The sequence below is a fragment of the Sinohyriopsis cumingii genome, chromosome 18, assembly GCF_028554795.1.
Source record: "Sinohyriopsis cumingii isolate HCF-2022 chromosome 18, ASM2855479v2, whole genome shotgun sequence".
In the NCBI taxonomy this organism is placed as follows: Eukaryota; Metazoa; Mollusca; class Bivalvia; order Unionida; family Unionidae; genus Sinohyriopsis; species Sinohyriopsis cumingii.
Window position 1 is genome coordinate 60,256,236 of NC_142978.1, and position 54,684 is coordinate 60,310,919.

Here is a 54,684-nt window from a genome sequence, read left to right on the forward strand (position 1 = left end):
ATTGGTTCTCGTGGTTTGCTAGATCGTGTCTTCATGATATTATGTGTGTCATTCCTATCAAGAGTGTCCTCATTGATGGTAAATATTGTTTGTGGGTGTAGTACGTCCACACAATTTATACGGTAATTGAATTTATGCTTTATTCCAAAATAAATTCACAACCGTATAGTCATCAATACACAATAACATTATTAATGCTCACATAGCTCTGCCTAGCGACCTTTTAACTTAGTCGCGCGCTCTACATTGGTTTAAAAAAGAATCGTCGTTTTGGTTTACTTAAAATTAAAATTTATAGTCATAATGTGAATGAATGAACATGGATTTTGTTTCTTTGTTGATCCAACTCAATTTTGATTTGCTGATTATGAGGGGCTGGTTTATTGGGTCAATTCGGTGCAGTTCGGAGAATTGATTTCAGCTAAAAATGTAGGCTACTGAAATTCCAGTACAGCTTTGGTGTTGTGAAGTTTTGCAGGACATGTCGGTCGGATTTGATGAACTAAGAAAGTACATTTGGAGGAAATTTAAGATGATTAAATGTAAGTATATTTATTACCATTCCTATTACCAGCAAACGAAAACATACTAACGCCCTGTCACTTGCATCTCGCTGTTGGAGGGACCCCAGCTATGACCTCTATCATACAGCGTGTCTTCCATCGCTAGCCTAACATTGTATCAAAATAGTTACACGTGGAAAATTGAAAAGCAGCTGTTGAATGACACTCCATTTACCCAGCGGAAAAAAAAAACCTGTTCGTCGTCTTGGATTATTGGTTCTGAGGTTCTTAATTTCCTACCAAAACCTTCCGTTGCATTTTTGTCTCGAATCTAGTATTTTGACAGACTTGTAAAATGATACTTCTCTGATAGATTTGCGATAACCCATGGCCTGAGGGCCCACAAAGGGGGGGGGGGGATATATCTCTGGGGTCCGGGCCGAACAACACTTTTAATTTTAGAAAAGAAAAAATTCTTTTGAACAAGAATTAAGTGAGGCCCGGATATTTCTTACCCCAGGGACCGTGATCGCTCTCAGCGGCCCTGGCCTCAATATGCTTTTCTATGCTATATTTTAATACCCCAAAGAGCACTCGTCAGTCTTAACTATTTTATTTGCCAAAATATATGAATATTCTCCTAAATAACTGCTTCACTTATCAGAACGGTATTTTCAATTACTGCGTCTCTCACGTTTGTTGTTGACATTGCGAATATCACGTTAATTCTTTCGCTTCTTTGACAGTTTCGTTTCTGAGTCAGTGAACTCGACCACATCGTTAACTTTATCATTTATACCTTCAAATGGACGAAATTTATGCTTTAGTTTATTCACAGCTAAACTTAATCAAACAAAAGCTAAAGTGTCTACTACACGAGTGTACATGTTTGTTTGTATTATAGTTCCTAATAATCTATATTATCTTTAGGCACACGTGTCGTGATGTGTATGGAATATGAAGGTGTTCAGTATCGTAAAATACTGCACAACTCTGACAAAGTAAAGTGAATGGAGACAAAAGTGAGCATATACTAATCAGAATGATACGTTTTAACGGAAGGAGATTATAATTAATAATGAAGACCATAGTATGAGCAGGGAACGTACATTAAAATTATAAATTCGCAATGTACGTCCAGGAACGGCCTTAGAAAACGCGGGACCAGATTTTGATCATTTTGGCGGGGCCCCCTGTAAGTACGGCATTTGGAAACAGGTTTTATATGATATTGGACTTAACATTTTCTTCCCTCGCTTTAAAATTACCTTCTGAAGATATATTTAAAAAAATTAATAACGCGTGGGGCCCCGATTAGTTCGGGTCCGGATTAGGTCAAATCGGCCGAATCAGCCTAAGGCCGGTCCTGGGTACGTAATTCTGCGTATGCAGAGACATATCAGAATTAATAGGTAGTAGTGGTTGGTGCACGAAAAGGTTGGGGCCCACTGCTTTAGGAGTTGCTCATTTAGCCATTTGTCAGCTTCACAGAGCATAAGGATACATCACAGTGAACATCGACAAAGTTTGCTTTAAAAACTGCTGTTATACTATGATAGTACATATTTCCTCAGTATCCATCTCAATATTTCTGATTGATAATTTCTCATTACGTAATTTCTGCATACGCGCTCAAACAGCTTCACGCCAGGTTCCGATTACGGAAAACGCATGGTTTACTCAGGTCGTATCGTTCATCATGCCTCAGAAGTGTTTAAATTCGTCGTCATATAACTTCTCAAAATGAATCATGGGAATACCTTTCAACATGCTAATGGTTATAAATATTTGGTTTAAAACAAAAATAGCTGGCTAGAAGGAGTTTCTTCGCTAACAAAGAAAAAGATCATAAGGATAAAAACTGAGTCAATCAGCTACTCGAACGAGTCAGAAATTGGTGTTTGACTGGTTGAATGTCAAGGATGATGTCATAAAGAAATTATCAATGCTACTACTTTTTATTGTACTACTACTACTACTACTACTACTACTATTACTACTACTACTAATACTAGTGCTAATACTACTACTACTACAGCCGGACAAGTTAATGCAGATTTCTGGCCTGTCTTATTTTCAAATGGGTAGCAAAGGGGTGTGTCAAGCCTCATAGTTTTCATTCAGTAAAACTAGGGAGCATATTAGAACAGTGTATGCTTGTCTCGGGTAGAATTATTATCATTATTATAATGGGTACTTTTTATATAAAAATTAACTGCGTCAAGCCGTTCTGGAAAAATGCATCTCTGCCTCTGCCTGTCTGTTGGTTGGTCGATCTACCTCAATTGATGGACTCATCTCATAGTCGGAAAACAACAACAACAACAACAATAATAATAATAATAATAATAATAATAATAATAATAAGTTGTGAACAGTTTATTGTTAATACTGAAAATAATTGTACCTGAGACAAGCATACACTGTTCGAATATGATCCCTGGTTTTACTGACTGAAAACTATGAGGCTTGCCACACCCTTTTGCTACCGGTTCTCTTTAGGTACTGTCCGAAGGGACAAGAAAATTATATTCCTTTGGTAAGTACTCTTCACTTAGGCAATTTGAAATCGAGGCTGTAAACAACATGGCGCTCTGCATGCGTATTTGAAGTGGAACGGGTCATTTATTGTAGAACTAATTTGAAAATATCGTTTACTATTTTGAAGTAAGATTTCTTAGATTTTTTTCCCACAAATAATAGGTAATAGGGAAATGAATGATATCGCTATATGAAGAGTGTTTCTCAAATGGATTATAAACTTAGCTAAAATTAGAATGTATCAACAGGAACACAATGGTGAAAAATACCTGTATTAGACTAGCAACAGGATATGATTGTTCCAGGATTATCAAATGAATGAAAATTGAATATTTTCTGCATTTATTCATGGAGAATTCAAACATGGACTCCACTTTACGACTTCCTTTGAAATAAATTCCCAGTTAACATACAAATATATGCACCGTCCATAATGTGTAATATTGGTCTTTTTATAACTTATCTGTTTCACATTCTTGAGCGCGTGGTATATGATGCTGAACATTTTTTTTTTACTACACATTACTATCAAGGAAAATGTTTTATGAACGTTAAGTTTGAACTTTAAACTGACTTTTTTTTTTGTCCAGGTGCGTTAGAAGTTTTTCACGGGTGTTACGAAACACCCAAATCCACTCAAATCCACCCAAATCCACACCAAATCCACCCAAATCCACACCCTAGTGCAATCTTTCGACTTTAATCTCCACTCAGTTAATAAATAAATGACAAATCGCTCCATCGCATCACTTCATCGCTCCATTGCCCGGCCAAATACTACAAGATGTAGCGATTGTCCCTAAAAGGATTCCATATAAATGACCTATAAAATATATAATAATGACCAAAAACAAATGTTGCAAATATTTTATTGTCATACAGAAAATGTTATATTGATTCAATATTATGATGGTGAAAAAGAATAATCTGTAAGTACATTTCTTTGGTCATTTATAATATTTTTTAGTCCGTTCTGATGCTGGCCATTTCCTCTGGTCTGGCTTTTTCCCAACATTTTCGGAAGCCTTGGGACACTTAAAATCTATGTTGCTGGCACTGATATATCAGGATTTTGTTGTTGGTGGTGGTTTTGCCAGAATGAATTTGTGTATATGCCTGTCTTTCTCCATTTGTGGCATACCATGCCACATTAGTTGTGGAATAACATGCTTTTCCACTGAAGGTGATAGACACCAGTCTCCTTTGCTATAAACAGCACATCTGAGAAACAGAATTTGGTTTTTCATAATAGTTTCGATCTCTTCAATAAGTTCTGGGATTTGTTTCTGTCCCAATTAACTGCTGCCTTTAACTTATGGTTCATGGACTCGCTGTTATTATTAGTCCATGGTGCACTGATTACTCCTTCGCGTAATGGGCGGAAAACATAAGTGTTTATTTTGCCTAACAGGAATCTTTGCCAATATGATTTAAAAACTGGAAATTGTTTTTAAATAGGGTTCCAAATTCTGACATATTGATTCAAACTCCGTATCATCTGAGGCAAAAATTACTCCATCATTTTTTCCAAAAATGATTTGGAGTATTCTTTTACGGGCCAGTACACATGCCCCATTTTCTTGAAGATGTCGTTGGACATTGTCATAAATGTGTTTGGTACATAACAAAAAATTTGCATGTGGGAATTTGGCTTTCAGGGCATTTGTCATGCTCTTTTCTTCATCACTTCCAATGGTTAATCGCGCTTTGTGTCCAAATCGATTGCTTACGTGTGAGAAAAATTTCCCATAACTTTCCTTTTCGGCATCAAAATGTATCATGCACGGCCCAAACATCACCGGAAAATCGTTTGTTCTATTGCTTATCACACATCGGTTTTTGAAGGAAAAGACTGTGACATAGAAATTTCCCAATTTGAAAGTTCTATCAACACCTAGAACACTCCCGTCATCACCTTCACAGTTTCTGATCGTATCATCCATCTGTTGGTTGCTATAAACAATGACAACTGGTTTTTTGTGTTTAGTCAAAATTATTTCTTGGATGACTGGATTAGTGTGAAGCTCACTTAAAACACTAACTACATCATCAGCTATATTTATTCTGGAGTTGATATTTTCTTCACGTTTTCATTTGCGGTCTCTGAATTTCTTGTTGTTTATTTGTTTCATCGATTTCGGAGCAGTGAAACTGTTGTCTTCCATAAGTTTTGTGAGAATGCTGCTGATGTTCTCATGCTTTGCCATTTCAGCTGCTCTCTGAATAATTTTTGGGTCTGTCCTTACATATGGCTCCGATTTCTTAGAATTTCCGTGCTTTTTAAAGATGGTTGGCATTTTGCAGCAGTATTCCACAATGGCCAGCATTTTTTTCTCTACAGGAAAAGAATCGGGCAGTCCAGCAATTGTTGTTATGCGTTTTTTGAATGATTTGAAATGTGCAGTATTTAAGCTTTGTTTCAAAATGAGAGACGAGCTCATGAAACATTAAGATTATATACTATGTATTTAGTTGCTTGTAATTAACAGTAATGTTTTGTTTAGACTGTCATTTAGTCTATTAATGATGAATAATACAAAAACTGAAACTTACACAAATTCCAAAGAAAACATGCTGGCAATTGTCAGTACACATTATGCAATGAAAAACAAATCGAGGCTGGTTTCAGCTGGTTGATTGTGAACTAATATGATGTTTAAATTAATTGAGTAACTGAGAACTTGCCGCTTGACCAACTTATTCGGCAGGTTCTTTCATTGGTTTCTTTTTCGTAATCGTCAACAAGAAGCAATTTACCTGTTATTATTCACATTTTCTAACTCTTATAATTAACACCTGGCCTCGATTGCCCAAAGGTCGAGTTATCTTTCTGCTATTCAACTCGCACCAAAAGTTCATAATCCTATAATTGCTAAAAAAACCCATTAAAATTGTAGTATAATTAGCACGTATGTAATATTGCAGTTTTGTTTCTTTTTACATTCTGTTTATTAGATAACATTAGGGTTTTATTGGTTTTTGATCAGTACAATGTGTCTCTGTCTGTTTGCCTGTCTGTATGTCTGTCTGTCTGTCTGTCTGTCTCTCTCACACACACACACACACACACACACACACACACACACACACTCCTACATAATTAACTTGATTTATTATTACATTGATTCAATATTAAGATGGTGAAAAAGAATAATCTGTAAGTACATTTCTTTCTCCAATTGGTCATTTATAATATTTTTTTAGTCCGTTCGGATGCTGGCCGTTTCCATTGGCCTGACTTTTTTCCAACATTTTCGGAATCCTAGAGACACTTAAAGTCTAGGCTGCTGGCACTGATATATCTGGATATTGTTGCTGATTTTGCCCAACAGGAATATTTGCCAATATGATTTGAAAACTGGAAATTGTTTTAAATAGGGTTCCAAATTCTGACATTTTTAATCAAATTCCGTATCATCTGAGGCAAATATTATTCCATTTTTTCTAAAATGATTTGGATTATTGTTTTACGGACCCGTACACATCCCCCGTTTTCTTGAAGATTTCGTCGTACATTGTTATGATTGTGTTTGATACATAACAAAAAATTTGCTTTTCTCTTCGTACTTTTCAAAATGTTTTTGAAATTTTAATATCCAATGTTTGTTTTTTTTTTCTTTCTCCAGATTACATGACCTATAACCGTTGAAGATACATAGATTATATCAGTCCGTGTTGTTGAAAGGTTGAGCGTGACCTTAGAATAGATATTTTGTTGAACATGTGGCTCTGATTTTGTATAGAAATAGAACAGTGAAGAATTAAAGCATATAATTAAAACTATACAACAGTATATAATATGTGTATGTATCTTATTAAGTACGTCTTCATGCCTGCCTATACGAACGTCTTCCATACTGGCAAATAAGTCATATAAATCTTAAACAACCACCAAATTTTACAAATATGATACCAATTTATAGGTTTCTCGTCAGTCTAAATAGACCTAACCCAATAGAACTGTATAAAACTGCACAATAAAAAAATAATTCGATTTGTGGAAAAAGATTTGTTTTAAATTTTTTAAAAAAGAAATGGGGGAAGGGGAGGTACCTTTGCAATTTAGAGATGAGACAACAGACAAAATGCGATTTGGTGTGGATTTGGGTGGATTTAGTGTGGATTTGGGTGGATTTGGGTGTTTCGTAACACCGGTTTTTCACTGCTCTTTACTAAATGCTTTGTAGCATTTTTTCTTAACAAAATATTTTATTCTTGCGTCATAACAAGTGTAAATTATATGTCACTGTTTAAAACAATTTTTCTGCTTCTTTTCACCAGGTCTTTTTTCTCATTCACCTATTCATATTGTACAGTTGCCATACATTTTTTATTACAGGAAGTTGTGACTTCCTGGGTGAAACTTTTAGAAATCTCATCATGAAGTTTTGGAAGTTGTAGATTTGTATTATTTTCTTCATAATTCTGATCATTATTTTGTGCAATATTACACAGTCCACAAATGAGCCAGTAGAGGCGTTTGGCAAAATGTGGAATCAGAGATTAGGGACTGGTGCTAAGTTGAGTTATAAAAGTTATGATATTTTTTACAATAGACAAATGTTTTACCTCAGATAGATTTTCCACTTACGTGCTTAAAATCACAGGTTTCAACTGGTTTTCTTTGTTTGTTTGATTCTGTATGTTGGTTTACCTTTATTGATTGTTCACCTATGTTAAGTATAAAAATATGTATCTCAGTACCTTCCACTTCCCATTGTCTCCCTGCAATTAAATTCAGTTTATGCTTAACTGACTCGATTTGACATATCCTTCCTTAAGCTATCAAGCCATTTGTGTGATGAGTCTATCCTCTAGAATACACTCCCCTAAAAAGCAAATACATTAGTATAAAAATGGTAATATCTTCTTATATCTTGATCCCTTAGTATAAACATCTACTTTTATCAGAAAAAAAGGTGTGGTTTTGAGCCCAGTCAATGTTGTATAGTCATCTTTGTCAGTTTTTGGTTAAATTTTGTGTTAGCACACATCATCAAGTTACCATTCTTGCAATCATAGGTAATATTTATAAAAGGCAGCCATACTTTGGGCTTTTTATGCAAATATTCACAACATTTCATATATCAACAACTCCAAACTGTTTAATCAACAGGAAAGGATGTACATATAGGATCATTTTGTTTTTCTGCATTGTGAAAACTTCAGCTGATGTTTATTACTGTCAAATATGTTGTGGTAGGTTTGCGTATGTCCTATATGCCAAATACAACAAGTGGCAGTTCAACCATGGATGCATTCACATGTACAACTGTTAGATCATTACACATGAAAATGGAGAAAATACCAGGTGTAATTAGATTGCCATTTGGAGAAATGTTTAATTATGGTAACAGAACCCTCTAGTACTGGCACCAGTTGCAAGTTGAAAACACCTTGCCCCTCCCCCCACCTCTGCTTTTCCCCACAAAAGAAAATGTTTACTACCCCAATTTTGTTCTACTTTAATTTTCTGTAGTTTACTTCAAATATAGGAATATATGTTTGATTTAGACAAGACTGTATCTTAGTCCAAGTAAATTATAATACCATCATGTGAGTAAAGCAAGATTTCCAGTCATTTAAATTATATAATTTTTTTTTCTAATAGGAAACACATTTCACATGCCTACTTACACTTTGTTGGGCTTTATATAAAATATAAAAAGAGTCACACCTACATTTTTCATAATTTGCATAATTTTGAGCTAGATTGTAATTGTTCCAGGTAATTAGTTTCAGAGTTTGAAGGTGGGGTGCAATTATAAATGCATCCGATCCTAATACTACCGATATAAAATTATTTTTTTTCCATTTTTCTTTTAGTCAAATAGTTGTCAAATTTTCAAAGATGGCAGCTGTAGGAGATGATTGTCAATGATTTTTTTAGTTTTGGAAAATAAAGTCAGCCTTGTTAGATTTCTAGTATTAAAAACTGATCTCCATGATTTCATACCAGAGCTTATAACATGGATGTATGAACTGTCAGTTCTCCTGGTTCATGTGTGCTGCAGAGAGATTGCATATAGCAGCAAGCACAGAATTTCTAGGGATTACAAGTGTTTGTTTAATCTGCTAACAAACATGTTCAGAATTTTGGATAATACCACACCTCTGTACCTTTTCAAATTACATGTACATGATAATTCTATGACAGTCACTGTTGGTGAAGGAAAATTTCTTAATTTCTAGTACCATATAGTTGGTTATTTTAACAATTTATCCTTTTGTGACTGCTTGTTTCATAATTGGTATTGTCAGTGAATAGCTTTCCTTGAGTCACTTTTTCTCAGTCCCACTGAGAACCAAGTATATTTACATTGCATCAGCTCAGAACTTTCTGTATGTATTCCAGTTCTGGGTTTCATTCATCTGTATAAAAGCTTAAATTTGTCACATATGGAATTTATTTAAGTTGGAATATTGGTCATTTTAAAGTTTCTGTGACAGTGGAACTCACCATTCACCCATGTCTGTTGCAAGATGACATTATTATGTGATTTGTTAGACTGGTTCTCTTTTTGATAAATCTTTGTTTATGAAGAAAAGTTTCAGAAGTGGGGAACCAATTGATTAATAGTGGGTGTGGCTGAGTGAATCCATTACATCCTGTATATATATCTGTAGACAGATTTAGAGTATTAATTGCAGTGCCCTGTTATGGTAGAGAATTAGAAACATCTATGGAGTGAACACTTGGTTAAAAAGATTAAAGCATTGTTTGCCTAGAGTTTACAGGAAAGGTACTTATCCCAAAGTTTGATAAATCTCCATATATTTTAAATAACTGTCATAGAAAAATGTACAAAATTATGCCCCAAACAGATCTGCCTGGGAACAATAATGAATTCAATACAAGTTCAAAGAATCCTGCTCAGAGAATATTAGGTTTGGATGAAAATGATAAGTGAACTAACTTGTAATTACCTCAATGTGACTTTACTCACCACTTTCTTACTATCTTCTAAAGCTACTACATTGGCATTATATTCTCTTAATGTCTTAATATTATCATTTACAATAATTAGAATTATTTCATTGGCATCTTATTCTGTTGTTTACAATAATTATAATAAAACTTTCATTCCTTGATGCTGCAATCAGATGACGCACTGACCAAAAAAAGGGATGGCAAGGAGTGTCCAGTGGCGTAGAACATGCAATGACCTAGTGTTTTGGCGTCAATGTGAGGCACTGAATGCTACCATCTACATTCTCAGGGAAACTGGTCCCACAGGCTTTCTTCTGAAAGAGGAGGGAGAAACAAAACCTGTAAAGGTAGGTTTTTTTTGAGTGGAGCTGTTTTTAGAAATAGCTGTTTTTAGAAATAACATTTTGCTTGCCCATGAGACTTATTTCATGTCATTAGAGGTGAATAATCGACAGATGGCATCTTGTAATGATGATGCAGCTGTGAAGGTAATGAATTTTTAAAAATGATGTGGTTTACATAAAAAGTTTGACATAGTATTTAATGTTTTTACCTCTTTTTGCCTTTGTCGTTTTCTTGTATTTTTTTTTAAAATTCCTAAACTTGCTCTTCACACCATATGTAAGAGTGTGCTAATGTGCCATTAAACCGTATAAATATTTATAAATATTATTATTATTATTATTATTATTATTATAATTTTACAGCCCAACTGATGATAGTTTGGTATTGCCTCTATCTTTATTATTACCAGTATTCGGGTACACTTGTACCAAATTTAAATATGTAATGGATTTTTGTTTTGTACACACCCATGAGGGAGTGAGAAGATAATTTTTATTTCATTTGTCTATACATTACTTTTTCATAGCTTAAGCTACGACTTAAGAGAACACTTACTTTATGCATGTAAATTTTTTCCTTACTTTTGCTTTTGCTTTTGTGCAATATGTCAATACATTTTCTGTAGAAATCCAGAATGACATGAGGTTTCACCATACTCTGTGAGATGTCATATGTGAATGTCATATATATTTGCTGTACTAATACTACACTAATAGTAATTTAGGCCTTCCTTGGAGACTCTCATCATTGTACATTTACTAATGGTCTGTTACAAGCCTTCCTTAGAGACCCTCATCATTGTACATCTACTAATGCTCTGTTACAGGCCTTTCTTAGAGACCCTTATCTTAGCACATGTACTAATGTTTTATTACAGGCCTTCCTCATAGACCCTTATCATTATATGTACTAATGTTCTGTTACAGACCTTCCTTGAAGACCCTCATCATTATACATGTACATGTACTAATGTTCTGTTATGGGCCTTCCTTGAAGACCCTCAACATTTCACATGTATTAATGTTCTGTTACAGGCCTTCCTTGGAGGTCCTCATCATTGCACATGTATTAATGTTCTGTTACAGGCCTTCCTTGGAGATCCTCATCATTGCACATGTATTAATGTTCTGTTACAGGCCTTCCTTGGAGATCCTCATCATTGCACATGTATTAATGTTCTGTTACAGGCCTTCCTCAGACTCCTTCATCACTGTACATGTATTAATGTTCTGTTACAGGCCTTCCTTGGAGACCCTCATCATTGCACATGCTCCAGTTTCAAGAAGGACAGGGACTTGTGTAAACACATCTGTTGGCTTTTGTTGAAGAAGTTTCGTGTGTCTCAAACAGATCCATGTAAGTTTATGAGTATCATTTTTTTCTACAGTTTTATCCTAGAGATTACTGAAATGATAAATACGGACAAATACAAAAAATGACAAAATTGATTTTGTGTTTGAAAATATATGTACTGTATGTTAATTCATTTAAGTTAACAGTATTTTATTGTTTTCTTGAGCTTTTAGCTTAACTAACTGGTGTGGCATTTTTTAAAAAGAAATGACTTATATAACAATTTATTTTAAATATGATTTCTTCATAGTGAAAAATTCTTTTTACAAAACAGTATTAAATTTATTACATGAATGTAGAAGTTGCATTGATGTAACATGCAACTTTTAGGTTACAATTGGAATTATCTGTATGCAAGATATTCTTCTTTTTCAAAAAAGTTTGGTAATGTTTTCAAGTGTGAAGGACTCTTTTGATTTCTCTAGATACTGTACATATTGTTGAAAGTGTAATTTATTACAGAAATGCTTTGGGTGTTACTCATGTCATTCTGTTATAGTGCAGATAATTCCACCTTTATATGCCCACCATTTGGTAGATTGTATTATGATGTTTTCTGTCCATCGATCTGACAGACAGACAGTCTGTTACCAGTTTTGTTAGCACACAATAACTCAATTTCTCAGTGATCAATAGTCACCAAACTTTGTGGATGGCTTGCATGTAGGGTAAGGAAGAAGCTTATTGATTTTGGGGTCAAAGATCAAAGTCTGGAAGAAGATAAATGGTATATGTACAAATATTCATTGTCGACCATATAAAGTAATCAAATTTTGTGGATAACTTACACATTGGGTAAGACAGAAGCCTAATGACTTTGGGGTGAAAAAAAGAGGCCAAAATGCAAGGTCCCTGTGGCCGATAAAAAAGTTTTTGCATAAAAGCTTTAGTTTTCTAGCACATGCTTGACCCCAGTTTGTGAGAGCTTGAAGTTAATGCATGGAATAGGCCTATTAATCTGGGCATAAAAAATTAAAGATCAGGGTAATTTTGGCTCAAAGAAAAATGGGACAGAGGAGAGACATGTGACTGACCTGTAAAGGCAAGAGATGAATATCACTCACCCACCTTGGGCCCTCAGATGTTTATGGAATTAATTCAAAATTAAATGTGAAACATTTGGACTGTCAGTATTTGATTATGTTATGAAAAGAAAGAAAAAAATCAGGTGCTTGTTCTAGTGTCACTTGATTACCTATTTATATCCATACATATTTTTAATAATTTAATATATGTTCTCATATCAGTTCTATCAGTTAAAATTAATTATAATGTATAGCTTCTACTGTGTTGATGTAAAGTCATATGGCCACAATACATGGTATAAAGACCAGGAAGGGCACATACATCATAATAAAGGGAGCAGCCATTCATTTTTGAGGGAGACTGGGATTTTCTTTCATGCTAGGATGTTTTCCTTTAACTCAAGATAATTATTTTTAAATTAGTATAATAGATATAATACTTTATTTTTGCTATAAAATCAGAGCAATACTATTTTTTTCAAAGTTACATGACACCTGGAAAGTATTTCCCCAAATTCCCAGGACCCCCCCCCCCCACAAGTTTAAATGGTTACTGTAGTCCCTAACAAGGCCATATTTGGAAGTGTGTTCATATATTGCCTGTTCATGCTACTTGTTCATTCTATTAATTAGTCCTGTTGTAATGGTTATTAAAACTGTTAAAACACCCATCAAAAAGTTTAAGAGTTTGTTTTGTCAGCACAGTTGATGACAACACCTGCTTAGGATGCAATACATTTTTCCTGGGGCTACAACACTGCAACTACTTGGCTGGGTTTATGGTGGGGTTAAAACACTGCAACTACTTGGTTGGGTTTATGGTGGGGCTACAACATTGCAACTACTTGGCTAGGTTTATGGTGGGGCTACAACATTGCAACTATTAGGCTGGGTTTATGGTGCATCTCAAAAGCCACATACTGCTGTTCCTCATTGTATGTCTTAAAGAATACAGGAAACAGTCATTTTTGATTTCATAATGGAAGAAAGTGAAGTTTATATTGTTTTTTTGTAACTTAACTGCTCACTTTGCTTGGTATCATGATCCCTGTACACAGCAACAACAGTTTGCTTTCGGATATTGTACATCGATGAAAAATGTATTCATGACACAGTATTTTCAGAAGGTTTAGAACATGAAACCCAAACCTTGTTAATAGATTAGGGTCAAATGAGCACAGTTTTTACTGTCAGTAATATTACTCTATGCAAAGCTAAAATTATAATCCTTTAAAATTTGTACATTTCTTAACATTTGGTTTTCTCTCCGTCATTCTCTATTATTTGTTTGTATGACTTTTTAAAATTAATTCTTAATGGGAATGATACTGTAGGCTCTTCATTGCATATTTGATTTGAGGAGTTTTAGTTTGGGTCTATATTTATTTTTGTGATTTAAATATGTTTCAAGAATATCAGGTCTGTATCCTAAACAAAATGTGAAAAAATTCAAGCAACATGATATGTAAAAGCAGTAAATTTCTTTAGCTTTTTTTGAGGAGGGTTTATTTGAAGGTGGATTTATCTATGAGTCAAAAATTATAATTCTGATGTAACTAATATTATTCTAACAGTAAGATATATATAAAATGAAATCCTTACAATTTTTTTTAAAATTTATCAAAATCAGGGATGGTCCTGGCTTTTAAAAAGCTGTCGCCAAAAAAATCGCCAACCTCAATATTTTGTCGCCAATTTTCAAAAAGTGTCGCCAAAACAAGCAGTGTACATTTTTCCAGGTGTTAATTTAGTCTATTAATGTAACAGGCAATGAAAATTACAAAAGATGGGTTAGTTAATACTTTAATTACAACAAGTATTAACAAAATGTTACAAAGTGTTACATGAAGATCTGTCGCGATTTTAGGGCTGCCCACTTGTTGAATGCAGTTTCAAAGTCTAATTTTTCACATCTGTACATGCTGATTCTCATTAAATTCTCGAGAGATGAGAAGCAGAGCTTGTTTCTGATGTCAGTTTTTATGAGGTTCATCTTACTGAATCCACGTTCACAGTCTACAGTGCTGACAGGTGACACCAGTAGTCTCTCAGCAACCCCCCCCCATGGCTAGCTTCACAAAGCTTGTAGTGAATTGCTTCCTAAATCACAAGAATGATCAATGAATGCTGTATAAATTTTCTCAACAAGCAAAATAGCATCTCCATTCCCACGAATGAAACTTACACGACACGAGTCAACACCGCGCAATATTGGACCGTATATATAAGCATAAATTCACACCAAAGTTAGGGATTTTTTTACTCTTGTATTTTGAGAAATAAATAATTATTATTAATTATGCAAAACTTTTTTTTTTTTTTTTTTTGCTATTTCTTGTTGTGGAGTTTAAGTCTCTGCGGCCGTAACACGGAATTGATGGCAAAAGGAAAAGATCAATGAGTAAAATGCTGCACTGGCGACAGATATAATTGTGATTGAGATTGTTTCCATTTGCTTTGTATTTATACACAGTCGGTACTTCAAAGGTTATCAGTTTTCTATGAAGGTTCAGCAAAACTATTGTATTGGTATATGTAAAAAAAAAAAACAAAAAAAACCCAGAAGGATTAGCCATACAATTGTATCTGTTCTATTCGGTCAGTTGTAGGTATAGTGCGGTAGCATGATTGACTGTATCGCAGCATACAGTACTCAGCCCAGATGTCAGCATAAGCAGATTATGATGTAACAATGCACTGCAAAGATGGGTTTGTCAATACGAACAAAGGATCGTTTGTGTAACAGATTGATTCCAACGCATTGCTTAGTCAAGTTTGTGGCTTCCTTTCGTTCTCGCTTTTAATTTATCCAGTCCAAATCCATGATTGTATGTACAAATTAAATAACCAAAAAGTATGTCGCCCAAAAAATCGCCAGATGAGATATTTTTGTCGCCAATAAGGGAAAAAAATCGCAATTTGCGACATTGGCGAAGCCCAGGACGATCCCTGAAAATGTTGTTTTGCCATTCTTTGATACACAATTTTAAGTTTGTGAAATTAAAGCTTAATTAGGGGTTCACATATAGCTGAGAATATATGAGTCTCTGAAAGAGAAGTCACGAGTCTCTCCTTCTCTCTATTCATTGCTAATTACAGTCATATATGTATGCTAGATATTATCAAGGTTGGCTTACATTTAAAAAGAAATCGTGGCAGAAATAGATTTGGCAAATTTTTAAGGTATGTTTATTTTTTAGGCCAGTTTTCAATTTCAAACATGTTATTAGGTAGTTTCACATTTAATTCTGACTGATTCTTGGATCTAACTAAATGCAGTGTCATGGCAACTGGGTTTGGTGGAACGAGATATCAACAACATTCTACGTGGGATAAACTACCATCAGCAGCAACAACAAAAGAAGAAGCCAGTCAGATATTGGCTAAAAGATGAGCATAATGGTCGAGAGATGATCAAGCAGCGAGATATTGGAAAAGAGGATTTGTGTCCAATCTGTCAAGATGAACTCCTGTCCAAGCATCTTCCTGTCACTTTTTGCAAGTGAGCTAATTTATATAATGGAAACACATTCTTGTCAAATGTTTCGACTTCCACCTGGTGTGGCAGAATTATTTTGATGTGAACTTGATGAAGAAACCATATAATGATGTAGCATCCAAGAACATCTGGAACGTTTTGAGAGAATGCAATGATTTGACCTTATTTTCCAGTATTTTACCTTTGTCTTTTATTCTCTCTCTCTCTCTCTCTCTCTCTCTCTCTCTCTCTATATATATATATATATATATATATATATATATATATATATATATATTACAGAATTTTGATATCTTTTTTATTTTATCTTGATTTACTTCATATTTACATTTGTTTTGAAGGGTTTATCTTCATGAAGTTATATGTAATTCTTCACTTTTACATTTTTAAAACTTTGCTTTTTATTGGAACCATATAGCCACTTTTGTGCTGAATTGACATTCAGTGCTACTTCATTCTTAGATACATACTTGTTTATATAGCAAAACCTAACATGAAAGACTAAAGTTATGGAAACAATCAGACTGTCATTTATAAGTCTATAATGCATAGATCAGTTTTGTTGCATAATGTAATGATTTTTTTATATAGAGATATTAGCTGTCTGAGACCATTTTGTTTGATAGAAAGGGTGGTCTTTTTTATTGGAAGGGTGGTTTTATTGACAGGAATGGTGATCTTATTTACAGAAAAGTGGACATGCAAGATGGGCCTCACAATAATACTATTAAAAAAACAACTGACTTGATAATTTTTGTTTGTAATTTCTAAGAATTCAATTTCCATCACAATTTTTTTTGTGTAAATAATAGAAATAGGGAAAAATAAATAAACAAATGAATGAAAAAGAAAATAAAATGATACTGAATAATTGATTTTGATTTATTGATGCAAGTTTCATAAATCCATTATTTTCCCTAGTAGGAATAATTTACTGTCACTGTCAATATGATGTGAATTTTATTTGTTCTCTTGGGTTTTCAGGAGACATTATTTACCACAAGAATTGGTATGAGTACAGTATATAGATCAAATGCATTAGAATACAGCAAGGAAATAACAGTAAACAGCAATATTTTGTTTACATACCTCATTATAGCTGGGTCCTGCTTTATGACTGACATAAAGTTTCATTCATTTTAGGTTTGGCTGTGGTAACAGTATTCACATTAAGTGTATGAAAATCTATGCAGAGCACCAGAAGTCCCAGGGAGACTCAGGGATCAAGTGTCCCCTTTGTAGGGAGGACTTTGGCCCCATAGAACTACTGAAAAAGGAAAGTATGAATGCACTGGGGCAGACCCCTGGTGGGAGGATGGACCGACATATTGGAATTGAATGCCTTTGTTGCCATGTGAATCCTATAGAGGGGAAGTGCTACAGGTTTGTTGAAATATGGAATTCTATTTATTCTGTACTGATTGCACAGAAAGTGTCTGCAAATTATATGACATTGTTCTAAATTGGTAGTCTTTGAAATGTTTGAAACAGAAAATTTAATGGAAAAAGTTACTTTGAATTGACAGCCATGTAATCATGCACAGTAGCCTCTCAATATAAATCCCCTCTGTATACTAATATCCCTCTCATAATGCATGATCATGGATTCCATATACAGTGGTCTCTTACTTCTTACTTATAATGTATGGTCATGGATTCCATATACAGTGGTCTCTTATAATGTATGGTCATGGATTCCATACACAGTGGTCTCTTACTTATAATATATGGTCATTGATATCATATACAGTGGTCTCTTACTTATAATGTATGGTCTTGGATCCCATATACAGTGGTCTCTCACTCATAGTATATGGTCATGGATTCCATATATAATGGTATCACTCATAATGTATGGTCATGGATTTTATATGCTATGGTCTCAAATAAAGTATGGTCATGGATTCCTCATACACCTCTCCCTCAATAACTCATGCACAGTGGGATCAAGAAAACATAGACCACACTAAACAATGGCGTGAGTTACAGAGGGACTGCCAAAAATGAAGTGATCCATCCCCTCTGGACAATTAGCAAACTGTTGGATGGGGTGTAGGGTTAAATATACTATTTAATGCCTGGTAACTTGTTTTATAATCATGTTGAGAATACTTGTCAATTAAGTACTTGTTGTAATGAAATTGTTTGTTATTCTGTATAAATTACATTTATTTCAAGATGCCCAACATCTGAAAGATCGTTAACCTGATTTCCAACTGGTTTCAACCAACATTCATGTGAACACAAGCACGTTTGTGAATTACATCATTGCTTTTTGTTGTTGTTGATTAGTCTGGTTTCCTGCTTCACAACTGGATTCAGAGTTCGAAGCAGGGAATCTACGAAATATAAGGACCAGACGAACTGTTGATGCACCATGAAACAAAGATTCTTTTTTCCAAAAACTAGTGTCTTGTATTTTGTGAAACAATCATCTATGTCGAAACTGTATTGCTCACTTAGTAAAATATCGATGCAGTGATTTCATTGCAAATATTAGTGATACTTCTCTTCATCCTTGAGGATATCTCAAAGTACCAATTCAGGAATTCTTTGAAACACACTTCTCCACTATGATCCAATCTGAAACAAGCTCTTTACTTGCCAACTTACTCATTTCACTTGGTTGCCTTGCTATCTTTGATCACATTTATGAATATATAAATTTAAGGTAGTTTAATTAGAATACATGCATAATAATATTAATTATATTACGTACTCAGTAATATTTATAACTGTTTAATTAATCAATTGGAAATGAGATCGGCCAATTTGTGACTTGGGTCACTAGATCTTATGCATGTAGGATTTGCATGTATTTTAACTTTTCTTTTATTCAACCTCCTTTATTTGTTAAAAATATGCAATTAACATGATAATGCAAAGGAGGCTAACTTTTAATTCAGTGAAACCATACAACAAATACTTCCGTAAGTTAGATATCTGACTTATTTGATATTATGTATATACAGAGGTCTCTTAAACATAATGTATGATCATGGATACCATATACAATGGGCTGTCACTTTAACTCCATTCAGTATGCTATTACCCCTATTATAATCATGGAATCCATTAAATTAGTTGCACCGTTAATTGTTGCTGCTTGATTTATTTGGCTTGATTATTGTTAAGTTTTTCTCTTGAAACCATATTTTTTTATTAAATACAGCTCTCACTCATCATAAGATGCTTTATTGTGACATGATCCAGGAGATATTTTAGCTCTGCTATGGAATTGGCTAACTACATGACTTGGAATAAAATATGAAAGAAGAAATATTTATAATCTTTAACATCCATTAGCTGAAAGGTATTGTACTTGAATTGGTCTATCAAATGCATGACACTACTGGTTGAAAGAACACAACATGCTGCTTTGTATTAATCTTTATTTCCTTTAAAATATTGTTTTTGATGAAATTAAATACATAAATAACACAAAATGAACCTAATTTTTAATTTATATAAACTAAAGTCAGTACTATACATTTGACTGGTGTTTTTTGGTTTGCCCCTCACCTCACCCGCAACACAGATGTTGTAATGAGGAAGAACTGTACCGTATTTGTAGACTTTGTGTTGGGACATACCTCAGTATATGGTGACCTGACTTATCAGTTTACATTTATGGCAGTATGAGAGTATTGTAAAAATGGAGCACTGTACCATATTTGTGTCTTTCGTCTATGATACATACTTGTTGGAACAAACCTCATTACAAGGTATCCTTTATTATTACATAGTTTGCATTTATAACCCCATGACAGTGCTGTAAAGTGGGAGCACTGATGGAACTGAGAAAACAGCAGATATTCAAAATAAGATCTTTGCACAGTGCTATCCAACCCTATTATTTGTTGCCTTGATTAAAATCTGCAAAAAATTATTATACCTGCTTGCATTACTTGTACCTTGGTCATGTAAATACTGCTTAGAGTGGTACTGGATGTAGTCATTTTGCCATCCTAAGTTTCTTTGCAACTGACAATATCAATACTGTGTATGGTATTACAACCAACAATGTCAATACTGTGTGTGGTATTACAACCAACAATGTCCATACTGTATGTGGTATTACAACTGACAAAGTCAATACTGTATGTGGTATTACAACCAACAATGTCAATACTGTGTATGGTATTACAACCAACAATGTCATTACTGTGTGTGGTATTACAACTGACAATGTCAATACTGTGTGTGGTATTACAACTGACAATGTCAATACTGTGTGTGGTATTACAACCGACAATGTCAATACTGTGTGTGGTATTACAACTGACAATGTCAATACTGTGTGTGGTATTACAGCTGACGATGTTAATACTGTGTGTGGTATTACAGCTGACAATGTTAGTGTTGTCTGTGTTATCACAATTGATCTTGGAATGTACCCAAATAAATGCACAGTCAGTTTACATCTGTCCTAACAATATGTTTGCACAAATACATTAACAGTATGTATTTTTGTTTTGAATCTTATTGTTTTGAGTATATGTGTATGAATGGATGAATGCATGGATCAGCTGATAGATGGATGGATGAATCAATGCTTGTTTACATGTTTGTCCAACAGGATTCACAGTATTGTAAGATTATGTTAGTTTCCAATCCTAATTCAAGAGGTACATTGAAACTTTTTCCATTCCAGATGTGGAGTTTGTGCTAATTTTTACCTTTGCCAGTCCTGCTTCAACACTCCAGTACACACTCACCATGGTTTTGAATTTCGACATGTAAGTAAAATTTCATCTGTATTTGTGAGCAACATCATTTATACTAAACATCTAAGGATATAACAAAACCTGCAGCTTGCATTAATATCATATTTCATTCACCTGACCAAGTGACTTTATTATATGGTCCTGCATATGATCTGATTTTGATCACACTTGGAATATAAGCATATCTCATAATGACTTCGGAGAAGTTAAAAAATGTGCAAGATCCACACATATTTATGGGATTTTGCATCTGATTGGCTGAGCTTGTGACCACTATGGAAATCATATTTCGGATTAAAATTGGAATGTAGGCTCATCTCTTCAAGATCATGGACATGTATGATAATGATTAAAAATCCATTCATATTAATGAAGCAATCATGCTTCTGACTGACTGAGATTGTTACAACCCTGAAGGCTATTTCTGATCTGATTTTTGATAAAACTTGGAAAATATGTTTTTGTCATCAAGATCCCAAATGAATTCAGTGAAGAGCAACATGCACTGACATACAAACAAAAACTTGTGGTATTTAGGCATGATAAATGAGATTGCTGATGACTTGTTTACAACACAGTGATTTGCTCAAAGACTCCCTATTCTGGAGAACTGGCAGAATGATAATGACACATGACTGCCCAAGGATATGTAATTAGTATATCTCCAGCTTAAATAATTAGCCATCCTCTTCAATATGTTAATTAGCAAAAATGAGCACATGGCAGGACTGAAAATATATAGAGTGTTGTTTTTGTTTTTGTATGCTGCATGCACTACTTTCAAGTGAACTTTACATTTTTACAGGCCACACAACAGCAGAAAGAGATTGACTTTTTAAATATTTATTACATTTAAAATCATTTAAAAAACATCCATAAAATTTGGCATTCCATGAGCAGCTTGACAGCGCGTGAATTTCTGAATATGAGCAACAACATAAGTTATGAAATATTAATACTGAATTTGTTGAAGGAATCAGAGGCATAACTCAACACTTATACCACTAACTCACACAAGTGCTGAGATACTCACCAAAATGAAGCTGGATCCTGTGAAAGGATTCTGAAAATTGCTTCAGAAAGGAAATACATTAATGAAAATAAATTGGTGACAAATATCTGTGCACATGGTCAGTTGAAATATGACAAGGAAAATGCATCATAAAATGGTAAAGACAAGAATTATATGTCAATCAAAACAGAATGTTCAAACACAAAACTTAGCAGCAATAACATATCTGTAAAGAAGGAATTATACCTTGCCATATATAAAAGTGTCAGTGCACACAGGCATTTGAATAAGTCATAGCACACAGGCATATGAATAAGTCATAGCACACAAGCATATCATTAAGTTATGGCACACAGGCATATGAATAAGTTATGGCAAACAGGCATATGAATAAGTCATGGCACACAAGCATATAAAAAAGTCATGGCACACAGGCATATGAATAAGTCATGGCACACAAGCATATGAATAAGTCATGGCACACTGTTATATGAATAAGTCATGGCACAATGTTATATGAATATGTCATGGCACTCAATCATATCAAAAGGTCATGGCACACAGGCATTTGAATATGTCATGGCACACAGGCATATGAATAAGTCATGACACACAAGCATATGAATAAGTCATAGCACATATGCATATGAATAAGTAATGGCACACAGGCATATGAATAAGTCATGACACACAAGCATATGAATAAGTCATGGCACACAGGCATATGAATAAGTCATGACACACAAGCATATGAATAAGTTATGGCACACAAGCATATGAATAAGTCATGGCACACAGGCATATGAAAAAGTCATGGCACACAAGCATATGAATAAGTCATGGCACACAAGCATATGAATAAGTCATGGCACATAGGCATATGAAAAAGTCATGGCACACATACATTAATAAATCATGGCACACAAGCATATTAATAAGTCATGATTATGTGAGTGTGGGTACATATGTGTGTGGTGATTATCTTTTACAATGTTAAGTCTACAAGCTGTTTTTGTTTGTAAGAATTGTATTACAATTCTTTCAAGAAACCAGATATGTTATTTTGTTTTATTCATATTTGAATTTCCATTCATTTTCTTTAGGCTTATAAGAGTAGATAACTTGTATTGTATGACATCACTTTTTATGGTCATGTTACAGACAGCCTCCATGTCAAAACCTCAAACACATTTTTAGTCTCACAAACATCCTTACACAGTGTAACAAGATAACTGGGTAGGGGTTGGATTATAACAAAGAACACCAATGATGGAGAAAAAAATATGTTTATTTATGAATGATTAAAATAAACTGTTTGATTCATGTGTCAACAAAATCCAAATATTGGATATTTAACAAAATATGCACAAACCTGATATTGTATTGCGATTTAAATGAAATATGAACTGATATGCAAGTAAAGACCTTAAATAGTAAAAAGATACATTGATTAAAGATTCAGAGTGATTCCACACAATGGAAAAAATGATTCATATAAACATTGACAATTTCCCTACAAATAGTAATAAATGATATAGTTCACTCAAATAGTGAAATATGATGAGTTTTCACTCAAATAGTGAAATATGATATGAAACATTGGGACATATGTCTTATGGTGTGGAACACGAATCCGAGAGGTCTTCTCAGCCACAACACTCTGTTGAATGATTGAGGAGCCACCACAAACGTTCTGCCTCTCCTGGTCTGCCTGAAGAGCCATAAAATCTCTTGTTCTCTGCACATACGGGTTGGTCCAGAAGCCTTGGTTCTTCACCACATGATGACTATTATCTTCTTCCGGGTCAATGTCATCCCCGACAGCAGCACACTGGGTATAACACAACCCATATTAGCATCATGGCTAAACAACACCGACAATACAATGCATATGTGGAGATGCAGCAGTAGTATCACTCCGTCCCTGCTCTACTCCTTCAGCACTATACTCAGCATTCACCAGTCACTGGCCATCAATCAATTGATCAACAGTCAGTCACCTGAAGGTATATCCGAATCCATGTACTACAGATGACACAGTGATGTATAACAGCACATAATAACGTTATGTACTGTAAACTTGAGTTGATTATTTTATGCAAATTATAATATCAGGACTACTGTACTTTGTTGTTGGGTTTAACACCATTTTTTCAGCACACGATAGGCTATATATGGTGGCCAGAATATAAATGGTGGAGGAAGAACCCGGGAAAACCCAGGAAAGAACCACCGACCCACGAGAAGACTACCGTACAAGGTGATAAGCAGGTTCAGAAGTAAAGCTGTGTCTGACAAGAATCTTACAGTACTTATTGCAACACCTTCTCTTCCTTAATAAATACCACATTATTGTGAACATAATTGTTCTGTTAAATTACATACAGGTAAACTAGGAAACAAACTATAAAATCACATTATATGACACAAGTTGTAGGACCAAAAATAAAAGATAAATGTGATTATAGTAAAACAATTATATCCTATAATACAAATAGGAAAATAATATTTAACTCGTATACCTCTACAGCTGGAGATTGCATGTCATAAAGTGGACTGCTCACTGACAAGACTTCTCATAATGTGATGTTTAGATCTGAGATGAAGTAATTTATACACAGGCCATGTAGCATTCACTGCCTGTGCACTCAAGGTATATTGGTTTTCCCATCATAAGCACTTTGCTCGTGCAGCATGGGATGAACCGAGCTCACCATTTTGAAATAATATAAAATATACATAAACCACCCTTGGGTAAAGCTGTACAAAGAAATGAATCCCAAGTACATATATTTAATCCAAATAATAAAGAAACAATAGATTTACACAATTCCATGAAGCACTATCTTGGAAGGTTGGCATGTATTACGTTAAGTTTCTGCATTTAGCTCAGTTTTTCTAGAAATTGTACCTAATGGACCAATGAAGAGGACAAGACAATGCTCTCGGAAATTTACGAAATTCAGAATGAAATGTTGGATATCTTAAAAATGATATTTAAATATTGAAAAAAAATTGCTTGAATAGAGATTTTACATTAATTGATTAAGCTGTAGACAGTGAAAAGAGGTAAAGGAACTCCTGGTGTATTGATTGTTGTTAATTTACCTTTATAGTTTACATGTGCAGATTTATTAGATGTTGGAAATGACATACCTATAATTTTGTACTTCTGTTCATCTTTAGAAAAGAAATCAGAAATGGCGCGCAGCTCAGAGGATGTATGGGGCTGTTCTACCTCAGGCCTTAGTCAATGACCTGCTGAACCGGGAGATTTCTGAAACTGATTACGATCTACTGATGCAACTGGACAGGTAGATTTCTTTCACCATGAATATTATACAATTGTTCTCCTCTTTAAGGCCATCTTACATAAGGTTGCCTTAAATGAGAAGTGCTCACCTGTGGTGGAAATATGCTACATGTATTTTGGTGTTTTGCAAGTTGGCTAGCAATTTGATAGTGCCCTCTTTATAGTGTTGGTGGCTTTTTAAGGTGAGGAGAGACAGCTGTATATATTTAAGAAAAAACAAATTATAATGAAACTTGTCTATAAAAGATATCACAAATATTTGCTTTTTCAAAACAGGTGTTATTAATATAGAAGCTGAAAATGATTACATTATATTTTTAATGCACAAGTATATATTTTTAATGCACATGTATATGATTTTAATGCAGATGTATATATTTTTAATGCACAAGGTCAGTCATTTTCTATACACATTCTCCATATTGTTGAAAATGCAAGGTCAGTATTTTCTTTTTTGTGTTATCCACATGTTTGTCTGTCTGAGGACATTGGTTTCCTATGTCTGTTCTCCATATTGTATTGTTGAAAATGCAAGGGCTTATCTCCATGTCTGGCAGTCTAAGGTCAGTGGCGCTTTCCACTTGGTTGGCAGCATGAGGACAATGGTTCCTACCTGACAGTGTGTTCACCACGTGGTCATTGGTTCCTATATTACCAATCCAAGGTCAGTGTTTTCCTGCGTGCATTCTGCAAATATCTGACAACTGAGGTAAGTGGCTTAGTACATGTGTTCTCTACATTACTCCAAGGTCATTGGTTTCCTATACATGTCATGTGTTCACCGCATGGCTGGTAATTCAAGGTCATTGCTTTCCTGCGTGCATTCTGCAAATATCTGACAATTGAGATAAGTGGCTTAGTACATGTATTCTCTACATGACTGGCAATCCAAGGTCATTGGTTTCCTATACATGTCATGTGTTCACCACATGGCTAGTAATCCAAGGTCATTTCTTTCCTATATTGCAATTCCAAGGTCATTAGTTCCAACATGTGTTCTGCAGAACACATGCAAATCTTATTGGCATAAGAACTAGTGTTTATAGTTGTTTGTTAAGTCAAGTGATGTCAATTCATCAACTGAACAATGCTTTATATATTATTACCTAAGTAAGCATATAACATTAATCACTGGCTTATCCTAATCACTAAAATATGTGATCATGGATAACAAGGCATAAAAAAACTTGATATTATAAATAAGGTTCATTATGGAGAAAAGAGATCCAAAGTTTGTAGTGAATTTAAAATTTCCAAATTGGTTTTCAGACATTTTTTCAAAGATGAAATGTGAGGATTGCTTCCAGTAAATCATGATTTACCCGGTAAATAATTTGCTAATAGTATAATAAAAATTAAAAACATAAATTTTGGCATTGGCTTTTCTTGTAAGAAATGCAGCCCATATTTAAAAAAATAATCTTGTTCTATTCTATATCAACAAAATCCCTAGAATATATCCATGTGCAAATTGCAGTGACAAAAAAGATATTGTTTTCACTGGTACACATGAGGTGTGTATTGAAATGCCTTTTAGGTCAGTTTTCAATGATTGGCTATCTTGAAAATGAAGGTCATTTATAAATAAAAGTGAACAAATTAATTTGAGAAAAGCTGTTTATTGGCAATTATGTTCACAACATAAAAAGAAAAAGGAGTATTGTTCCGTTTCCAGTCACTACCATCTCAACTTCACTGTTGATCTCCATACCTCTCTGAATCTTTAAGAGGTACCACAGTAACTAGCACCCTTCATTATGCTGTTTATTATAAGTTTTGGACCCAATTGTATGTGAATGATAGGGGGAGATGTGTATCCTATTCCAGGTCTAAAAATATCATAAAACTCTTGAGTTTGAGCAATATTCTCACAATAGAATTAACAATGGTAACTCATTTGCAGTGTGTTAAAGGGAAATTTTGAGGTCATTTGCAAACTCTAGAGTTGTAAGATATCCTGATCAGCACAAGCAAGAGTTGTAAGATATCATTGTCACCACAAGCAAGAGTTGTAAGATATCAATGCCACCACATGCAAGAGTTGTAAGATATCAATGCCACCACATGCAAGAGTTGTAAGATATCAATGCCACCACATGCAAGAGTTGTAAGATATCCATGCCACCATAAGCAAGAGTTGTAAGATATCCATGCCACCACATACATGAGTTAAAGCTATTCAGGCCAACTCATGCAAGAGTTCCATATTTATCTGATGATAAGCCTACTACTCACTTTTACAGAATTTGGCAAATGTTTACAAAGGTTATCATTGTTTGAAATTTCTGCAACTTTATGAACATTTATTAGGTTGGACCCCTGATTTTCTCATATGGTAATTTTGTACAAGGTCACTGTTTCAAAGTTTAGTGGTTTCATCTACATATAGTTTTGGTGGTTTTCGACACCTCAGACTAGAGTCTGGGGTACTGAGAATATAAAGTTCCTAAACTTGCTTTACAACCTGCAATGAAAAGAAAATTGAATAAAGGAAAGTTCTTGAGCTTGCTTTTCTAGGTAAATGCAAAACAAAACAAAACTTAATAAAGTTAAAGAAAGTGATGTTGGTATTCCAGCAACACAGAAAACCAGAGGAGTGATATTCCAGAGGAGGTCATCCAGGGATTCCCATTAGAAAAGGTCAGAGAATCTGGGCCCCTCTTGGCCCCAGGGATGCAGTGTAGGATCTGCCTGAGAGGTTATGAGGTTGGTGAATTCGTGAGGAAGTTGCCTCGATGCAAGCATAAGGTAAGTCAACAGGAATCATGTTTTAGTCAAGAAACATGTTGTAAATACTATTTCTATTAAGTGACATATTTACAGGCATGTTATAAGTACCATTTCCTATAAATGACACATTTACAGGCCTGTTGTAAGTACTATTTCCTCGAAATGACTCATTTACAGGCCTGTTGTAAGTACTATTTCCTCTAAAGTGGCGCTATACAGTTTCACATTTTCCATAGGGTTAGGATTTTAAAGAAAAAGAATTTCCCCGGCTTTCCTCACTGGTTATACTGGCTATTTAAAAAAGACCTTGTATATCTTAGGTATAATGCAAAGAACCTTTAATTCCCTTTATTTTGGTGTATGATTGATGGGTGTACTATGGGTTATAGAGTATACAGCTTGGCCTTACTTCAGATGTGCACCTTTCATAAAAGTGCTGGCTCTACTTGGTCATTTTCACTTCCTGAACTTCAGAGGTAAATTGTATAAAAAAGAGCTGGTAACTTTTTTTACATTTTATATATTTGGTAATTCATTCATTGCACTTTCAGAAGTTGGTATTGTCTAGTATGGCAAAATTCATTTTTCCTATTTTAATAGCTGCTATGTATAGTGTACTTTAGACTAATTCAGGCTGATTTTTTAACACAAGGGACAGTCATTTTAGTTAGCAGTGTGCTTAAATCATGTAAAATTTCCAAAAGTACAATATCCAAAAGAAATATCATCCACATTACATTAATGTAGCATAGAGGCATGCCAACATTCTCTTCATTGTGCATGTTTTAAATGCGAACTACTTCACCTTACATATGTCACTCTCTCAAAAGTACATATTATCTGGTGAGCGCCCCCATAAAGAAGATATAGGTATTATTTTTGTATGATTTAATTATGTTTATATGGCTGAAACATTTAAGTCGCAAGCATCAAAACAATCCTTTTGAATAATTCTCCTGCCTTTCCCCCCACAGAACAGTATTTATGAGTGTCAGAGTCTCTAACAAGTCCAGCCTCCCCCCCACCATGATAAAAAGTGAGCTATTTTAAGAATGCACATTACATTTTGTAAACATAGCAACCAGTGTTATGCTGAGTGACAGGAACATGAAAATAGCCAGAATTATTTCTGAGATATCAACAATGAATTTTACAATTTGAAAAGGGAGGTAACTCATCAGGATCATAAAGGTCAAAGGTCAAAGTGTAAAATATTTGCCTATTGTTTAATATGGAAGAAGCGAATTCACTTTCTCTTCATTTATTTTTTTATTTCATTGCAAATAAATGAAAAGAAACATTTTCACCATATATTTCTGTCACTTATTGCAACAGTTTTAAATTTAAGTTGACTCTATTCCTATATTCTAAGACTTATAATTTCCCCATAATTAAGGTCACTACTCACACAAACATACCTCATGGCAAATTATGTAAGCAAGAGAAAAATGATCATAATTAGCTTATTTTCATGCTTAAATGCAATATGAATGTACCATCTTATTCAGAACATCATACATAATTATATGAAAATATAAAAAATAATTGCAAACATTTTTATATTTGCTTTAAGGTGGCGCTATAAAGTTTCATATTTTCCATAGGGTTATGATTTTAAAGAAAAAGAATTTCCCTGGCTTTCCTCACTGGTTATACTGGCTATTTAAAAAAGACCTTGTATATCTTAGGTATAATGCAAAGAACCTTTATTTCCCTTTATTTTGGTGTATGATTGATGGGTGTACTATGGGTTATAGAGTATACAGCTTGGCCTTACTTCAGATGTGCACCTTTCAAAAAAGTGCTAGCTCTACTTGGTCATTTTCACTTCCTGAACTTCAGAGGTAAATTGTATATAAAAGAGCCGATAACTTTTTTTACATTTTATATATTTGGTAATTCATTCATTGCACTTTCAGAAGCTGGTATTGTCTAGTCTGGCAAAAGAAATATCATCCACATTACATTAATGTAGCATAGAGGTATGCCAACATTCTCTCCATTGTGCATGTTTTAAATGCGAACTACTTCACCTTACATACGTCACTCTCTCAAAAGTACATATTATCTGGTGAGCGCCCCCTAAATGACTCATTTACAGGCATGTTGTAAGTACTATTTCCTCTAAATGACTCCCTTACAGGCATGTTGTAAGTACTATTTCCTCTAAATGACTCCCTTACAGGCATGTTGTAAGTACTATTTCCTCTAAGGTGGAACTCTACAGATATTAAATACTTCTGATAGAGTGTTGGTGTAAGGTTAACTTTGCATTTGCAACATGCACAACGGACAGAATGCTGGCATGCCTCTATGCTACTTTAATGTACTATGGCTTAAATTATATAAGATCTAAGCACACAGCTAATCAAAATGGATGCTCCCATGTGCTCCGAGAAAAATCAACCTGACTTTAGAAGTAATTAAAATAGGAAAAAAGCATTTTGTCTGAATAGGCAATACCAGCTTCTGAACACACAAAGAATGAATTACAAAATATACAAAAAGTCAAAAAAGTTAATCAACTCATTTCTACCATTGAAATCCAGGATGTGAAAATGACCAAGTGAAGAGTCAGCGGTATTTTGATCTGTGCTCATTTGAAGTGATGCCAAGCTGTGTACTCTATAACTCAACTTGCACCCATCAATCACACACCACAATAAAGGGAATTAAAAGTTCTCTGATATGCAAGGTCTTTTTTAAATGGCCAGGATAACTGGTGAGGAAAACCTGAACAATTATTATTTTCTTTAAAAATCTAACCCTATGCACCTTACACTGGTCTCTAAGAAGTACACTTCAACTGTAGAGCGGCACCATATGACACATTTACAGGCATTGTACACATTGATAAAACACAGTATATAACATAATGCAACACTTTTATCTTCACAAAAGAACATTTAAATTATGCTAAAAGCTATGCAGTGACAGTGAGTTAAGTATTTGAATTGAAGAAGCATCAAAGGATTTTACATGTTGTAATATTATGCATTCAAAATTAATGGTAGGCCTAAATAATAAGATTTTTTAATAATACGCTTTTTACTTGTAAAAACATATTTGCTTATTCTTTCATATACAGGAAACTTTATTTTGTAACATTTTCTCATTGCTTTATAGTTTCATCGGGACTGTATTGACAGCTGGTTGCTTCACTCCCACCCCACCTGTCCCATTGATGGCCAGATAGTGTGGGATCCTAGCAATGAGCCGCCTCAGCACAATGTGCCAGCAGGGTAAAGCAAACAGATTAGTATTGATGGCACTTTGAGATGTGTCAACAAATAAGTTTACAGTTTTTTGCACTAGTAGGATATATGTACTCTGTTTATGTGTGTGTTTCAGATTTTTAATGTAGCTGTAACAATTTTTCAGTCATATTTGCTATGATGTCTACAGTGTGACAGTTTATAGTGATGTTTAGCACTGGGGCATCATGCTGCAGATATGTAACATCATGTCCCATCCAGTAACATCATCCTGAAAGCAGTTTGACCAGTCATAACACTAACCTCTTAATGCTGACCTCTTAATGCTGAGTGTCAAGCGAGGCAGCTGCTAGTTCCATTTTTATGTCTTTGATTTGACTTGGTGGGGTTGTAACTCACAACCTCCTGATCTGAGGCAGATGGTCTAACCACTAGGCCACCAGAGAGGTGGTATTATGTACTTCACAAACAAATTTGGTCATATTTCGTATGCAACAAACTGCAAATTATATATCATAATGTAATATACCATTAGATGAATGTCTGTGTATGTCATGACATAGTATGCCAGTAGATGAATATCTATGTATGGCATGACATAGTATGCCAGTAGATGAATATCCATGTATGTCATGACATAGTATGCCAGTAGATGAATATCTATGATGACATTGTAGGCCAGTAGATGAATATCTATGTATGTCATGACATAGTATGCCAGTAGATGAATATCTATGATGACATTGTAGGCCAGTAGATGAATGTCTATGTATGTCATGACATAGCATGCCAGTAGATGAATGTATAGGTATGGCATGACATAGTAGGCCAGCAGGTGATTGTCTATGATGACATAGTAGGCCAGTAGATGAATGTCTTTGTATGTCATGACAGTGTAGGCCACTAGATGAATGTCTATGTATGTCATTACATAATAGACTACTAGATGAATGTCTATGTATATCATGACATAGTAGGTCACTAGATGAATGTCTATGTATGTGATGACATAGTAGGCCAGTAGATGAATATCTATGATGACATTGTAGGCCAGTAGGTGAATATCTATGTATGTCATGACATAGCATGCCAGTAGATGAATGTATAGGTATGGCATGACATAGTTGGCCTGCAGGTGATTGTCTATGATGACATAGTAGGCCAGTAGATGAATGTCTTTGTATGTCGTGACATTGTAGGCCACTAGATGAATGTCTATGTATGTCATTACATAATAGACTACTAGATGAATGTCTACGTATATCGTGACATAGTAGGTCACTAGATGAATGTCTATGAATGTGATGACATAGTAGGCCACTAGATGAATGGCCATGTATGTCATGACATAGTAGGCCACTAGATGAATGTCTATGTATGTCATGACATAGTAGGCTACTAGATGCATGTCTATGTATGTCATGACATAGTAGGCTACTAGATGCATGTCTATGTATGTCATGACATAGTAGGCCAGCAGATGATTGTCTATGATGACATAGTAGGCCAGTAGATGAATGTCTATGTATGACATGACATAGTAGGCCACTAGATGCATGTCTATGTATGTCATAACATAGTAGGCTACTAGATGCATGTCTATGTATGTCATGACATAGTAGGCCAGCAGATGATTGTTTATGATGACATTGTAAGCTGGTAGATGAATGTCTATGCATGTCATGACATAGTAGGCCAGCAGATAATTGTCTGTGATAACATTGTAGGCCAGTAGATGAATTTCTATTTATAACATGGCATAGTATGCCAGTAGATGAATGTCTATGTATATCATGACATAGTAGGCCACTAGATGAATGTCTATGTATGTCATGACATAGTAGGCAAGCAGATGATTGTCTATGATGACCTTGTAGGCCAGTAGATGAATGTCTAAGTATGGCATGACATAGTAGGCCAGCAGATGATTGTCTATGATGACATATTAGGCCAGCAGATAATTGTGTATGATGACATTGTAGGCCAGTAGATGAATGTCTATATATTTCATGACATAGTATGCAAGTGGATGAATGTCTATGTATGTCGTGTCATGACGTAGTAGGCCAGCAGATGAATGTCTATGTATATCATGACATAGTAGGCCAGTAGATGAATGTCTATGTATATCATGACATAGTATGCCAGTAGATGAATGTCTATGTATCTCTTGATATAGTAGGCCAGGAGATGAATGTCTATGTATGTAATGACATAGTATGCCAGCAGATGATTGTCTATGATGACATTGTAGGCCAGTAGATGAATGTCTATAGATATCATGACATAGTAGGCCAGCAGATGATTGTCTATGATGACCTTGTAGGCCAGTAGATGAATGTCTATGTATGTAATGACGTAGTAGATCAGCAGATGATTGTCTATGATGACATTGTAGGCCAGTAGATGAATGTCTGTTAATGTCATGACATAGTATGTCAGTAGATGAATGTCTATGTATATCATGACATAGTAGGCCAGTAGACAAATGTCTATGTATATCATGACATAGTATGCCAGTAGATGAATGTCTATGTATCTCTTGATATTGTAGGCCAGTAGATGAATGTCTATAGATATCATGACATAGTATGCCAGTAGATGATTGTCTATGTATATCATGACATAGTATGCCAGTAGATGAATGTCTGTGTATATCATGACATAGTAGGCCAGTAGATGAATGTCTAAGTATGTCATGACATTGTATGTCTATCAGTGCTTACTACTGCTGCAATAATATGTCATGGGATTGTGGTAAACAGTTAGGACTTTAATTTATACATGTAGTATTTCATGGCTGTAGATTGAGGTCTTTGTGCTGCAAAGCAATGGATTGTGTGTGTGTATGTTTTACAGCATATAAAGATTCTATTGTGCCAAGGCAAATAAAGTGCCTTGTTTATGGCAGCCAACCCAGGCTGATCCAGTGGCAGGATTTGAACCTGTGTCCTTGTGGTCACCAGCATGACTTGCTAATCACTGGGCAACATATCTTTCTATAGGATGTAAGTATATGCATGGTCTTCCATGTGTTTGTACAGTCAGACATGTTATGGGAAATCATGTAAAATTTGTTTATGTGTACATGATATCATTATTACTCTTTGCATGTACCATAATTAGCCAGAAAAATTACATCTCTTAGGCAGTTTTTGCACTTGTAAAATAGAACAAAAACCGTATTGTTTATATTTTTCATTCTTGAAAATATTTCTGGGTGGTTGGTGCTCAGGATATTGAGAGCCATACATTTTTTGAAAGCATCTTGTAGGGCTGAAAACATTTGTTTTTGAGATCATGCATGGAAGGAAATGTTAATGTAAATTAAAACAGTACCAGAAGAGATAATGCTTCTTTTAATGCATGGTGAAAGGTTAACAGTACATTAAACTTATGTTCAGTATGGAAGAACTTCTTGAGTCCAAAATTCTAAAACCTAACCAGGATTAAATTGGTTTCCAAATTTGAAGAATATCCATCTCTAATTAAGTATATTATAGAATATGTTTTTTTTTCTGGTTGTAGTCAGCAGCAAAGAAGACAGCCAGATTCTCTACAGCAGGCAACAGGAAATGTTGGTCACCTTGCTTTGGAAGTTCCAGGGGTTGGTTTGGCTGTTAGGACTCAGGAGGGTAGTTCGGAGGATCGACATCCTCTGCTAGGCAAGCGGAGAGGTGGACGAATCTCAAGTCAGACTCGAGAGCAAAATAACCAAGAACCATTCACACTCATGGGACTGCGCTCCAGTTTTATTCTTAATGGAATGGCAGTTGGTAGTGGCCTTGATGAGTAAGATTGATAAGCATTGCAAATAAGTTTATCTTTAAAAGATATTTTTCTTTAAAAGTCAGTGTGAATTCACTAATTATTTTTCTCAATTTCTTAGGCTCAGAGTCCTGAATTAAAAGGCTAGCAAACAACAGTCCACCTGTAGTGACAATACTTACCACAAATTAAGATAATAAGAGAAATTGTTTTTTTTCTCCAAAGCCATATAAATAAATGCATTAATAACATAGCATAATTACATAAGAAATAAATTAATGGTTTTGTTTCAATTTAAAAATCACACCTCTATTGCTTTTTAAAGTAAGCAAAGGGCTCAAATGGGCCTAAGTCTGCTCATCTTTATAACATCAATCTAATAGTTACAGGCAAGAGTTACGTTTGGGTCATTTGGACATTTTCTGTGTAAATGACATCCTTGTACTATCTGATGGCATATCTTGGGAAAAAAAAGCTTGAAGATTTCTCTATTTTTTTCATCCATATTTGATTGCACATAAGTATGTTGCTTCCAATACTGAATTGCCTTTATGCTTGCCAGCATTGTTTCAGATTTGGTTAAAGTCAGCTCAGTGGTAGAGCTTTACTGGTCAAAGACCAGAACTGATGTGACGGCTTGTTATACAGCATCCACTGTCCAGCCATCCATGCGCACACTACGTTTATCTATACACCTCCTTGGTTACTGCGAGGATTGCTTTGAAACTTTAATCATACAATACACTCCTTGTCAAAAATGTTGTTTCTTGGATATCCAAGGTGGTCACCTCAATTGACATCTTGAAATTCTTGTCATTGCTACTCTTCCAGAATGGATGGTCAAATCAACATGGGATTCACATTAACAGACCTCTTATGATGCATAATTGGTCCTGGAGGAAAGTAGTGCCAATCCAGAATCTAATATGGCCTCAAGGGGATCCATTTTGAGAATTTTGTTATTGCTACCTCACCTTTACAGAATGTTCATGGGGCTTTCACTGAAAGGCATATTGTATACAGATGGCTGTAATTACATGGGCTTTTGCTGAAAGGTGTCTTGTATACAGATGGTTGTAATTACATGGGGCTTTCACTGAAAGGCATCTTGTATACAGATGGCTGTAATTACACGGGGCTTTCATTGAAATACATCTTGTATACAGATGGCTGTAATTATATGGGGATTTCACTGAAATATTTCTTGAATACAGATGGCTGTAATTACATGGGGCTTTCACTGAAATACATCTTGTATACAGATGGCTGTAATTATATAGGGATTTCACTGAAATACTTCTTGTATACAGATGGCTGTAATTATATAGGGATTTCACTGAAGTACTTCTTGTATACAGATGGCTGTAATTATATAGGGATTTCACTGAAATACTTCTTGTATACAGATGACTGTAATTACTTGGGGATTTCACTGAAAGACATCCTTTTTCCTTCTGGAAAAAAACCCCTATCAACATGAGGTTTTTCACCAAATAATTTTTTATGATATCTAGTTGGTGATAAGTGAAAGTGCTGTCAGTTTGACACCTAATGTTTCTGCCATTATGACACCATCTTGAAAATCTTATTATTGCTACTCCTCCCAAGCAGATAGTAATATTGAGATTGGAATTCTACCAGAAGACATCTTATAATATCTGGTTGATTCACATGAAAATATTTCTGATTTTACATCTAATATGGCCACTGTGTTTGTCATCTTAAAAACATTTTAATGCTACTTTGCATGAATGGACAGTAATGTTGACATATTATTTTTACCAAAAAGACTTCTAATGATGTTTGACAAAATATTTTCACCAAAGACTTATGATAATGCCTGACAAAGTCTTTTCACCAAAGACTTCTAATGATGCCTGACATAGTATTTTCACCAAAGGCTTCTAATGATGTCTGACATAGTATTTTCACCAAAGACTTCTAATGATGCCTGAATGACATAGTATTTTCACCAAAGACTTATAATGATTTCTGACATAGTATTTTTACCAAAGACTTCTAATGATGCCTGAATGACATAGTGTTTTCATCAAAGACTTCTAATGATGTCTGACATAGTATTTTAACCAAAGACTTCTAATAATGCCTGACATAGTATTTTCACCAAAGACTTCTAATGATGTCTGACATAGCATTTTCACCAAAGACTTCTAATGATGCCTGAATGACATAGCATTTTCACCAAAGACTTCTTATGATGCCTGACATAGTATTTTCACCAAAGACTTCTAATGATGTCTCACATAGTATTTTCACCAAAGACTTCTAATGATTTCTGACATAGCATTTTTACCAAAGACTTCTAATGATGTCTGACATATTATTTTCACTAAAGATTTCTAATAATGTCTCACATAGTATTTTCACCAAAGACTTCTAATGATGTCTGACATAATATTTTCACCAAAGACTTCTAATTATGTCTGACATAGTATTTTCACCAAAGTCTTCTAATGATGTCTGACATAGCATTTTCACCAAAGACTTCTAATGATGCCTGAATGACATAGTATTTTCACCAAAGACTTCTAATGACGTCTGACATATTATTTACACCAAAGACTTCTAATGATGCCTGAATGACATAGTATTTTTACCAAAGACTTCTAATGATGTCTAACATAGTATTTTCACCCAAGACTTTTAATGATGTCTGACATAGTATTTTCACCAAAGACTTCTAATTATGCCTGAATGACATAGCATTTTCACCAAAGACTTCTTATGATGCCTGACATAGTATTTTCACCAAAGACTTCTAATGATGTCTGACATATTATTTTCACCAAAGACTTCTAATGATGTCTGACATAGTATTTTCACCAAAGACTTCTAATGATGTCTGACATAGTATTTTCACCAAAGACTTCAAATGATGTCTGACATAGTATTTTCACCAAAGACTTCAAATGATGTCTGACATATTATTTTCACCAAAGTCTTCTAATGATGCCTGAATGACGTAGTATTTTTACCAAAGACTTCTAATAATGTCTGACATAGTATTTTCACCAAAGACTTCTAATGATGTCTGACATAGTATTTTGACCAAAGACTTCTAATGATGCTTGAATGATGTAGTATTTTTACCAAAGACTTCTAATGATGTCTGACATAGTATTTTCACCAAAGACTTCTAATGATGCCTGAATGACATAGTATTTTTACCAAAGACTTCTAATGATGTCTGACATAGTATTTTCACCAAAGACTTCTAATGATGCCTGACATAGTATTTTCATCAAAGACTTCTAATGATGTCTGATATAGTATGTTCACCAAAGACTTCTAATGATGTCTGACATATTATTTTCACCAAAGACTTCTAATGATGCCTGAATGACATAGTATTTTTACCAAAGACTTCTAATGATGTCTGACATAGTATTTTCACCAAAGACTTCTAATGATGTCTGACATAGTATTTTCACCAAATACTTCTAATGACGTCTGTAATAGTATTTTCACCAAAGACTTATAATGATGTCTGACATATTATTTTCACCAAAGACTTCTAATGATGCCTGACATAATATTTTCACGAAAGACTTCTAATGATGTCTGACATAGTATTTTAACCAAATACTTCTAATTATGTCTAATGCATCCTCAATGAAAATGATGTGAATCTTCCATCCAGTATGGTGGCCATCTTGAAAATCGTGCAGATGTTGCTCCAGCAATGGTTTGAGTGCTCAGCAGCTGAAAAGAAGAAATAGTCTTATCTTGGATTCCTGGAAATTCTTTTTGGTCAGTAGAGTGTAAGGCCCCTGCAGGACCTTGTGTTTTTATTACTTTAAAATAGAATGGATTATATAGTCAAAACTTTCTTAGAGTTCATCTGTATTAAGCATTCACTTGACTTACACAGACAGGTTTTTTTTAAATAAGGTGCCAGATCCCAAAAAGTTAGTGAGAAAGTGAACCTCAATTAAGTATCCATCTGTCTTTAGAGTCCACTTTTCTCATTGCTCAGGAGTTTTTGTTTAACAGGGATTTGAAATTAAGTTGCTTTTTACATTTTAGGGAAAGTATTGAAGCAGTACCTGGAGGACGACTTTTACATCATGCAAGCAATCGAAGAGAGGAGCTGAATCATCTTCTAACAACATATGCATCAGAAAGCCATCAGGATGATGTGCCCAATGATGCATTTCATCTTCAACACATTGAAAACACAAGTCAGGATCAGACTGATAGTAATGCAGATTCAGTTGAGATCCATCGACATAATGATCTTACGGTTCATAATAACAATACCCATGATGCAGTTCATTCATCACAACAAATAAATTTACGAGTGTCACCTGGAAGGAATAATGTCTCAGCTATGTTTGCAAATGAAAGGCATCAAAACATTCAACAGTATCAAATATTGTCAAATCTAGAGAGATCTATTAATTATGCAATTGAAAGAGAATTACCTGTCTCAGGATTGACTGATCTAGATTTTTCTGTGGATGGTCCAGTTTCAGTCAGGTCACATGATCAAGTTTCAACAATTAATGGGGACATTATTTCGCAAAGGTTAAATCCAAATACAGCTCAAAATGCCACTCTTCAGGACTCTCAAAATGCTGCATCTTTGGTTTCAATGTCTTCCCAAGAACTGCAAGATGGACTTGTGACTTATCCCATGCTAAACATTCCACCACAGTTGCGATTATTTGCTCAACCATCCACAGCTGTTCAAAGTGGTCATTCAGGGGAGACAAATGCTGTTGGCACTTTGCACAGAGGTCATAGAGCAGCATTTAAAAATATACAGGAACAGAATACCACTTCAGGTCAAGAGAGAGAAAGGAATGCCAGGAATGAAAATATTACAAGACAGACACATGGACTAGCCAGTGCCCCAGCCACTATTGGAGAGGGAGTGAGAGAAGGTATCCTAATTAACTAAAATCATTTCGTCTAATTAAATTACAAAAATACCAAAATTTCAGTGATCATAATATTTTTTGTGTGATTTAAGATGCTTAAAAGCCAAAAGAAGGCCAGAATTAGCTCCCTGTTTCAGATTATTGAGGTGGTGGATTTATGTAATTTCCAAACAAATGAAATATTTCAGTGGATTCAGTATTTTTCATGGGATACCAGTTTATGTGGTTTTTGTGGTTGCTACGGACAAAGATATATCCTTCTAAAAAAAGAAAAGGGCTCATTTCTCAATCCAACATTTTAAGTAATACTCTAAAATGTTATGAAAATTTTCCATGAAAAGTCATAATGCACAGTATATCAATGAGACTTTGAAGTCATGAATATTCATTATATCAATAAAACTTTGAAGTCATGAATATTCATTATATCAGTGAGACTTTTAAGTCACGAATACACAGTATATCATTGGGACTTTGAAGTCATGCATATTCATTATATCAATGTGAATTTGAAGTCATGAATATTCATTATATTAATGTGACTTTGAAGTCATGAATATTCATTATATCATTGAGACCTTGTAGTCATGAATATTCAGTATATCAATGAGTCTTTTAAGTCATAATATATTGACTGTATATTACAGAAATTTTACTTTCTGAATTGGAGAAAGTGTCTCTGTTTTCATAATTTTTAGGATATGCCTTTTAAAAATTTGTCATGGCTTGGAAATATATTCAACATTGAAATTAAAGGATAGATGACTCACCAAGGTTAGACCAATTGGATAGTAATCGTAGATGCAAAATGATATATCAGTAAATTCAAATTTGTTCATACAACACCACCACTTTAATTTGGTGGACTTTTGTCACTTACATATAAATAAGTGTATATTTAATTTAAAATAATAGGTGCATTTCATTCAGTACAGACATTGGATTGCAATGAAAGGTCTCAGCATCAAGTAGTTGACGAAAAAATATTATAGCTTAAATGAATCAAAATGAATTAGAACATAATACAGTTCAGGATCATTTAAGGAACTATAATGTCTTCCAGTTTCAGTATGCATCCAAATTGTGTGAACAGTAGAGAAAGTGATGCATTGAAATACTTCAAATCAGGACTACTACAATTTTTTGAAATTTTGTTTCTGATTATATTCTCAGTTGGAATCAGTCCACACAGTTTACCAGATATACTTGCTTATCAGTCCACACAGTTTACCAGATATACTTGCTTATCAGTCCACACAGTTTACCAGATATACTTGCTTATCAGTCCACACAGTTTACCAGATATAATTGCTTATCAGTCCACAGTTTACCAAATATACTTGCTTATCAGTCCACAGTTTACCAGATATACTTGCTTATCAGTCCACACAGTTTACCAGATATACTTGCTTATCAGTCCCCACAGTTTACCAGATATACTTGCTTATCAGTCCCCACAGTTTACCAAATATACTTGCTTATCAGTCCACAGTTTACCAGATATACTTGCTTATCAGTCCACAGTTTACCAGATATAATTGCTTATCAGTCCACAGTTTACCAGATATACTTGCTTATCAGTCGAGTCCAGCTGCAAAAACAACATTGACCCTGATCTCAATGTACTGGCAAATCAGGGTTTATGTTGTACAGTTGTTTCCACTGATTACTCCCAACAATCAGCATTGACCCAGATCTGCCTGCACATGGCAAATCAGGGTTTGTGTTGCTGTTTCCACTGATTACTCCTAACAATCAGCATTGACCCAGATCTGCCTGCACATGGCAAATCAGGACCTATGTTGTTAGTTGTACTGATTACTCCTAACAAACAGCATTGACCCAGATCTGCTGGCACATGGCAAAACAGGACCTATGTTGTTGGTTGTACTGATTACTCCTAACTAACAGCATTGACCCAGATTTGCCGGCACGTCGCAAAACAGGACCTATGTTGTTGGTTGCACTGATTACTCCTAACAAACAGCATTGACCCAGATCTTCTAGCACATGGCAGATCTGGGTCTGTACAATTTGCAGTTAACTAATGGGCAGGTATATACAGTAGATATGGTGCAGTCATTGTAATCTTGATAGTGCTGTGTCCACCTAATATCTTGTTAATGATCTACTGTTGGAATTGTTTAGTAGTTATCAATCAAATAGGATACAGATAGTTCTTATAATGATAGAGATGTACAGTAAATAAATAGGATACAGATAGTTCTTATGGCAAATAAATGTACAGTAAATAAGTAGGATACACATAGTTCTTATGGCAAATAGATGTACATTAAATAAACATGATACAGATAGATCTTATGGCAAATAAATGTACAGTAAATACATAGGATACACATAGTTCTTATGGCAAATAGATGTACAGTAAATAAATTGGATACAGATATATCTTATATCTAATAGATGGACAGTAAATAACTAGGATACAGATAGTTCTAACAATGGCAAATAGATGGACAGTAAATAAATAGGATACACATAGTTCTTATAGCAGAAAGATGTACAGTAAATAAATATGATACAGATCTTATGGCAAATAGATGGAGAGTAAATAACTAGGATACAGATATATCTTATATCAAATAGATGGACAGTAAATAACTAGGATACACATAGTTCTTATGGCAAATAGATGTACAGTAAATAAATAGGATACAGATAGTTCTTATGGCAAATAGATGGACAGTAAATAAATATACAGATAGATCTTATGGCAAATAGATGGACAGTAAATAACTAGGATACAGATATATCTTATATCAAACAGATGTACAGTAAATAAATAGGATACACATAGTTCTTATGGCAAATAGATGTACAGTAAATAAATAGGAGACAGATAGTTCTTATGGCAAATAGATGTACAGTAAATAAATAGGATTCATATAGGTCTTATGGCAAATAGATGTACAGTAAATAAATATGATACAGATAGTTCTTATAGCAAAAAGATGTACAGTAAATAAACAGGATACACATAGTTCTTATGGCAAATAGATGTACAATAAATAAATTGGATACATATATATCTTATATCAAATAGATGGACAGTAAATAAATTGGATACAGATATATCTTATATCAAATAGATGGACAGTAAATAACTAGGATACAGATAGTTCTTACAATGGCAAATAGATGTACAGTAAATAAATAGGATACACGTAGTTCTTATGGCAAATAGTTGTACAGTAAATAAATAGGATACACATAGTTCTTATGGCAAATAGATGTACAGTAAATAAATAGGATTCATATAGGTCTTATGGCAAATAGATGTACAGTAAATAAATATGATACAGATAGTTCTTCTAGCAAAAAGATGTACAGTAAATAAACAGGATGCACATAGTTCTTATGGCAAATAGATGTACAGTAAATAAATAGGATTCATATAGGTCTTATGGCAAATAGATATACAGTAGATAAATAAATAGGATACAGATAGTTCTTATCATGGTAAATAATTGTACAGTAAAAAGGTTAGATATATTATGAAGTTTGAAAATCAAACTTGATAGAACATCATTGTAACTTCATTTTTCAAGTTTATAAATATTGTTTTGGAATATGGATATGTTATTTGTGTAAAATGTGTCTTGGGTATTTAGGAGAAATAACAATGTTACATCTCCATGGGTTCTTGTACTTTAAACAGACCTGACTAAATGAATCACCAGAAGAAGAAGACAAAGAAGATGAAGACAATAAAGATGAAGTCATACAACATATACACATGAAATATAAAAAGAATTAAAAGTATTCAGATCTAACACACACAGACAATTCACAAAATGATAAGGCACAGGATTATTATAAATCTATCACAATGTAATAATTAAAAACTTACCAGTACTGTGTAGTATTTTGATGTGAAATAGTCTTTTTCTTAAAATACAGTTTGTAAAGTACTGGGTAACATATTGTACTCAAAATTTGAAGTTGACTCCTGGAGAGTAATTTGAGGAGTGAATAATGGATCAGGGAGCTTGTTAATGTAATCAGTGGTTGCATGTTAGACACATGCAATACAAGAAACTCTCATACAACTCACCATGCATACCATAGACCAACATGTATATGGACACTGGACATCACTGTACTGAATTTGTAACACCAAAATACTAAATGCACACAAACAATAACAAAAAGCCGCGCTTTACATTTGGGATCTCCTTTCAGAATACGGATATGTTATTTGGGATATCCTTTTGAATATGGATATGTTAATTAGGATATCCTTTCAGAATATGGATATGTTATTTGGGATATCCTTGTGGAATATGTATATGTTATTTAGGATATCCTTTTGGAATATGGATATGTTATTTAGGATATCCTTTTGGAATATGGATATGTTATTTGGGATATCCTTTTGGAATATGGATATGGTATTTAGGATATCCTTTTGGAATATGGCTATGTTATTTGGGATATCCTTTTGGAATATGGATATGTTATTTAGGATATTCTTTTGGAATATGGATATGTTATTTAAGATATCCTTTTGGAATATGGATATGTTATTTTGGACAACTGCACTCAGTATGAAGAAGAAATAGAAAAATAAAATACACATTAAAGCATGTAGAATTATTTTGGTGACAGCTATAGGTACATCATATGCTAGAAGCTTGGTGGTGTCAATAATGGGAGATGCTTTCAGCAAGATCCTACAAGCATAGAATGACAATTTCTTTTTTAAATACACCATGGCATGATACATGTGGTTAGGCAATGGTTCAGCCAAGTGTCCAGCAAGTAAGACATATTTTGATAACAAAACTCACCTCCAGATGCCTTTCTAAGGAATGATTTATATTAAAATAAATTTTTGCCAAGGTTTGTTGCAGACTGGAATCTTCTTCCACTGAAGACTAGAACAACCCTTCATTATCTTTTAAATTTCATTCATATATTAATCTAGAAAAGTCACATCCTATTACTGACAAGGTGAAAGATTACCACCAATTTTACTTATGAGATTTTGACTAGGTTGTTGCTTATTAAAATAACATTTTAAAAACCCAAAACATTTGTCTTTTAACATTAATTGTTAATGTAATGAATCAAGTACTACACAGTGTTTTCTCGTAGCCTGAATAATCAGCTCATGTACAATAGGACTATAGCCTAATAAAGCAGACATGACTTCATTTTTAATTGGTAATCCCTTGAAATCAGTTGAGGTCAGTGAGAAGATATACAAGGCAGTCCAACAGTTCCTAATGACAACTGTGAGATTTGCATAGTCTCTGCTTATGTCTTCACGCTTATGTGATATATCTGTGTTACATATTCAGTTACTGAATAATACATAACACCTGAGATGTATTTACAGATGTATATTTTATGTAGAATTTCCTTTGAATGTGTCATTGGCTTATTCAGTGTTTGCAGTCCTCATTCTATTTTACCTGTTCATTCTGCTTTAACCCTTCTAGAACTATCCTTTCCTGTAGAAATCCTGTAACCCTACTAGAATAATCCTTACCTGTAGAAATCCTGTAACACTACTAGAATTATCCTTACCTGCAGAAATCTTGTAACCCAGCTATAACTGTCCTTACCTGTATAAATCCTGTAACCCTACTAGAATTATCCTTTCCTGTAGAAATCCTGTAACCCTACTAGAATAATCCTTACCTGTAGAAATCCTGTAACACTACTAGAATTATCCTTACCTGCAGAAATCTTGTAACCCAGCTATAACTGTCCTTACCTGTATAAATCCTGTAACCATACTAGAATTATCCTTTCCTGTAGAAATCCTGTAACCCTACTAGAATAATCCTTACCTGTAGAAATCCTGTAACACTACTAGGATTATCCTTACCTGCAGAAATCTTGTAACCCAGCTATAACTATCCTTACCTGTATAAATCCTGTAACTCAACTAGAATTACCCTTACCTGCAGATTATTGGATCCTACCATTTTTTCTGTCCATGTATTAATTTGAAAACTTTATTCTAATTTCTGGCATATGTTTTGGACACAAAATTATTCAGTTTAACTCTGTGTATGTTCCAAAGAAAAAAATTATGGATGGATTTGTTTTTGTAGTAGCTCTTGTCCTTCCTAGAACAAAATTTTTCCTGCATAGAACAAATTCTTTAATATCTATTTGCATGTGTGTGCTATATCAGCTTGAAAACATTAATAAATAGAATTGAAATATTAGCTGCCATTCTATGAACTTTTTGTGGAGTTATCTTTTTAGGTTTTCTTCATTTGATCTCAGTTTGATCTATAATTACAATAAAAATTTCTGAATTATGTTAAGTTTTTATGAAGTTTCTCGTGGTCAAATTGCTGTGATTTGTTACAGTGTCAAACAAATTGTGAAAAAATTTACATCTGAGGTATTGCTATGACTGTGAAGGGAAAAATATTTTTTTTCTTCACATTGATATACCAAGTGAAAGTGAAACTTACACATACTTTAACTCTTTTCTACCTGAATTCCAAAACTTATTAACTAATTGATTTTGTGGCAGCCTTTAAATTTTGATCGAAAAAATTTGGTTCTTTTGATTTTTTTTCTTTCTGAAACTCTATTGAGCATATAATTATATATAAAAAATTCATATTGTATTATTATTAGGTTTGTCATGTTTGCAAAGTTTTTAAGCATATCTTTTAACAATCGAAACAAATCTGCTTAAGAATAATCTTACATGTATTTATGAAATGAAGGTAACTTTCTCCATCTCTTCATCATTGATGTTGAATAATATTTTTAACTATTGCTGATATGTACAAATGTCTTCTTGATTTTTAAATAAAAAAATTTGAATTTGTTACCTGCAAATTTGAAAGACACTGGCAGCATAAAGAGTTGAGTTGAAAATACAGAGTTCACTCAACATCTAGGTAAATGCTGATTCAGCAGCTTAGAAGTGCATAATTTGGCAACAAGATTATATTTATAATTTATCCTAATTGCATTCATGCACAATTATTGAAAAATAGATTTTTTCAGTATGTACATGTAATTTGTCTGGATTGTTTTTGTGTTCTTTTTATTTCAAAATTTTAAATAATATGATAGTAACCTCATAAGACCCTTCTTTCTTTTCCAAACCATAGAAGACTGTTTGAACAGCTTAAAATTTATTCTGCTTGGATCTACTAAATCACTGCATGCCATAACTTTTCTGCTATCCCATAGTTGCTTGCATCCACTAACATGCTGATAACCTGCTTTGTTTGTCCACCTTATTTTACCCCGACAAGGTTTTCCACAAGGTGTCTTATTTAATCTTGTGATCCAAGACAGAGGACGGAGATTAGATCGCAGCTGGTCACAGAGCCAGAGTATACGGAAGAGGTCCCACAGCCGAGAACGTAGCCAGGAAAGAGATGGTTCAATACCAAAGGAAGGGCAAAATCTTCTGGACAGGATACAGGTTTGTACATTTCTATTGTTGGACCTTTCACAAATATAGTTTGATTATTTTTGTCCATTTAACATGTAGTTGTTTTAACCTGAGCTCCATCAACACCAAAAGAAAGTGTTGTCATGTGTGCTATGATGTTCCACTTAGCTTTGAATTAGCTCATGAAAAGATGTTAGATCCTGGATTTGCAGTCCCATTTGGGGTTGGCATAAAGTGTAGCTCAAAAGTTAACTAAAAATGTGTGAATTTTCCAATGTCTGCCTTCAGGAATTTTTACACATCATCACTTGACTGCCAGGTTCAACCTTTCTGCAAGTTAGGCATGCTATCAAACGCTAATTGCATGGAAATATTATGTATGTATGTGTTTTAACAATCCTTTCATGATATACAGGAGAGTGCATCATGTCTGTTTCACATCTCAAGTCAGGGGCCCTGAGTGGCAGTGGTCTAAAGAACTCACTGTTATAGATCACTGACATCTCACCTCTGTCTGCATGGGTTCTAGTCTCGGGTTTGGCCAATGAGGGTATGTGACAAAGCTTGCCAGTAGTTTCATGTGGGTCGGTGGTTCTTTCCCAGTTTTCCCGGGTTCTTCTTCCATCATTTATACTGGCTGCCATGTATAGCCTACCTTGGGCTGAAAAATGGCGTTAAACCCTACAAGAACAACAACAGCAACAGCAACATCATCTCAGGTCAAAAATGTTGTCTCAGTTTCTGGCTATAACTTTTGAGGCAGAATCATTGTTTTGTTCAGATATTTTTGATTTTGATTTAAATTATTTTATTCAAATTTTTCTTCTCAATATTATTGGAAAGAGACATTAACTTGGAATTATAGTGAATTCAAATAAGGAAACCTTGGATTATATTACTGTGATTCAACAAAAACTGTTGGCACATCATTACAGTTCATTCCATTGGTACATAAGTACATTAGAGACTACCAGCTGCTACAGGCACATCAACACCATCAGTGTTGGAAATTGTTTGGAATACCACTAAAGTTAATTCAGAACCTTATTCACTAGGACTTGTGTTAGCAATTCTAGGATATTTGGGGTTTAATTCACAATACCATAAGTTCATTTGACATTTTCACTTGTGTTCTATGTAAATAAAATATTACTTTCACTTGTTTTCTATAGAATAAATTATTTGCTGAATTTATATTAAAAAACCTGTTGGTTTTCACTCTTTTCTAGTTCTTATTTTAAGACTATAAAATCATAATATTATATTGTACTACATGGTATATATTGTACTGCTTAAGTAATATATATTGTACTACACATTATAACTGTGATCACAAACCAAAATATCAATTCCACAGGAGGGTAATTTCATAATCGACAATTAACAGGATTACATTTTATTATTAGTGCATTTAAAAGAGGTCATGTCTGTATTATATGTGTTTTAAAATTAAATTGATTCCCCATAAGCTCAAATGCAGCATTAGTTTTGTCTCACCTATGTAAGCAATGTGAGAAATAGGCTTCAGTTGCCTGGTGATGACTGTGGCAATAGTGTCAGAGTGTAAGTTTTGTGTGACACTAATTCAGATAAGACACAAGGTTTCATAGAAGACTTATAAAGTAACTGAAAAGCCAAGAAGTTTGGTACTATGGGTAGTTTTGGTTGTTCATCTTTCATCTTCAATCTACAGCTCTTTTGATTAAGAGTTATTGCTACAGATTGTTGTTGTTGAAGGGTTTAACGCCATTTTTCAGCACAAGATAGGCTATACATGGCAGCCAGTATTAATGGTGGAGGAAGAACCCTGGAAAACCCAGGGAAGAACCACCAACCCACGAGAAGCTACTGGCAGGCTTTCCCACGTACCCACGCTAGCAGAGCCTTGGACTTGAACCCATGCAGACAGAGGTGAGATGGCAGTGATCTGGAACGGTGAGTGCTTTAGACCACTCGGGGCCCCTACTCTGCTGCAGCTTGTAGATAACTGTACAGATTATATTAGGTCTAAGGTACAAGTAGTCATATCCAAGTGGTCTAAGGCACCCTCCTGTATAGATCACTGACATCTCACCTCTATTCACATGGGTTTGAGCCTCAACTTGGCCAATGTGGGTATGTGAGAAGGCATGTGACTTTGTCAGTAGTTTCCCGTGGGTGGGTGATTCTTCCTAATTCTTCCTACACAAAATATACTGACCACCATGTATAACCTCTTGTGTACTGAAAAATGGTGTTAGGCCCATAAAAACAGAAATAAGTTGTATCAGAACTTTGATTTATGCAATAGGAGTTTTTTTTCATGGTTTAGAAGCTTGGAAAGAAGTGAAAAACTGAGTAGGCAAGGGAATGTTTCTTTGCTATTGATTTCAACTTTTCTGATTTCAGGCATTTTCAGATTTGTACCTTGGAAACAATCCACATGAGAACCGTCCACCTCGAGGTGTCATTACAACAGCAACAGGTCTTCCACCACGCCCACCAAATCGATTATATGCAAACCATGCAGCTGCACAACAGAGAAGACGGGAGAGATTACGACAAAAGAATGAATTCAGCCTGGAAGGGAACTCTGTCAAACCTCTCACTTTTGGAGACCTGTTACATTAAATAGTTTTGTCAACTTTTCTTAAAATAAATTTAGGTAATTATTTGCAATAGTAGATAGAAAATTATTTTTTAAGGGAAATTAGGGATACCAGATAACTGCTTGATATCAAAATCATTAGAGGACACTGTTATTCAGTAATTGTACATTAATTTTGTTAAAGAATATGTTATTTTAATAATGCCACATGTTATACCTAAGTAATTATTTTTTTTAAAAACAGGGGGAGGGGGGACTTCAAAACTTGAAAAGTTGCAGTACTGGATTTGAGCTGCAGATTTTGTTGTTGTTGATTTTTATGAAGTCACAGACATGTGAGACACTGCTTATGTAGGGACTAAGTAGATGCTTCAAGTAAGATTTATCAAAAAGTTTTCTTATTTAGGTTACTATCTGTGTAAACATTTTATGATGGTTTCACAAGAAGCTGAATAATTTTGTCACTTTTTGTCTCATGCTACTCAATGCAGTCCAGTTATCTGGCTTACCTTGCTTTTTGAACTTTAAAACAAATCTTGCTAGCTGTAGGTAGACAGGTCACTGGTTCAGAGCTTGTCAAAACACGATTGCATAAATACAGTATTTGAAAGTAGATATATGCCTCATCACACAGTATTTTAGTCATTAATATTTATTATGTCATTTTACGTGGGAAGACAGTGCTCATCTCAAAAGTTAAACACCTGCATTTTTTTTAGAAGATGGTTGACATATTGTACTCAAATTTTAAAGTTTAAAAAATTTGCTAGCTGTAGGCAGACAGTTCATCAGTATAGTACCTATCAAAACTTTATTGCATAAATACATGTGTTATTTATTATTATTATCAGACAGTATTTGAGTCTGATATTTACAAATAAATATCACACCAATTCACATGGTAAGTCAAAATTCATTTCCAAAATTAAAAGGTCTCCATTATTGCTAGAAGATGGTTAATATATTGTGTTCACATATTTTAGTGTTCATTTGTGCCCATAATGCTGTTCAGTATTCCATATTTCATTAAATAAGCGCTGATAGAAAACACCATTTCCTCAGCTAAAGGTAGCTTAGTCGGGATATTAAAATTTTGCAAGTTTATGATCTTGAGTTTAAAAGCTTCTTAAGCCTATTCCGTTTAAACCAAAATTTAAGCTTAATTTCCAATCCACTTCATTACACATTAACCCTTGGCATTTGCATCTAGCCAAGGGTCATCAATCCATTTCATTCTATATTAACCTTTGGCATATGCACCTCTGCAATTTTCATCCTGATTGGAGGTCATCAGACATCTGATTATGTACCCATTTAGAGGTAATCAGACCTCAGATTATGTACCTGATTGGAGATCATGAGACCTCTGATTATGTACCTGATTGGAGGTTATAAGACCTCTGATTATGTACTTGATTGGAGGTCATGAGACCTCTTATTATGTACCTGATTGGAGGTCTGATGACCTCTGATTATGTACTTGATTGGAGGTCATGAGACCTCTTATTATGTACCTGATTGGAGGTCATGAGGCCTCAGATTATGTACCTGATTGGAGGTCATCAGATCTCTGATTATGTACCTGATTTGTTAAATTATGTACTTAATTGTTTTAATATCCAGAAGTGGTCACTTTCCCAAGCTAATTTTATGTTGAACGATTTCTTCAGTTTTGGCTTTGTGTTAGCTAATTATGTCCATTGTAAGCATTTTATGCCTTCCTGTGTCTCCAAAACTCGGCATTGTTAGAAGCCTTCCGTACTTGTTTCTTTTTTATATACTTTTTTCCCTTTTATCAGGTGAATCAACACCTTTTTTGTGATCAGGTACAGGGAAGAATTAATTAGCTTGACATTTCACATAATGTGAAGCCATCAGAGAATGTCTGGCATATCTTGTAAGTGCCATCATAAATAATTACCTTTAAAATTTATCTTAGCAAACTCTTCCATATGGAAAGCACCTGCTAGTGTTACATTTGAAGCCTTTTTCTAAAATTACGCTTCAGTCTATTACTTCGATAATAAATACATGAGTCCATAAAAGATGCAATTACATGATTATTTACTGGTACAGTAGCATTAATACATTTGGTTAATATTTTATATGGTTGGGGTCAAGTGTTTTGTGGTTTTATTTTATTTTGCTTGGTTGTGAAATCCATACATATGGTGATGGTAGTGATTTCTTGACAATTATAGAGTTGTTGAGAGGAGAAAGTATTGAGGTTTGAGCCTATTTCTGAACTATCTATGTATACTGATACACTGAACAAAAATAGAAACATGTTTCATTTCATTCAGGAAATTCATACACAGGTAGGTATATCTTACAGTTGTATATTTGAACATTTTAATAGAACATTTTAATATGCTATCAATTACTTTAACTACTTTTTAAACTTTAAGAACTTAACTGCATTGAATAAATATAACTATGAAGGAAACATGTTCTAAGCTGATTTAAAATGTAAGTAAAAACTGTGTAGGTGATATTTTGATATGTCTATAAAAGATCTGTATTCAACAGCAGATTTTTTTGTGTGGCTTATCACTTGTACAACTTAGAGTTTGTTCTCATTATAAGTGATACCAAATGTTATCTTTCTTTTAATATGTATTATCGTTGTGATGATTGGAGAGAACATTAAATTGCACTAAACGTTGACTCTTGGGGAAATGCAATCTGAATTTGTCATTTTTTATTGATTTTTCTTGCACCAGAATTATTATTGCTATTCATATTATTGTTCCATTAATCTTAAGTTGGTGTCTAAAATGCAAACTTACTATTTACACACTATGCACACAGTTAACAGTTTAGTTGTTGTTGTTGGGTTGAATGCCATTTTTCAGCACACGATAAGCTATGCATGGTGGCCAGTATTAATGGTGGAGGAAGAACCTGGGAAGAGCCACTGGCTCACAAGAAGCTACTGGCAAGCTTTCTCACGTACCCACTTTGGCAGAATCCTAGACTCGAACCTACACAGACAGAGGTGAGATGGCAGTGATCCATAATGGAGAGCGCTTTAGACCATTTGGCCACTCAGGGCCCCTAGCAGTTTAGTATTTGTATGTGTGTGTGTGTGTATATATATATATATATATATATATATATATATATATATATATATATATATATATATATAATAATAATAATAATAATGATATGAAAGCATAGGAGCAAATAAAGAATGTTTATGATTTACTCTTGCCATAAAGGCACTATTTTGCAAATAAGGTACTTTGTCACGAGTTGTGAGATCATATTGATATTTATGACATTATATTAAATATTTACATTGGTTTCTTTAAGTTTAAAGTGCAGCCTGTCAAGTAGAAGGTATAAGATTTAAAAAGACTAGATGCAGTTTGAACAGATTCATTAAAAATTAAAGAATGAAAATCGAAACAGCTTATTGACAAATTACAGTTCATACTTGATCGATTAAATTCTACATATCATAGTTAAATGAAAACATGATAACCAAACACACAAGGGATATATTCAGATATGAGGACAGGTGGAAATTGATTTTGTTAGCTTTATAGTTGACACAAAAATGTTATGCCATAATATTTAATGGTAATGATATACTTGAAAAGAGATTTTTATAATTTGTAAGCAAACATACTGAAGTTACAAATACCTAAGTGGGGATAAACTGTAGTAAGATAAACACTTCACAGCAGTTGTAACATTTTATGACATGGCAATCAACAGAATGTCAAATTTGGCAGCATTTTGTACACAAATATATGTACATCTTTGGAAGTTGAAACAAAATAAGTTAATTAAACATTTTTGAGAGAATTCAATAACACATGTCTGAAACACAATGCTTAAATATATGGTAATGGAGCAACTAGTTATAGTACTGCTTGTACATTGCAGCTGGAGCAGCTTTCTGAAGTAGCACACCTATGTCATGCATACTGAGTGCCAACAGTATGATTGACAGATTGTTCCTTTACATTTGTGCACTGTGTCATCATGTACTTGCTACATTTTTCATATCACATGTATCGGATACTCAACTGTTTTCCTAAATTTATGTATATTGTTACTTGAAATTTGGAATTATCTTAATTGGAATTGTACATTCATTTGTTAAATATCTCTTCTTGGCTTAAAATGACTTGCTTAGGGGTTTAAAATCTGTGGACACATGGAAATATTGCCATCTGATACAAATTGGAAATTTGTAAAAGAGTTAGCTTTTACTGAAAGGATGTAGTGAAATGGTTGTGTTTTGCAGCTTTTATGATTTTACAACTGGGAAATATCTTTCCACTTTTTAGCTGGAACACACATAATAAAATCTGAAGACGGAAAGTCACATTATATTTTTCTGTCATTTGGGATGAGAACTTGTGGAAGATTCTCTATTTATGACTTTTTAGAGACATTGCTTTTGTTACTTATCTTGTAAAAGAGTTTTGTTTTTATTGTTATCACCTGTAATATTTGTTGATTTATGAAATGTCTTTCCTTATTAAGCAAACTGTGATTTGATTTTTTGGCATCAATATGTTTTTTGTAAATGTTTGCAACTGATTTGCTTGAAATAAACTGAAATTTTTGCACATATTTATTTTTGTTTTCTAGTCAGATGAGTTTGTGTTCATCAGTAAGATTTTGTGCCACTATTTGAATTAGCTCTAGTGCTGATGCATCAGAAGAGCTTCCTGTCGGTTGTCCATGGTCCATCCGACAATTAGTACAAACTGCTTCTTGGATCGCCCTGAAAATTACACAGACAACTCATCCCAACGTCTAGTTTGCCTTAAATAGAGGGTGAAAATCACTACTTCTCTTGAAAGAAA

At 34.2% G+C, this 54,684-nt stretch overlaps 1 protein-coding gene across 2 annotated transcripts; it reads left to right on the forward strand.

Annotated features, from left to right (window-relative positions):
- Nucleotides 1-10,154: 10,154 nt before the first annotated feature.
- LOC149776758 (uncharacterized) lies at nucleotides 10,155-54,448 on the forward strand. 2 transcript variants are annotated; one of them, XM_089941429.1, is made up of 12 exons: nucleotides 10,155-10,322; nucleotides 11,559-11,676; nucleotides 15,978-16,200; nucleotides 17,341-17,580; nucleotides 20,852-20,936; nucleotides 25,123-25,250; nucleotides 27,826-27,997; nucleotides 31,106-31,221; nucleotides 34,723-34,986; nucleotides 39,010-39,869; nucleotides 47,126-47,298; nucleotides 49,657-54,448. In XM_089941429.1, exons 1-12 carry the CDS (start codon nucleotides 10,173-10,175, stop codon nucleotides 49,876-49,878), a joined length of 2,751 nt encoding a protein of 916 aa, XP_089797555.1. In that variant the 5' UTR covers nucleotides 10,155-10,172; the 3' UTR covers nucleotides 49,879-54,448. The 2 variants fall into 2 exon arrangements, with proteins under 2 accessions (XP_089797555.1, XP_089797556.1); XM_089941430.1 differs by having other exon boundaries at nucleotides 47,165-47,298.
- The last annotated feature ends 236 nt before the right edge of the window (nucleotides 54,449-54,684 follow it).

What these genes read in the sequence shown, in the direction of transcription:
- LOC149776758 (XM_089941429.1), top strand. Translation starts at nt 10,173, where the DNA reads ATGGCAAGGAGTGTCCAGTGGCGTAGAACATGCAATGACCTAGTGTTT. An exon ending in GAGAAACAAAACCTGTAAAG is followed by an intron (nt 10,323 to 11,558) that starts GTAGGTTTTTTT and finishes GTTCTGTTACAG; the next exon opens with GCCTTCCTTGGAGACCCTCA. An exon ending in CTTCCTGTCACTTTTTGCAA is followed by an intron (nt 16,201 to 17,340) that starts GTGAGCTAATTT and finishes CATTCATTTTAG; the next exon opens with GTTTGGCTGTGGTAACAGTA.